This window comes from Pongo pygmaeus, chromosome 20 (assembly GCF_028885625.2).
Source record: "Pongo pygmaeus isolate AG05252 chromosome 20, NHGRI_mPonPyg2-v2.0_pri, whole genome shotgun sequence".
In the NCBI taxonomy this organism is placed as follows: domain Eukaryota; kingdom Metazoa; phylum Chordata; class Mammalia; order Primates; family Hominidae; genus Pongo; species Pongo pygmaeus.
Window position 1 is genome coordinate 18290897 of NC_072393.2, and position 58042 is coordinate 18348938.

At 51.4% G+C, this 58042-nt stretch overlaps 2 protein-coding genes and 1 non-coding gene across 3 annotated transcripts; all 3 read left to right on the forward strand.

Annotated features, from left to right (window-relative positions):
• Positions 1-5666: 5666 nt before the first annotated feature.
• Positions 5667-9115, forward strand: RPL18A (ribosomal protein L18a). The gene is made up of 5 exons (XM_054465992.2): positions 5667-5781; positions 7104-7283; positions 7906-8035; positions 8723-8832; positions 8976-9115. The coding sequence occupies exons 1-5, from the start codon at positions 5764-5766 to the stop codon at positions 9066-9068; spliced, it is 531 nt and encodes a 176-aa protein (XP_054321967.1). The 5' UTR covers positions 5667-5763; the 3' UTR covers positions 9069-9115.
• Positions 8393-8525, forward strand: LOC129021293 (small nucleolar RNA SNORA68). The gene has a single exon (XR_008496017.1). It is a non-coding gene; the product is annotated as a small nucleolar RNA SNORA68 (small nucleolar RNA).
• A 9433-nt stretch (positions 9116-18548) lies between the features above and the next one.
• Positions 18549-41755, forward strand: SLC5A5 (solute carrier family 5 member 5). The gene is made up of 15 exons (XM_054465277.2): positions 18549-18905; positions 20365-20430; positions 20709-20760; positions 20878-20945; positions 22159-22313; positions 23642-23782; positions 23883-24012; positions 26735-26823; positions 27830-27942; positions 28019-28089; positions 29549-29635; positions 29744-29940; positions 34301-34425; positions 36719-36834; positions 39559-41755. The coding sequence occupies exons 1-15, from the start codon at positions 18549-18551 to the stop codon at positions 39721-39723; spliced, it is 1932 nt and encodes a 643-aa protein (XP_054321252.1). The 3' UTR covers positions 39724-41755.
• Positions 41756-58042: the final 16287 nt, after the last annotated feature.

Here is a 58042-nt window from a genome sequence, read left to right on the forward strand (position 1 = left end):
CACAGAGTAGCCCAAGACCAGCCTGCTCAGGTCAGATTCCTGCATGGCCCAAGGTGGGGACAGAGGAATCCTGCCGGGCCAGGTGTGTCACTAGGAAGCCGGGGCCACGGCATCACTCAGGCACCGACAACATGTAAAAGAAAGAAAAATAATAAAGCTTTTTTTTTTTTTTTTTTTAAATTAAGACAGTTTCACTCTGTTGCCCAGGCTGGAGTGCAGCGGCACCATCTTGGTTCACTGCAACCTCCGCCTCCAGGATTCAAGTGATTCTCGTGCCTCAGCCTCCCGAGTAGCTGGGATTACAGGTGTGTGTCACTGCACCCAGCTAATTTTTGTATTTTTAGTAGAGACAGAGTTTCACCATGTTGGCCAGGCTGGTCTCAACTCCTGACCTCAAGTGACCTGCCCACTTCAGCCTCCCAAAGTGCTGGGGTTACGGATGTGAGCCACTGTGCCCAACCAAAATGAAAAATAATAAATCTTTGGGCCGGGCGTGGTGGCTCACGCCTGTAATCCCAGCATTTTGGGAGGCCGAGGTGGGCGGATTATCTGAGGTCAGGAGTTCAAGACCAGCCTGGCCAACATGGTGAAACCCCGTCTCTACTAAAATTACAAAAATTAGCCGGGTGTGGAGGCAGATGCCTGTAATCCCAGCTACTCAGGAGGCTGAGGCAGGAAAGAATGGCTTGAACCCGGGAGGCGGAGGCTGCAGTGAGCTGAGATTGTGCCACTGCATTCCAGCCTTGGCAATGGAGTGAGCCTCCGTCTCAAAAAAAAAAAAAAAAGAAAAAAGAAACCCTGTCTCTACAAAAATTAGCCAGGCATGATGATGGGTGCCTGTAATCCCAGCTACTCTGGAGGGTGAGGCAGGAGAATCGCTTGAACCTGGGAGGCAGAGGCTACGGTGAGCTGAGATCACGCCATTGCATTCCAGCCTGGGGAACAGAGTGAGACTCCATCTCAAAAAAAAAAAAAGAAAAGAAAAGAAAAATAACAAAGCTTTGAAACAAACAGTCAGCACATCACAACCCATGCCCTTCCCCACCCTGGCATGCCCCTGCCTCCGCTGCAACCCAGGCCTTGCAGGCAGAGGCACGAGGCCCCAAGGCCAGGGCTGGGTCTCAGGGATCTCCCTCTCCTCTTCTTCCTCCTCCCCTGTCCTCCCTAAGTTCCTTTTCCTGCCCCTCTCCTGCTGTCCCAGGATCCAATTTGTGCTCCAGGCTGCACTCTGCCCTTTCCAGGATCTCTTTCCACCTGCTTGTAGTCGCTCAGCACTTTGGGGAAACTGAGGCAAGAGCGGTGAGTTCCAGCACAGAGGGAGGGACAGGGCCTCAACCTTCCCAGTCCAAACAATCATACGCCATTTAAATCTCACAACAACCCTAAAAGCTGGCGACTATTATTGGCCTCATTTTGTGGAAGGGGAAACTGAGGCCCGCAGCAGCGACAAGGCCAGCGAACCATCGGTAAGATTTGAACCTAGTTGTATATCATTCAACGGTCTCGCGCTTGGCCTCAGCTGGGCCACCGCAGATGGGACGGGGTTCTGCTGCCACCTGGTGGACACTCGCGGCAGCGCTGTTGGGATAAAGCCACCTCTCACCTGACGTCCTGCCCAGAAAACCCCAGCCAGAGGAGGGCTAACCTGCTCCCCTGGCCTCCCTGCGCCCGATCAGACCCATCAATTTTCCGAATTTTCACAGTCTAAGTGTCCACTAGGAAGGGACTGGGTAACTAACCACCTGTGTTACAGTTGGGCTAAAGATTTTAGTGCAAAAGTTAATTTGCCTACCTCACAAGAAATACCTATATATATATATATATATATATATTTTTGAGACAGAGTCTCACTGTTGCCCAGGCTGGAGTGCAGTGGCACAATCTCGGCTCACTGCAACCTCCATCTCCCAGGCTCAAGCGATTCTCATGCCTCAGCCTCTCAAGTAGCTGGGACTACAGGCACCCGCCACCATACCCAGCTAATTTTTGTATTTTTTAGTAGAAGCGGGGTTTCACCATGTTGGCCAGGCTGGTCTCGAGCTCCTGACCTCAGGTCTCGCAAAGTGGTGGGATTACAGGCGAGAGCCACCGCACCCGCCCAAAAGAAATTCTTTAGGCTGAAAACAAGGGACCCCAGACATGTATTCCAATCCACGTGAAAATCTGAAGAACACATATAAAGGTAACGTATGTAATTTTAAAAGATTGCATAAGGCCGGGTGCTTTGGCTCACGCCTGTAATTCCAACACTTCAGGAGGCTGAGGTGGGCAGATCAATTGAGCCCAGGAGTTCAAGACCAGCCTGGGCAACATAGAGAGACCTTGTCTCTACAAAAAATATAAAACTTGGCCAGGCACGGTGGCTCACGCCTGTAATCCCAGCACTTTGGGAGGCCGAGGCGGGTGGATCACGAGGTCAGGAGTTTAAGAAAAAAAATACAAAATTTAGCTGGGTTTCATGGCACACGTCCTAACTACTCGGGAGGTCTGAGGTGGGAGAATCTCTTGAGCCTGGGAGTTTGAGGCTGCAGTGAACCGAGATCTCACCACTGCACTCCAGCCTGGGCAACAGAGTGAGGATCCTGTATCAAAAAAATAAGGCCGGGCGCAATGGCTCACACCTGTAATCCCAGCACTTTGGAAGGCCGAGGCGGGCAGATCACGAGGTCAGGAGATCAAGACCATCCTGGCTAACACGGTGAAACCCTGTCTCTACTAAAAATACAAAAAATTAGCCGGGCATGGTGGCGGGTGCCTGTAGTCCCAGCTACTCAGGGGGCTGAGGCAGGAGAATGCGTGAACCCGGGAGGCGGAGATTGCAGTGAGCCGAGATTGCGCCACTGCACTCCAGCCTGGGTGACAGAGCGAGACTCCGTCTCAAAAAAAAAAAGTAAATAAATAAATAAATAAATAAATAAAATAAAAATAAAATCTGCCAGCGACAGTGGCTCATGCCTGTAATCCCAGCATGTTGGGAGGCCATGACGGGCAGACCACTTGAGGTCAGGAGTTCAAGACCAGCCATAGCCAACATAGCAAAACTCTGTCTCTACTAAAAATTAAAAAAATAATAATAATAGCCAGGCATGGTGGCGCACACCTGTAATTTCAGCTACTTGGGAGGCTGAGGCAGGAGAATCATTTGAACCTGGGAGGCAGAGGTTGCAGTGAGCCAAGATTGCACCACTGCCCTCCAGCCTGTGTAATGGAGCTAAACCCTCTCTCCAAATAAATAAATAAAAATAAAATATAGCATAAATGCAAATTTCTTCTCTCTTTGCCTCTTAACACATTTAAAAAGCAATTGTACAAAACTATATATTGGCTGGGCCCGGTGGCTCATGCCTGCAATCCCAGCACTTTGGGAGGCCGAGGTGGGCATATCACCTGAGGTCGGGAGTTCGAGACCAGTCTGGCCAACATGGTGAAACCCCCCTCTCTACTAAAAATACAAAACATTAGCTGGGCATGGTGGTGCATGCCTGTAATCCCAGCTATTGGGGAGGCTGAAGCAGGAGAATTGCTCGAACCTGGGAGGTGGAGGTTGCAGTGAGCTGAGATCACGCCACTGCACTCTAGCCTGGGTGTCAGAGCGAGACTCCGTCTCAAAAAAAACAAAAAACAAACAAACAAAAAAACAGGCTGGGTGCGGTGGCTCATGCCTGTAATCCCAGCACTTTGGGAGGCCAAGGCGGGTAGATGACCTGAAGTCAGGAATCTGAGACCAGCCTGGCCAACATAGTAAAATCCTATCTCTACTAAAAATACAAAAAATTAGCCAGGTGTGGTGGTGCACGTCTATAGTCCCAGCTACTCGGGAGGTTGAGGCGGGAGAATCGCTTGAACCTGGGAGGCGGGGGTTGCAGTGAGCTGAGATCGCGCTACTGCACTCCAGCCTGGGCGACAGAGCTAGACTCCATCTCAAAACAACATCAACAACAAAAAACTATGTATTAATTGTATTGTTGGGTCTACAATATAGAGAAAGGTAACATATTTGACATTAACAGCACAAAGGAGGTGAAGGGAGCCAAGTTGTACTGGAATAAGAAAATCACTGGGCCAGGCACGTAGCTTACGCCTGTAATCTCAACACTCTGGGAGGTGAAGGCAGGCGGATTACCTGAGGTCAGGAGTTCGAGACCAGCCTAACCAACATGGTAAAACCCCGTCTCTACTAAAAATACAAAAATTACCTGGGCATGGTGGCGGGCGCCTGTAATCCCAGCTACTCCGGAGGCTGAGGCGGGAGAATTGCTTGAACCCAGGAGGCAGAGGCTGCAGTGAGCCAAGACAGTGCCACTGCACTCCAGCCTGGGGAACAGAGTAAGACTCCGTCTCAAAAAAAAAAAAAAAGAAAGAAAAGAAAAGAAAAGAAAACACACCCAGTAGTGACTTGAATCCACAAAACCAGATTAAGAGAACCAGAAATGCAAAATAAGAAAAGGAAAATAAAAAATTGCATACTTGCTGCCCTTTATTTTCTTTCTTTCTTTTTTTTTTTTTTCGAGTCGGAGTCTCACCCTGTCTCCCAGGCTGGAGTGCAATGGCATGGTCTCAGCTCACTGCAACCTCCGTCTCCCAGGTTCAAGCGAGTCTCCTGCCTCAGCCTCCCGAGTAGCTGGGATTACAGGCGCCCGCCACCACGCCCGGCTATTTTTTGTATTTTTAGTAGAGACGGGGTTTCGCCATGTTGGCCAGGCTGGTCTCGAACTCCTGACCTCGTGATCCACCCACCTCGGCCTCCCAAAGTGCTGGGATTACAGGCGTGAGCCACCGCTCCTGGCCTTTTTTTTTTTTTTTTTTTGAGACCGAGTCTCACTCTGTCGCCCAGGCTGCAGTGCAGTGGCGCGATCTCGGCTCACCGCAACCTCTGGCTGCTGGGTTCAAACGATTCTCATGCCTCAGCCTCCTGCCTCTTTCCTCTTAATTTTACTTCATAGCCTTGTCATCAGGGAGTTGTTTGCGGCTGTTTCTTTTTTCATATCTGGTCTCCGTCCTCATCCCCAGGAGGGCTTCTTTCTGCCCGAGCAAACTGCTAAGTCCAAGCCCCTCAAAGTGGGCGGCTGGATCTTGATCCATTCTCGGGCTCTCCGCGCGCTCTCCCCCAACCCCCGCTCCCCCAGGTTCTTATGAACTGGAGGCAGGCAGACAGAGTTTGAATCCCAGCTACTACGAAACACAAATCGGACCCCAAATAACAAAAACAGCATTCCAGTGCTTACTCAACATTCGTGCTGCAACATCGTTAGGAGAAAAATATATAATTTGTATTCCCATTTTACAGATACCCTCAGGTATCTGGTGGAGACCTCCGTAACACACCTCCCCGGAGGATGAGGCCCCGAGTGTGAAGCATCGGGATCTCATCGTAAACACCGCAGCCACCCGAAGTCCGGTTCAATGCTTAGGTATCCTGCAGGCGGCGCGCGCCGCCGCCCCCAGTCGCAGCCCGGACTGTCGGAGTGCCTACAACTCCCGACGTGCCGCGCGCGCCGACGCTCCTTTAAGGTCTTAGTGGAACAGGTGGAGCTTGCCTCGTTGCCTTCTGGGAAACGAAGTCTCGCTGAAGAGAGGCCGAGCTTTGAGTAGCCTGTGGATCGGTAGCCAATGAAGACGCGGGTCGCTTTGAGTGCGCGGCAGAGAAGCCAATGGGCGTGCGGCATTGAGAGGGCGGGTCTTCCGGTAGTGAAGTCCTGTTGAACGGCTGCGTGAAAAAGGACACTTCCTTTTGCGGGTGGCGGCGAGCGCGGAGAGGACGCCATGAAGGCCTCCGGCACAGTAAGGCGGGCGCGGCGCGGCAGGGGGCCAAGGGATGGGGCACGGGCCCCATCGGGGGCCTGCAGAGGTGGCGTGGGTCGGGTTGGTGCCGCGCGCTCCTGTCTGGGTCCTCCTTGGCCGCGCGCCGCCTTGTCTTGTTGCACCCAATATGGCGGCCATCGTGGGCGCCGCGTGGAGAGAGCGATGCGTGGTCTGGGCCAGCTCAGGGATCGCTGGGGCCCAAGGGCTCCGGGTCTTCTTCCCGGGGAAGGAATAAGTCGCGCAGCATGGAGGCCCGAGCCCCAGCACCTCGTCGAGCCGCCAAGTTTCTGTTTTCTTGTCTGCAATGTGGACGTGGTGGTGGAGCAATAGTATTTTCTTTCTCCCGGAATGGCTGTGAGAAGCAGATGGAAATTGCTAATAATGAGCCGAAACGGGGAGCGTGAGGCTTAACGCTGTGACACATACTGGATAGGATCAAACGGCATTATGGCGCAGAGATAGGAGAACCTGGACTCCCATGGAGTGGGTGTATTATGTCCAGATCTCCAGCCTCAGTTTTCTTGCTGTCAAAGGGGCGGGCCCCATCTTTCCTTTCTGAACGTGTGGTGCCGAGGCCAATGGGTCAGGTTCACAGTAAAAGTAGGAACTGCGATAATTTGTGACTATTTTTCATTGATACTAGTGAAAAGCTGGCGAGTTAGTTTCAGAGGTGGTTTCTTTGTGTCGTATCACAGAACCTGGACTTGACCAAAGATTCTCACCTCTGCATCTGTAAACCGGGAGCCTTCCCTGGGCCAAATGTTTGGATTGCAATTGGGAAAACGGAGGCAGCCGCAGCTCGCGTGGCGACAGTGCAGGGATCCCAGGGCTGGGGAGAGACCTGAGGTCTTGTCCTAGTTCTGTCTGGAATGGGCTGTGAGATCCCATGCTGGTCACTGTCTGTAGGCTTCAGGGTGAAAGAAGATGTTGGCTGCATGTTTTGAGGTTCAGAGTGGCTGTTTCACGGGGACTGCAAAGCAATTCAGGACTGCAGCATGAAGAAAGGAGGCTGTGGGTCTAAGCCTCAGCTTTCCTGGTCTGAAACCCTTAGCCCAGGCAGAGGAGAGGCAGGCAACTCAATTAATCCTCCCTGGAGACCTCCCTCTCCTCAGTTTATTTTGTGGATAAAGTTGTGGTCGGGAGCGTGACCCACAGTCACCAGGAATCCACATGGAGGCCCTGGGGTGGCCCTGTCTCCTGCTTCCCTAATCTATGGTCACTAGGTGCAAGAAAGGGAGTGAGGTGGATCTCCACAGTTGCCTCTGGGTGCTGGCCTTAACCTCACTCCTGTTTCCTTTCAGCTACGAGAGTACAAGGTAGTGGGTCGCTGCCTGCCCACCCCCAAATGCCACACACCGCCCCTCTACCGCATGCGAATCTTTGCACCTAATCATGTCGTCGCCAAGTCCCGCTTCTGGTACTTCGTATCTCAGTTAAAGAAAATGAAGAAGTCTTCAGGGGAGATTGTCTACTGTGGTCAGGTATGGAGAGGCCGGGGCTACATGGGGTCTGGAGTGGATTTGCGCCTCATGGGACATCGTGCATCTCAAGAATTAATCAGACATCGACCAGGCGCAGTAGCTTACGCCTGTAATCCCAGCACATCAGACATCAGAGCCCTGGGTTGTGTTTCTGCCTGGGTCACGGGACTGGAGCAGAGTTTATGTGCCATTTCCCTGATTAGAAAGCCAGGGACCCAGGGCGCAGGTGGGTGGCATGGTGGGACACCTTGGTTGGTGCTGTCTTCCCTGGGGCCTTGTCTGTCAAGTGAGGAGAGGTGATGGCTATCTGGTCAGTGGGTGGTAGCTGGGTTGACCCAGACAGGTTCCAGGAGACTTGAGTTCAGGAACTGCCTCTGGGGCTGGGTTGGTGTCCGTGGCAGAAGCCTGGACTTCAGGCTGTTGCCATGGGAAGTTCCATTACCTCAGGCTCCCCGAGGGTGCTTGAAGGTAGGTGGGGCTGGGAAACTGAGGTACAAGAGTCTGGCCGTAGAGTAGGCCTGGAGCCTGGGGTGTGCTTTAGAGGCTGAGGGTTCAGTGAGGACGGGGCTAGGGCAGATCCAGCTTGCTGCTCTCACATCTCCCTGTGGGCTCTCCTTGGCAGGTGTTTGAGAAGTCCCCCCTGCGGGTGAAGAATTTCGGGATCTGGCTGCGCTATGACTCCCGGAGTGGCACCCACAACATGTACCGGGAATACCGGGACCTGACCACCGCAGGCGCTGTCACCCAGTGCTGTAAGCCGCCTGTCCCGCCTCCATAGACCCTCCTTGACTCCCTCACACTGAGGCAGGGCAAATGCCAGAAGTTCCCAGCACAGGAGAGTCTCAGAGCTGGTGGCGGGGCACAGGAAGACGAGAGATGCCCCAGGCCCCAGATGGCTCTTTTCTGAGAGCCCTGTCAGGCTCGGTTGTAAATCACATCGCATCTGGAAACTCCCTTTTTGGGTCTGCACCTTGTTTAGACTGGGATCCACATCACCACTGTTTTCTGGGACCCACTTAGAACTGAATTGAACCCCTGCCCGGTGTTGGGAGCTGGCACCTTTTCCCTGGCTCATCTGCCAGGGTCTGTGAGACCCCCACACCTCCCTGATTGCACCTAAACCCAAGAATCACTGTTTCTTATAGCGGTGGTTTAAACAGAGGTGCAAACAGCAAGTGGATCTTGTCGCCTTTGAGGAGCTGTGTCTGTGCCCCTCAAAGTGAATTTGGAGGTTCCACAACTCTAGTGGCCAGTGCCTGCTGGGACCCAGGCCTTGGGCTATCTCGCTTCTCCCCCACCACCTTCCCGTGAGCCCCGAGCCCTCAGGCAGTTGCTGTGACCAACAGGATGTGTCAGGTCATTGGGCAGGCACTCAGGAAGTTTGCTGAATGCCCAGAGCCCAGGCAACACCATCACCCTGGCCCCGCTCCTTTCCACAGACCGAGACATGGGTGCCCGGCACCGTGCCCGGGCCCACTCCATTCAGATCATGAAGGTGGAGGAGATCGCGGCCAGCAAGTGCCGCCGGCCGGCTGTCAAGCAGTTCCACGTGAGTGCCCTGGGGGACTCCCTTGGAGGGAAGCGCCTGCTCTGACGCAGGAGCCCAGTGGGGGGTGGCTACACTTCGGTGGCCCCACAGGATGGGGTGTTAAGAGGCTTCCAACCCCCTCAACATGCCTCCGCTCCTCACAGGACTCCAAGATCAAGTTCCCGCTGCCCCACCGGGTCCTGCGCCGTCAGCACAAGCCACGCTTCACCACCAAGAGGCCCAACACCTTCTTCTAGGTGCAGGGCCCTCGCCCGGGTGTGCCCCAAATAAACTCAGGAACGCCCCGGTGCTTGCCGCGTGTTTTCTTTGCACACTGCAGAGCTCAAAGGGGTGCTATGAGAGGCCAGCCCAGTCACCTCCTGGGGTGCAGCTGAGCTGCCATTTCTCTGTCCTGGGAGGGGTCTTCAGAGCAAACAAACAAACCCTCACATCCTCCTGTCCTGGAGTGGGCCCTCTAGGCGCCCCCACCCCTGAGCTCCCTCTTGCTTGGTCAGTTCTCAGCCCTGCTGGCAGCCCGGGGCTATGAGCTGCAGCGGTACTGTTTGTCCTGGGCTGCTAAATCTGTCCCAACTGCCTTGTGAGATACAGGCCTCCCAGGCCCCCCTGCTGAGTCTGGACCAGGGAGAGTCTCCCTAGATAGTGGGGTTGGGGGTTCACTCCCTGGGGATTCCCCTAAGTCTCTGGTTCCCAAAGTTCTCAGAGTAGACACAAGAGGGCACCCGAGGGGCGCTCTCTGCCGCTTGGGGGCTGTTTTCCCTTTCACTGGTTGGGGGCCTCTTAGATGACGCCCTCATGTTGCCCAGGGAGGTCAAGGACTCACCACAGGTACTTGTCTCCAGGAAACTGCTTCAGGCCTGGAAAATTCCAGGTATGACACTAATCCCACCCTGGCTGAGTCCTGTCAGGTGGAGGCTAAGCTGGCATTGGAGAAGCTTGAGACACAGCCAAGAGCTCAGGCTCTGGGAGCCTCCCATCCTTTGTTGCGTGACCTTGGGCAGCCCTGTTCTGGGCCAGCGGCCCTTCTGGGGCTTGCTGTCTTGATCTCAACATCAGGTTCCACATTGATGTGGGAAGTGACGCTGTGCAGGTGCTGGGGGCAGCCTATGGGGCCCTCCTCTGTCCCAGAGAGCCCAGGATCAGGAGGAAGCCAGGACTAGGTAGTAGTTATGGCTTTTTGAAAGAGGGTCTTGCTCTGTCCCCCTGGCTGGAGTGCAGTGGAAAGATCATGGCTTACTGTAGCCTCGACCTCCTGGGCTCAAGTGGCCCTCCTGCCTCAGCCTCCCAAGTAGCTGGGACTACATGGGCACCACCACACTCAGGGCAAGGACACAGCCTTTCCTCCACCTGTGGAGGAGCTGTGTGGTTTCCAGGAAACCAGGCCTCTTCCAGCCTCACCTGTGGGGTGTTGCGACACCCAGGAACTTGGAGAGGCGCCCAGAGCCTGGGCAGGGTCAGCACACAAGCACCCATTCTGCGTAAGACCCAGGCCTGAGGACAGCCCTGTAGACCACAGAACCCCACGGGTCCCCAACAACTGGCTCCTTCCCACCCTAGGGCCTTTGCACTTACCTGGAATACCACGGATTCCCCCAGGCTGGCCTCACTCGAGTTTTACAAACTGCATGTGGGTTCCCAGGACTGGGCTGTATTTGATTTCTATCCCCCACTAATTCTGAGAGGGCAGGGGCTGTGTGTGTCACCCAATGTATCCAGGAGGGGCTCAACTTTTCCATGGTATCCTTTTTGCTTTGGGAAAGCTCTTTACATACACAGGGCAAAAGCTTGGGAAAAGTCATACATTCTTCCAGGATATCTTTATTTTTTTGAGACGGAGTCTTGTTCTGTTGCCCACGCTGGAGTGCAGTGGCACAGTCTCAGCTCACTGCAACGTCCGCCTCCCAGGTTCAAGGGATTCTCCTGCCTCAGCCACCAGAGTAGCTAGAATTACAGGTGCCTGCCACCACGCCTGGCTAATTTTTTGTATTTTTAGTACTGACGGGGTTTCACCATGTGGGCTGGGCTAGTCTCAAACTCCTGACCTCATGCCACCTGCCTTGGCCTCCCAAAGTGCTGGGATTACAGGTGTGAGCCACCCCGCCTGGCCCAGGATGCCTTTTGATGTTCCTCAGAGTATATTGGATGGCGGGTGCTAGCTGGAAATTTTAAAATTTTGTCTGAATTTCATTCATCTTGTAGTTTCTAGTACAAACTCTCCTTTTTCCATAAGGGAATCTTCATACTTAAGTGCCACCCAGAAAAGAAAATACATTTCCTAACCTCCATAGCGATGGCCAGGTGTGGCTCATGGCTGTCATCTCAGCACTTTGGGAGACTGAGGTAGGAGAATCACTTGAGGCCAGCAGTTTGAGACCAGACTGGTAGACATAGCGAGACCCTGTCTTTACCAAGTAACATGAGCTGGGTGTTGTGGTGCACACCTGTGGTCCCAGCTACACGGGGGCCTGAGATGTGAGAATCACTTGAGCCTGGAGGTTGAGGCTGCAGTGAACCATGATCGTGCCACTGTACTCCAGCCTGGAAACAGGACGAGACCAAACAGAACAAAAATACAGTAGTGATGTGCCATTTCTGAGAAAGAACGTGTCTGGCTGGTGTGTGGGCATGATGGCCAGTGCTCCAGCAGTCATTTTGGACTATGAAGAAGCAACACACAGGAGCAGTGAGGGAGGATCTCCGGTATTTGACCCTGTGCAGTGCTGCCGCCCTCCCTGAGGCTTGACCCTTCTACCCCCTTGATTAGAACACGGGGAGGAGACATGAGTCCTGCTTAGGCTGTAATGGAGCTGCTCTGTTAGATGTGACCTTACCTTACCTTGAGCTGGGCCTGAAGCAGGGCGTGGCACTGTGGACTCAGGCCATAACTGCCTGGAAGTCCCTGCCCACTCTGAGCCATTTCTTCCTGTATAAAGTGAGGGTGGTGATCCCTCCAGGCTGCAGGGCGGGCGAGGTGATATTAGGTGAGTTGGACGATGAGACATCAGGAGAGTGGAAGGCACGGAAGGCTCAGGGCCCCACCAAAGCCCACTGCATACCCTCATCTCCACCTCAGTCCCCTCCCTGCACCTTGGAGCCCCTCCAGGGCTTCAACCATGTAGCAGCAGCCTGGGAACCACTTGGGTGAGCTCTGCCCCAACCAGCTGAGACATGGAGGCCAATCCCATTATTGAGGGGCCATTGACAGAGGATGAATGTGCTCCCAGATACTAGCCTCCACCTATTCACCCACCTTGCCATCTACTCAGCGTCTCATAAATGTGCCCAGAAGCCCCTCTACCACCGAATTCCCCCACCCCTTGCCAAGCCCCATCCTTCCATTCAGTCAGATTCCTCCACCATCCAACTGGCTCCCTGTCCGTCCATTCATCCACTCAATCCACCCACCCCAACCATTCATCCATCCACTCATCCACCTACCCATCCATCCATCCACCCATCCACCCATCCATCCATCCGTCCATCCACCTACCCATCCAGCCATCCACCCACCCACCCATCAACCCACCCACCCATCCATCAACTCACCCACCCATCCATCAACTCATCCACCCATCTATCCACCCATCTATCCATCCATCCACCCACCCACCCATCCACCCATCCATCCATCCATCCACCCACCCACCCATCCACCCATCCATCCATCCATCCATCCACCCACCCACCCATCCCATCCATCCACCCACCCACCCACCCATCCACCCATCCATCCATCCATCCATCCACCCATCCACCCATCCGTCCATCCGTCCATCCACCTACCCATCCAGCCATCCAGCCATCCACCCACCCACCCATCCATCAACTCACCCATCCATCCATCAACTCACCCATCCATCCATCCACCCATCTATCCATCCATCCACCCATCCATCCATCCATCCACCCACCCACCCATCCCATTCATCCACCCACCCACCCACCCATCCACCCACCCACCCATCCACCCACCCACCCATCCATCCATCCATCCATCCATCCATCCATCCATCCATCCATTCACCCATTCAACCACCCACCGGTCGATACATACATCCATTTATCCATCTATTCATCCATCCATCCATCTATCCACCCACTCCATCCATCCATTTACCCATCCACCCATCTGTCATATCAAATCCTCTACCCAACCTCCACGCACCCACCCTCACCCCACACACACCATCCCTTTGTTGCAGCCTCAATCGTCCTTGAGCCCCTACTTTGTGCTGGGGCCTGTGTTAATTCCGGTGTGGGTGATTGAAGGAATAGACCCTGGTTCTTTCTCAGGAGGGAGAGGAACAGTCACAACCCCATGCAGAGGCTGGGCGTGGTGGTGGTGTGCCCGTAGTCACAGCTACTTGGGAGTCTGAGGCAGGAGGATCACTTGAGCCCAGAAGGTTGAAGTTGCAGTGAGCTGTAACCTCTCCACTGCACTCCAGCCTGGGCAACAGAGCGAGCCCCTGTCTCAGAAAAACAAATACAAAAAATAAGCAAACAAAAAGAACCACCCCTGGCTGTTGAGGAGAGGAGGTATAAGACCAACCAGAGCGAAAGCCCTGGGGCTCCGCAGAAATGGATCCTTTCACGTGGCTGTGAGTGGGGCCGATAAGGCAGAGGCTGGCCAGTGAGAGCCTGGATGTCCGCTGGGGTCTGGAGCGGGACAGGTCCTACCCGGGCTCACCCAGTTAACCCAAGGATAAGCAAGGACAGGAATCCAGGAACTCCTCCCACCTCCTCAGGTGCTGAGGCGCTCCTGGGTCTCGTTCCTGGGCTTGTCAAGGTGCCAGGTGTCACCTCGGTAGGGCCGTGATCCCTGGGGGAGCGACATTCAAAGCCTCCCCTCCCTGACCCGCCCTGCACTTCTGCTCCTGAGTCAGAACCAATGGGGACAAGAGCAGTGCCAAAGCAGGACAGACGAGTAGGGACCCCAAGAGACCCCAGCCCCAGTTCCTGCAACCAAGAGAGACTATATGAGAATCACAGAATCTGAGACTCACAGTTGAGTCTCAGGACTTAGAATTATGGAATCTTTTTTTTTTTTTTGAGATGGAGTTTCAATCTTGCTGCCCAGGTTGGAGTGCAATGGCATGATCTCGGCTTACTGCAACCTCTGCCTCTTGGGTACAAGCGATTCTCCTGCTTCAGCCTCCCGAGTAGCTGGGATTACACGTGCCTGCCACCATGCCTGGCTAGTTTTTTGTGTTTTTAGTAGACACAGGGTTTCTTCATGTTGGCCTGGGTGGGCTTGAACTCCTGACCTCAGATGATCCACCTGCCTGGGCCTCCAAAAGTGTTGGGATTACAAGCGTGAGCACCGTGCCCAGTCGAATTATGGAATCTTACAGACTGCAGCAGCAACAAGGAAGAATAGTTTGCATTTACTTATTTTTTTTAGAGACAGGGTCTCCTTCTGTCGCCCAGGCTAAAGTGCAGTGGCGCGATCACCGCTCACTGCAGCCTCAACCTCCCCAGCTCAACCAATCCATCTGCTTCAGCCTCCTAAGTAGCTAGGACCACAGGTGCACACCACCAAACTCCGCTAACTTTTAAAAATTTTTGGCTGGGCACGGTGGCTCACACCTGTAATCCCAGCACTTTGGGAGGCAGAGGCGGGTGGATCACGTGAGGTCAGGAGTTCGAGACCAGCCTGGCCAACATGGTGAAAACCCTTCTCTACTAAAAATACAAAAAACAAACAAAATTGTAGAGTTGGGGTCTCACTATATTGTTCAGGCTGGTCTCCAACTCCTAGCCTCCAGCCATCTTCCTGGCTTGGCCTCCCAAAGTGCTGAGATTACAGGCATGAGCCACCGAAACTGGCCTTTTTGCACTTGTTGAGTGCAGAGTTGAAGTTCAAGGACAGATTCTGGCTCCCCATGGCGTGGGTTCAAATCCCACTGTCGCTCCTAGCTCACAGAAGGAGAACTGATGTCCAGGGCCACCCAGCAGGCATGCTGCAGTCACAGAAGCTCACAACTTCTCACCCTAACCCCTGCTGCATCTCCCAGGGAACCAAGGGGCAGGGGACAGCGCCCCGACACTGCCGCCACCCTCCCATTCCTGCACATTCTGTTCACATTGTCTGCCGCGGCCTTGGGCCCTTCCTAACTCACATCCTGGGGTCCTGCTGCCCGCTCCTGTCATTGGAATCACAGTCAAGGAAGGTGTGACCTGATGCTCCCCACTCTGCTGCTTTTCCTCTCCAGGCTCACAATTCCCTCCCCTAGGGCAGGAGATGGTCCCGCCCACTCTGCAGGGGCCTTCACTCCAGGCCTCCTTAGGAATTCCAAAGTGCATTCCAAATCCACCCTCCTCTCCCCACTCGGCAGCCACCCCACTCCCGCCACTTGGATATGACCCATTTTTCAGAATCTAGAAATCTCATCAGACTCCTCACCTGCTCCGAACTCTCCTAGAGTTCCCCAGCACCCTCAGAACAAAATCCACACCCCTTCCGGAGGCCCAGAAGATACCCCGTGATTGTCTGTCTCCGCTCAACCCGTATCCAGGCTGGAATTCACTGGTGTGATCACTGCTCACTGCAGCCTTGACCTCCCGGGCTCTGGCGATCCTCCCACCTCAGCCTCCCAAAGTGCTGGGATTACAGGTGTGAGCCACAGCGCCCGGCTGAAACGAATATTTATCTGCTGGTGAGGTCAGGGCCATCACCACCCTGGGGAGGGTCCACCTGGATCATGCTGTGTCCCCAGCACCTGCCGGAGGGCCCTGCACACAGTATGCACTCAATGAACCGGCCTCAGCCCAGGCCTCTGGCCACAGCCTGGACCCCCACGGTGGGAAGAAGAGAAGCTATGCCTTCCCAGAACTTCCCTGGAGAGAAGGGGTCCATTTACATGTATTTGCACAATTTGCATATGTTTACATTGGTCGGCAGGGCTTTGCAAGTAGGGGATCCCGCTCGGATCTCCCATTGATTGATTGATTGATTGATAGAGACTGTCTCGCTCTGTCGCCAGGCTGGAGTGCAGTGGCACGATCTCGGCTCACTGCAACCTCCGCCTCCCGGGTTCAAGCGATTCTCCTGCCGCAGTCTCCCGAGTAGCTGGGACTACAGGTGCGTGCCATCACGCCCGGCTAATTTTTGTATTTTTAGTAGGGACGGGATTTCACCATGTTGGCCTGGATGGTCTCGATTTCCTGACCTCGTGATCCGCCCGCCTCGGCCCCCCAAAGTGCTAGGATTACAGGCGTGAGCCACCGCGCCCGGCCTTGATTTTTATTTATTTATTTATTTATTTGTTTGTTTATTTATTTATTTTTTGAGACAGAATCTCTGTCGCCCAGGCTGGAGTGAAGTGGCGCGATCTCGGCTCGCTGCAACCTCCGCCTCCCGGGCTCAAGCGATTCTCCCGCCTCAGCCTCCCAAGTAGCTGGGATTACAGGCACCCGCCACCACGCCCGGCTAATTTTTGTATTTTTAGTAGAGACGGGGTTTCACCATGTTGGCCAGGCTGGTCTTGAACGGATCTCAAGAGACCCATCCGCCTCGGCCCCCCAAAGTGCTGGGATTACAGGCGTGAGCCACCGCGCCCGGCCGGATCTCCCCTTTTCCAACCGGGTTTCCAGAAGGATGCCTGACCAGGGTGGAAGGGAAAAGAGCTTGGTGCCTAACCCACTCTCCTGGCGAGGGCAGGAGGTACGCGCCAGCCGGCAACAGGTGCCCGTGTAGCCGCCGCAGTGTCACAGCCCTAGGGGGAGGGACAGGCCCACCCTGCACAGCGGAGAGGGAGCAAGAGGATTGTCCGGGGGTTACGTGGGGACGCGTGGAGAAACGCTGGACCCAGCGGGAGCGGCCTGTGCAGAGGGTAGGCCAGAGGAGGCCACCAGGGGGCAGCAGAGGCTGGCGAGAAGCGCTCGAAAGCCCTTTTTTTTTTTTTTTTTTTGTTTTTTTTGGAGACGTGGTCTTGCTGTGCTGCCCAGGCTGGAGTGCCGTGCAGTTCTCGACCACAGCTCATTGCAGCCTCGACCTTCCACGCTCAAGCGATCCTCCCACTTCAGCCTCCTGAGTAGCTGGGATTACAGGCATGTGCCACCACGCCTCGCTAATTTTTGTATTTTTCATACAGACGGGGTCTCACTATGTTGCTCAGGGTAGTCTTGAATTCTGGGACTCAAATGATCCTCCCACTTCAGCCTCCCAAAGTGCTGGGATTACAGGCATAAGCCATCATGCCCGGCCTCTGACGCTGTGCCATTCAACCCCCAGGATTTCAGATTCCACCAGCTTATGGAGAAGGGAACCAAGGTGGAGATGCATGGTTGCCCAGAAAGTTGGAGGCTGAGCTGAGACTTGAACCCAGAGACCAGAACCTCCAGAGGTCAAAGTCCTCCTGGGTCCCCCAGAGAAGGGCCCTAAGATGACAGCTCCTTGGTCCTCATGGTAGCGTGACCCCCCGCAGTAGACTTTCTCCCACACCCAACCCTGGTTTCCTCATCTATATGATAGGGGCAAGCCAGACCCTACCTCCCTGGTGGTCATGGCCTCCACTTATTCGGGTTCATAACCTTAAAGGCCTCCCGCACCACCTCAGTGATCCATTTATGCCTGGCACAGGGCCAACTCTCAGTGCATATCTGCAAAGGAACCAATGAATGAATGAATGAAGTGATAAATGAATAAAGGAATAAATGAATGAGGCACTTATCATGTACCAGGCTTTTGTTACCAGTCCCATTTATTCCTCTGAGGCAGGGTCTATTTTATCCTTGTTACAGATGGGGAAACTAAGGCCCAGGGAGGAGCAAAGTCTTCCCCAAGTATGTACCCACTCAGGACTTGAGCTCTGAATGTCTCCCAGCCAGCTTAGCCCAAGAGCGGGGTTCAGTGATGCCCACCCCCTAAGGCTCTAGAGAAAGGGGGTAGGCCCACATGCCAGTCTGGGGGTGGTAAAGCCAGGTAAGTTTGCTTTATGGGTCCCCTGAAACCCTGAAAGTGAACCCCAGTCCTGCATGAAAGTGAGCTCCCCATAGCTCAAGGTATTCAAGCACAATGCGGCTTTGAGTGCTGAAGCAGGCTGTGCAGCCTTGGATAAGTGACATGCCCTCTCTGAGCCTCAATTTCCCCACCTGTCAACAGCAGACAGTGACAGCTGTGATCAGGGGATCACAGTGCATGGGGATGGGTGGATGCATGGGGATGGAGGGGCATTTGGGAGGCCTCCCCGATACCACCCCCTACAGCCACCCAGGTAGCCTGTCCTGGCCTGTCTGTCCCAGTTCAGGGCTGAAAGGGTGCGGGTCCTGCCCGCCCCTAGGTCTGGAGGCGGAGTCGTGGTGACCTGGGAGCCCAATAAATCTGCAACCCACAATCACGAGCTGCTCCCGTAAGCCCCAAGGCGACCGCCAGCTTTCAGCGCTGAGCACAGCACCCAGGGAGAGGGACAGACAGCCGGCTGCATGGGACAGCGGAACCCAGAGTGAGAGGCGAGGTGGCAGGACAGACAGACAGCAGGGGCAGACGCAGAGACAGAAAGCAGGGACAAGGAGGCCGACACGGACATCGACAGCCCATAGATTCCTAACCCAGGGAGCCCCGGGCCCTCTCGCCACTTCCCACCCCAGACGGAGCGGGGACAGGCTGCCAAGCATCCTCCCACCCGCCCGCCCCGTCCTGCCTCCTCGGCCCCTGCCAGCTTCCCCCGCTTGAGCACGCAGGGCGTCCGAGGACGCGCTGGGCCTCCGCACCCGCCCTCATGGAGGCCGTGGAGACCCGGGAACGGCCCACCTTCGGAGCCTGGGACTACGGGGTCTTTGCCCTCATGCTTCTGGTGTCCACCGGCATCGGGTTGTGGGTCGGGCTGGCTCGGGGCGGGCAGCGCAGCGCTGAGGACTTCTTCACCGGGGGCCGGCGCCTGGCGGCCCTGCCCGTGGGCCTGTCGCTGTCTGCCAGCTTCATGTCGGCCGTGCAGGTGCTGGGCGTGCCGTCGGAGGCCTATCGCTATGGCCTCAAGTTCCTCTGGATGTGCCTAGGCCAGCTTCTGAACTCGGTCCTCACCGCCCTGCTCTTCATGCCCGTCTTCTACCGCCTGGGGCTCACCAGCACCTACGAGGTACCGGACAGAGGCCCGGGGGTAGGACCCGCCCCACTGGCAGTGCTGGGACCCCGTGTGGGGGAGGCGCTGGGGCTTTGAGCCTCTGTACAGGAGGACGCGGATGGCACCTCGGTGCTTTAACGGAGGGGGCCCCTAGGCAGACACGTGGGGAGGGTTCTAGGAAGAGGCCCCAGGCGCCCAGCGAGGCGCAGGAAGGAGGAAGAGACAGCCTGGCGTCCTGCTCCTTCGGTGGAAGAGCGCGCGGGGCGGGGCCCGGTTCGAACAGGTGTGTACTCACGGGTGGACACACACCTGCCCCCCACCTGCCCGGGCGTGCAGACCCACGTGTGCGCGCTAGAGGGGACTGCTGATGGCTCCGGGGTTCGAAACCCGGCTTCACTGCTTTCTTCTATCTTGGGCAAGGGGCGTGCCTCTCTGCTTGGGTTTCCCAGCTGTCCAATGGGCGAATTACAGGACCTCCCTCCAGGGGAGAGGGTAAAGCAATTAAAATCTTGACCAGGGCCGGGCGCAGTGGCTCACGCCTGTAATCCCAGCACTTTGGGAGGCCGAGGCGGGCGGACGGTTTGAGGTCAGGAGTTAGAGACCAGCCTGGCCAACATGGTGAAATCCCTTCTCTACTAAAAATACAAAAATTAGCCGGATGCGGTGGTGGGCACCTGTAATCCCAGCTACTTGGGAGGCTGAGACAGGAGAATTGCTTGAACCCGGGAGGTTGCAGTGAGCCGATATCGCGTCACTGCACTCCAGCCTGGGAGACAGAGCGAGACTCTTGTCTCAAAGGAAAAAAAAATATTGTGGCAGGGCGCGGTGGCTCACGCCTGTAATCCCGGCACTTTGGGAGGCCGAGGTGGGTGGATCACGAGGTCAGGAGTTCAAGACCAGCCTGGCTAACATGGTGAAACCCCGTCTCTACTAAAAATACAAAAATTAGCCGGGCATGGTCGCGCGCGCCTGTAATCCCAGCTACTCAGGAGGCTGAGGCAGGAGAATTGCTTGAACCTGGGAGGAGGAGGTTGCAGTGAGCCGAGATCGTGCCACTGCACCCCAGCCTGGGCGACAGAGCGAGACTCCATCCCCCCCCCAAAAAAAAAATCGTGACAGGTATATCCTAGGCGGCCAACATCATTGGCCCGGGGCACTGTCTACACTGTGCGCTTGCGGGCCACGTCGGTGTCTGCTGAGCGGTGGCTGCTCCAGGAGCCCGCGCCCGTCAGGCGCAAGTGGGAGGGCGCGTGCACACGCATGGACCAGTCCTCCAGGTCCATGGGGTACGCACAGGCACCGGATGGCACCTGTGTACGGGTGCGTGCGTGCGGCGGGGCTCCCACGTGCAAGAATCTGGCGAGAGCGGTTGGCTTCCGGAGGGAGAGGCCAACCTAGAGAGCCGACCAGGGACCCCAGAGGCCTCGGCTCCCGGGTAAGGACTGTCCAGGTGACCTCGAGTCCCTCCTTGCAGTACCTGGAGATGCGCTTCAGCCGCGCAGTGAGGCTCTGCGGGACTTTGCAGTACATTGTAGCCACGGTGAGTGGCCTCGGCCCCGCCCTCCGCTCAGGACCCAGAGAGCGTCAGCCTTCACTAGCCCCGCCCCCCGCCATTCAAGACCCCGCCCCATCCTCCCGTTCTGACCCCGCCCCCACCAGTCCCCTCCCACACCACAGCAGGCCTGACCCCGCTTGCACTCTGCAAGACCCGGCCTATCTGCCCCGCCCATATGCTGGGACCACCCTTCTCCCTCCTCTCCCCATCCCCAACTCGCCCAGACGCCCTCCCTGCTCACCCGCCCCACACTCTGTCTACAGATGCTGTACACCGGCATCGTAATCTACGCACCGGCCCTCATCCTGAACCAAGGTGTGACTCTGGGAGATTAGGGAAGCATGTCTGGGAAGAGAAAGGGAGGGAGAGGAGAACCCAAGACTAAGTTTGCGCCCCGCCCAGGGGCCTAACGGGGGACCTCTTTTTGCATAGTGATCGGGCTGGACATCTGGGCGTCGCTCCTGTCCACCGGAATTATCTGCACCTTCTACACGGCTGTGGTGAGTGGCCCTGGGAACCCACTCCATACGGGGGATCGGGCCCACTGTGTCTCTTGTGGGGAAACTCTGGGCTTGCCCCTTTCTTCTGAGGAAGCCTCTGTCCCATCTGGGACCCAGTGTCCTCATCTTTATAGTGAAAAGTGATCTGAAAAGCTTATTGCTGAGAATCTAGAAGTATGGTAGCTTCAGGCATGGCTGGATCCAGGCTTCCACCTCTTCTGGCTTCCCGTCCAGCAGGAAGTGAGCTCCTGCTTCATCCTGGGGCTGGCTGAGGTCCCATGGAGGGCTACCTTTGGCTGGCTCAGGTCTGAACTTGATAGTGATATCATCTTCATAGTGATAATAATAGTAATGGCGGCCGGGCGCGGTGGCTCACGTCTGTAATCCCAACACTTTGGGAAGCAGAGGCAGGCGGATCACCTGAGGTCAGGAGTTCGAGACCAGCCTGGCCAACATGGTGAAACCCCGTCTCTACTAAGAATACAAAAATTACCTGGGCACAGTGGCACGCACCTGTAATCCTAGCCTCTCGGGAGGCTGAGGCAGGAGAATAGCTTGAACCCGGGAGGTGGAGGTTGCGGTGCGTGGAAATTGCGCCATTGCACTCCAGCCTGGGCGACAGAGCAAGACTCCGTCTCAAAAAATATATAATGATAATAATAGTAATGGCAGCAATCACTCACTGACACTCGTATATGTCAAGTCATGTTCCAAATCTTTTTCACTTATTAACTTGTTTAATTCTACTAGGCACAGTGGCTCATACCTGTAATCCCAGCACTTTGAGAGGCCAAGGTGGGAGGATCACTTGAGGCCAGGGGTTCGAGACCAGCCTAGGCAACATAGTGAGACCTCCTCCCTCCAGCTCTACAAAAAAAAATTTTTTTTTAATTAGTCAGGCATGGTGGCACCTGCTGTAGTTCCAGCTACTCTGGAGGCTGAGGCAGGAGGATCACTTGAGCCTAAGAGTTCCAGGCTGCAGTGAGCTGTGATCACACCACTGCACTCCAGCCTGGGCAACAGACAGAAACCTTTTCTTTAAAAATAAAATAACTAACTTAATTCTTACAACAACACAGTAAGAAGGTATTATTATTAATCCCACTTTAGAGAGGAGGAAACTGAGGCATAGAAGGGCATCAGTCCCAGGTGCCACTGAAGGCCAGGTCCCCCATCTAACCGCCCCTCTCCCTCTCTCTGTCCCATGCTGCAGGGCGGCATGAAGGCTGTGGTCTGGACTGATGTGTTCCAGGTCGTGGTGATGCTAAGTGGCTTCTGGGTTGTCCTGGCACGTGGTGTCATGCTTGTAGGCGGGCCCCGCCAGGTGCTCACGCTGGCCCAGAACCACTCCCGGATCAACCTGATGGAGTGAGTGAAAAATGCAGAGGATACTCCAGTAGGATGGGGCTGGGACCGGTGCGGTGGCTCACGCCTGTAATCCCAGCACTTCGGGAGGCCAAGGCGGGGTGATCACCTGAGTTTGGGAGTTTGAGACCAGCATGACCGACATCGAGAAACCCCGTCTCTACTAAAAAATACAAAATTAGGCCGGGCGCGGTGGCTCACGCCTGTAATCCCAGCACTTTGGGAGGCCAAGGCGGGCGGATGACGAGGTCAAGAGATCGAGATCATCCTGGCCAACTTGGTGAAAGTCCATCTTTACTAAAAATACAAAAATTAGCCGGGCGTGCTGCTGGGCGCCTGTAATCCCAGCTACTCGGAGGCTGAGGCAGGAGAATTGCTGGAACCCGGGAGGCAGAAGTTGCAGTGAGCCGAGATGGCGCCATTGCACTCCAGCCTGGTGACAGAGAGAGACTCTGTCTCAAAAAAAAAAAAAAAAAATAGCAGGGCGTGGTGGCGCTTGCCTGTAATTCCAGCTACTTGGGAGGCTGAGGCAGGAGAATCGCTTGAACCCGGAAGGCAGAAGTTGCGGTAAGCTGAGATCACGCCATTGCACTCCAGCCTGGGCAACAAGAGCGAAACTCCATCTTTAAAAAAAAAAAGAGGATGGGGCTGGGCTCCCTTTGTGCCCTGGGATGGTAGAAATCAGCCAATGCTTCCTGCTCCAGGAGGCCCTCGCTGCTCTCTGCTCCTCCCCTCAGACCAGACTAGGGGCTAAAGCAGCTCTGAACTCTCAGCTAGGCAAAGAATGAATGGTTTTTGAGCGCGTAGATAGATGACTCAGTAAACAAATACGTGAATTTTCAATCTGGCAAATGCCTATGCACACGTCAAACCCACTCCATTTATTTTTAATTTAATTAATTAATTTATTTTTATTTTCATTATTTTTTTTTTTTTTGAGATGGAGTCTCGCTCTGTCACCCAGACTGGAGTGCAATGGCACGATCTCAGCTCACTGCAACCTCCACCTCCTGGGTTGAAGTGATTCTCCTGCCTCAGCCTCCCAAGTAGCTGGGATTACAGGCACCCGCCATTATTCCCAGCTAATTTTTGTATTTTTGTAGAGACGGGGTTTCACCGTGTTGGCCAGGCTGACCTTGAACTGTGACCTCAGGTGATCCATCCGCCTTGGCCTCCCAAAGTGCTGGGATTACAGGCATGAGCCACCACGCCCGGCCAACAAAACCCACTCCAAATGTCCCCTATAAGGTCCAGAAGTGCTGTCTGGGGCCCTTGGGAGGGTGAAGTCAGCGTGACATCTCCACTGGTTAACTTGCCTTGTCCCCACCCAGCTTTAACCCTGACCCAAGGAGCCGCTATACATTCTGGACTTTTGTGGTGGGTGGCACGTTGGTGTGGCTCTCCATGTATGGCGTGAACCAGGCGCAGGTGCAGCGCTACGTGGCTTGCCGCACAGAGAAGCAGGCCAAGCTGTGAGTGTTTGGGGGAGCAAAGTGGGGGTTTCTGGGACATGCTGCCCCCCTTCACCAGCCTGAGGCTGTCCCCTAAGCCTGAGGCCGCCTCTTCCCCCAGGGCCCTGCTCATCAACCAGGTGGGCCTGTTCCTGATCGTGTCCAGCGCTGCCTGCTGTGGCATCGTCATGTTTGTGTTCTACACTGACTGCGACCCTCTCCTCCTGGGGCGCATCTCTGCCCCAGACCAGGTGAGTCTTACCCAGGCTCCTGGTTGGCTCTACACTCCCTCACTACCTTGGTGGGATTGAGGTCGAAGAGCATTCCTAGCAGAGGGAATGGCCTGTGCAAAGGCCGAGAAGTAGGAAAGAGCTGAGAGGAGGCCAGGTGCGGTGGCTCACGCCTGTAATCCCAGCATTTTGGGAGGCTGAGGCGGGTGGATCATCTGAGGTCAGGAGTTTGAGACCATCCTGGCTAACATGGTGAAACCCCGTCTCTACTAAATATATAAAAATTAGCCAGGCATGGTGGCACGCACCTGTAGTCTCGGCTACTCGGGAGGCTGAGGCAGGAGAATCACTTGAACCCGGGAGGCGGAGGTTGCGATGAAGGGAGATCACACCACTACACTCCAGCTTGGGTGACAGAGTGAGACTCTGTCTCAAAAAAAAATAAATAAATAAAAATAAAGAGCTCAGAGGAGGATCTGCAAGGAATGGGAAAGGTGAGTCTGGGAGGCAATGGACCGCCCTCAGTAGGTGTGAGCAGACAAGGGCCACTTTCAGATCTAGAATTCCAGAGAGTTCCAAAGATCCCCCGGGAGATGCTCAGGAGGAGATGAAACCATGACCCAGGCCGGGCATGCTGGCTCACGCCTGTAATCCCAGCACTTTTGGAGGGCGAGACGGGCAGATCACTTGACGTTAGAAGTTCAAAACCAACCTGGCCAACATGGTGAAACTACCTTTCCACTGAAAAATACAAAAATTAGCCAGGCCTGGTGGTGCATGCCTGTAATCCCAGCTACTCGGGAGGCTGAGGCAGGAGAATAGCTTGAACCTGGGAGGTGGAGGTTGCAGTGAGCAGAGATCGCGCCATTGCACTCCAGCCTGGGTGACAGAGACAGACTCCATCTCAAAAAAAAAAAAAAAACAAGGCCGGGCACAATGGCTCACATCTGTAATCTCAGCACTTTGGGAAGCTCAGGGGGGATCACCTGAGGTCAGGAGTTGGAGACCATCCTGACCAACATGGAAAAACCCCATCCCTACTGAAAAATACAAAATTAGCCACGTGTGGTGGCGCATGCCTGTAATCCCAGCTACTCGGGAGGCTGAGGCAGGAGAATCGCTTGAACCTGGGAGGCGGAGTTTGCAGTGAGCCGAGATGGTGCCATTGCACTTCAGCCTGGGTGACAAGAGAGAAACTCCGTCTCAAACAAAAATAAAAACAAAACAAAACAAACCCACAAAAACAAAAACTGTAATCCAGCAGGAACTAATCATGCTGGTGATAATAATAATGACCAGCTCTGGTCTCCCATGTCCCAAGTGTCTACTCTGTGCCTCATGCTGTTCCCTTCACCAGCAGTTGGTTCTCCATCTAATCTTTCTTCTGAGAAAGGCAGGGCGATCACAGCTTCCACTTTATAGATGAGGAAACTGAGGCTCGGGGGGGAAGTAACTGCCCGAGGTCAATGGGCAAGTGGGGGGGGTGTGCGGTGCCAGGACTCATGCCTAGGTCACACTCCAAGTAGAGTTCTGACCATGGGGTTCAGAGTTAGCGGAGGGTACGCGGGACCACCCCATCTGCAGTCCTCCCTGGAGGTCAGATCTAGGACTGCTGGACTGTGTGACTTCAGGGAGGGACTGTACCTCTGCCTCACAGTCTTCATCAGTAAAATGGGGATGACACGGGTCCCTGCTTCACAGGGATCCCAGGGCTCAGCACACAGTGGGGCTCAGTGACAATTCTCAGGTTCGTGCAGTTGATCAACAAATGCACATTACAGCCTGAGGAACATAGGGAGACCCCATCTACACATTTTTTTTTTTTTTTTGAGACAGAGTCTCACTCTTTTGCCCAGGCTGGAGTGCAGTGCGCAACCTCGGCTCACTGCAACCTCTCCCTCCCGGGATCAAGCCATTATCTTGCCTCAGCCCCCAAGTAGCTGGGATTACAGGCATGCGCCACCATGCCCAGCTAATTTTTTTGTATTTTTTGTAGAGGTGGGGTTTTGCCATATTGGTCAGGCTGGTCTCAAACTCCTGACCTCAGGTGATCCACCTGCCTCAGCCTCCGAAAGTGCTGGGATTACAGGCGTGAGCCACTATGCCCGGCCTTTCTTTCTTTTCTTTTCTTTTTTTTTTTTTGAGACAGAGTTTGGTTCTATTGTGCAGGCTGGAGTGCAGTGGCGTGATCTCCGCTCACTGCAACCTCTGCCTCAGCCTCCCAAGTAGCCGGGACTACAGGTGCCAACCACCACACCCAGCTAATTTCTGTATTTTGGGTAGAGATGAGGTTTCACCATGTTGGCCAGGCTGGTCTTGAACTCCTGAGCTCAAGTGATCCACCCGCCTCAGCCTCCCAAAGTGTTGGGATTACAGGCGTGAGTCACTGTGCCCAGCCAGACCCCTATCTTTACTAAAAATTAAAAAAAATTAGCCAGGCATGGTGGCGCACACCTGCGGTCTCAGCTACTGGGGGACTGAGGCAGGAGGATCACTTGAACCCAGGAGTTCTAGGCTGCAGTGAGCCACAATCGTGGCACTGCACTCCAGCCTGGGCAACAGAGCAAGATCTTGTGTCAAAACAAAACAAAACAAAAACCACAAACAAAAACTAAATGCATATTAAATGCCGACTCTGAGCGCTGTCCATCCTGGGTGCTGGGGATGTGCAGCATCAGGACAGATAGATGCCCCGGCCCTCAGGGTGCTGCTGTCTGGGAGGCTGACCCCCAGTTCTCCCCAGTACATGCCTCTGCTGGTGCTGGACATCTTCGAAGATCTGCCTGGAGTCCCCGGGCTTTTCCTGGCCTGTGCTTACAGTGGCACCCTCAGGTGAGCACTCCCCCTTGTTCATGGAGCATTATTTCAGCCCCTGGGAGCCTCCTTATCCCAGCCTGCCATCCCCCTGGGGCATGGAATGTTCTGGACCTGTCCATCAGTCCCAGTTCCTGCTTGATCCCTAGAAGACAGCTCAGGTAGGTGCTGGCAGAGAGCATGCCCTGGGCACAGGGACCCCAACTGCAAGGGTTTACCTTCTTATCACCTGTCAGGGCCACGCCTGGCCCTCCTCTCTTCTTCTTCCTTCTTTCCTTCCTTCCTCCCCAGACAAATATTTATTGAACATCTACCATGTGGCAGGTACTGTTTTTTGTTTTTTTTTTTCCAGATGGAGTCTTGCTCTGTCACCCAGGCTGGAGTGCAGTGGTGCCATCTCGGCTCACTGCAACCTCCACCTCCTGGGTTCAAGCGATTCTCCTGCCTCAGCCTCCCAAGTAGCTGGGATTACAGGTCCACGCCACCACAGCCTGCTAATTTTTGTATTTTTAGTAGAGATGGGGTTTCACCATGTTGGCCAGGCTAGTCTTGAACTCCTGACCTCAGGTGATTTGCATGCTTTGGCCTCGCAAAGTGCTGACACTGCAGGCGTGAGCCAGCATGCCCAGCCCAGATACTGTTGTTCTAAACCCTGGGGCACAGCCATGACCAAGCAGTCCCCTGCTTCTGCCTTCCAAGGCCACACACTCAGGTGGTTTCCACTCTTCCGGGACTTCTGGTCACATGCCCTCACTGTCCCTTTTGCAAATCTCCCACATGTGACTGCAGTCCCTCTGGAACCAGAACCTGCCTGTCTGTCCTGCCTGCCCTTGGTCACAGATGTCCTTGCTCCTGTGGGGATGTCTCAGGTCTTTGGGGAGGGGAGGGGTGGATATCTCCTTCACCTTTGCAGGACTGGGTTACCCCCACTTCTGCCCTCAGGCTGGGTGAGATCTGGCAGGCCAGATGGTGTGGACGGTCTCTCCATATGGCCTGAGGACACCCCGCCGCCTTCCTCACACAGCACAGCGTCCACCAGCATCAATGCCATGGCTGCAGTCACTGTAGAAGACCTCATCAAACCTCGGCTGCGGAGCCTGGCACCCAGGAAACTCGTGATTATCTCCAAGGGGCTCTGTGAGTTTCAGGGAGACCCGGGTGGGAGGCCAGGGCAGTCCCTCCCCATTGACCGTGCCAACCCCGTCCACTACAGCACTCATCTACGGATCGGCCTGTCTCACCGTGGCAGCTCTGTCCTCACTACTCGGAGGAGGTGTCCTCCAGGTGAGACCCCACCTGCCCCCTGCCCTGGTCTCACTGAGAGGTGGGGGCATCTTTGCCATTAAATTGAGGCTCAGAGAGGTCACATGTGTCAGTGGCAGAACTCACTTCTTTTTTTTTTTTTTTTTTTTGAGATAGGGTCTCACTGTGTTGTCCCAGGTTGGAGTGCAGAGGCCCAATCATAGTTCACTGCAACCTCCAACTCCTTGGTTCAAGCCATCCTTCCACCTCAACCTCCCAAGTAGCTGGAGTTACAGGTGTGTGCCACCATGCCTGGCTAATTTTTTTTCTTTCTTATTTTTTTTTTTTGAGATGGAGTGTCGCTCTGTTGCCCAGGCTGGAGTGTAGTGGCATGATCTCAGCTCACTGCAGCCTCCACCCGCTGAGTTCAAGCAATTCTGCCTCAGCCTCCGGAGTAGCTGGGATTACAGGTGCACACCACCACGCCCGTCTAATATTTTTGTTTTTTTTTTTTTCTTGAGATGGAGTCTCGCTCTGTTGCCCAGGCTGGAGTACAGTGGCGCAATCTCAGCTCACTGCAAACTCCGCCTCCTGGGTTCACGCCATTCTCCTGCCTCAGCCTCCCGAGTAGCTGGGACTACAGGTGCCCGCCACCACGCCTGACTAATTTTTTGTATTTTTAGTAGAGACGGGGTTTCGCCGTGTTAGCCAGGATGGCCTCGATCCCCTGACCTCGTGATCCGCCCACCTCGGCCTCCCAAAGTGCTGGGATTACAGGCATGAGCTACCGCGCCCAGCTTATATTTTTGTATTTTTATTAGAGATGGGATTTCACCATGTTGGCCAGTCTGGTCTCAAACTCCTGACCTCAAGTGATCCACCCGCCTCTGCCTCCCAAAGTGTTGGGATTACAGGTGTGAGCCACCACGCCTGGCCTGGCTAATTTTAAAACATTTTTTTAGAGACAGGGTCTCGCTTCGTGCCTAGGCTTGTCTTGAACTCCTGGCCTCAAGCAACCACCCACCTCAGCCTTCCAAGTCGCTGAGATTAAGAACTAGGTTCTATTTGATGCCAGAGGCCATCAGGGGACTTTTATGCAGCTGGCTGGCTTGGGGCAGGGGAATTGGGAAGTGAGGGGTAGCGACAGAAAGGGCCTCCCTACGGAGGTTGCAGTGACCCGAGATCGCGCCACTGCACTCCAACTAACCTGGACAGCAAAGTGAGACTCTGTCTAAAAAAAAAAAAAAGAAGAAGAAAGGGCCTCCCTGGCTTGAGGGTGGGACTGCCACCCCCAAGAGAGAATCAGTATCTTTGCCTCCAACCCAAGGGAGATAGGCAGGAACGAGAGGGGGGTCCTCTCCCCTTTAGGGAAACTGAGACACAGAGGAGTCCTTGAGACCCACAGTGGAGTTCCTGAGGTGTCGCTTTCCCAGCGGGTAAACTGAGGCCCAGAGGGGTGGGAGGGCTCCGCCCTCAGCCCCGCTTCCACCTACTCTCCCAGGGCTCCTTCACCGTCATGGGAGTCATCAGCGGCCCCCTCCTGGGAGCCTTCATCTTAGGAATGTTCCTGCCGGCCTGCAACACCCCGGTGAGTCGGGGCGGGGGCGGGCGCGGGGGCGGGGGTGAGGGCTGGGGCGGGGTGGGGGCGGGAGCCAGACAGGCCCCTCCCCTTCCCTGTCGCCGGCTCTGCCACCAGGGCGTCCTCTCGGGACTGGGCGCGGGCTTGGCGCTGTCGCTGTGGGTGGCCTTGGGCGCCACGCTGTACCCACCCAGCGAGCAGACCATGAGGGTCCTGCCGTCGTCGGCTGCCCGCTGCGTGGCTCTCTCAGTCAACGCCTCTGGCCTCCTGGACCCGGCTCTCCTCCCTGCTAACGACTCTAGCAGGGCCCCCAGGTGAGCAGACTTGAGGGTGGGGGTGTACCGGAGCCCAGGATGGTGTGATCTTGAAGGGAAACTTACTTGCCCTGAACTCTGTATAAGAAGCCTGATTAGTAAAATGCATTCCTGGTGGAGGGAACGGTAGGTGCAAAGGCCCTGAGGCCACAATCAGGTTAGTCCCAGTCCAACTGCACTGAGGTTAGGGTGCATTTAATGGGAGGAGAGATGGGTGGGAGATATGGTGCAGCCAGAGTAAGCTAGTACTTTTTTGGTTTTGTTTTTCTGAGACAGAGCCTCGCTCTGTTGTCCAGGCTGGAGTGCAGTGGTACAGTCTCAGCTTACTGCAGCTTCAACCTCTCAGGCTCAAGAGATCCTCTCAGCTTGAGGGAGGCCCAGAATTTGGTCTGGTTCTATTTTTTATTGAGATAAATTAGCCATTTAAAAGTGGCATTTAGGCCAGGCGGGCACAGTGGCTCACACCTGTAATCCCAGCACTTTGGGAGGCTGAGGTGGGTGGATCACCTGAGGTCAGGAGTTCAAGGCCAGCTTAATCAACATGGGGAAACCCCTGTCTCTACTAAAAATACAAAACTTAGCCAAGCGTGGTGGCAGGCGCCTGTATTCCCAGCTACTCGGGAGGTTGAGGCAGGAGAATCGCTTGAACCCAGGAAGTGGAGGTTGCAGTGAGCTGAGATCACACCACTGTATTCCAGCCTGGGCAACAAAAATGAAACTCCATCTCAAATAAATAAATAAATAAAAGTGGCATTTAGTATATTTGTGCAACCATCACCACTATCTAACTCAAGAATGTTTCCTTTTTTTTTCTAATTTTGTATTTTTAGTAGAGACGGGGTTTCACCATGTTGGCCAGGCTGGTTTTGAACTCCTGACCTCAGGTGATCTGCCCACGTCAGCCTCCCAAAATGCTGGGATTACAGGTGTGAGCCACCGTGCCTGGCCCCAAAAACATTTTCTTTTCTTTTCTTTTCTTTTTTTTTTTTGAGACAGGGTCTTGCTCTGTTGCCCAGGCCAGAGTCCAGTGGCGCGATCATAGCTCACTGCTGCCTCAACCTCCTGGGCTCAAGGAATCTTCCTACCTCAGCCCCCCTAGTTGCTGGGACCACAGGCGCACACTGTCATGTCCTGCTAGTTTTTATTTTTATGTTTTGTAGAGACAGGGTCTGGCTATGTTGCCCAGGCTGGTCTGGAATTCCTGGGCTCAAGCAATCTGCCCACCTCAGCCTTGCAAAGTGCTGGGATTACAGGTGTGAACACCCAGCCAACCAAGAACATTTTCTGTTTTGTTTATTTATTTATTTATTTATTTTTTGGTTTTTGGGTGGGTTTTTTTGCTTTTTGTTTTTTTGGTTTTTTGGAGACCGGGTCTCACTCTAACACCCAGGCTGGAGTGCAATGGCACAATCACAGCTCACTGCACCTTGACCTCCAGACTCCGATGATCCTCCTGCCTCAGCCTCCCAAGTAGCTGGGACTATAGGCGTGCACCACCATGCTGGGCTAAATTTTTTGCATTTTTAATAGAGACGAGTTTTTGCCATGTTGCCCAGGCTGGTCTCCAAGTACTGGGCTCAAGTGATCTGCCTGCCTCTGCCTCCCAAAGTGCTGGGATTACAGGTGTGAGGCACTGTTCCTGGCCGTAAGAACATTTTTATCACCCCAGAAAGAAGCCCTGTCCCCATCATCACTTCCCACTTCCCCCTTCTCCCCAGCTCCTGGCAAGCACGAATCCACTTTCTGTTTCTATGAATTTGCCTGTTCTGGGCATTTCATGTAAATGGAATCATAAAATATGTGATCTTTTGTGTCTTAGCATAATACATATATATTTTTTGAGATGGGGTTTCGCTTTGTCGCCCAGGCTGGAGTGCAGTGGCGTGATCTCAGCTCACTGCAACCTCTGCCTCCCAGGTTCAAGCAATTCTCCTGTCTCAGCCTCCTGAGTAGCTGGGTCACGGGCATGTGCCATCACACTTGGGTAATTTTTGTATTTTTAGTAGAGATGAGGTTTCACCGTATTGATCAGGCTGGTCTTGAACTCCTGACCTCAGGAGATCCACACACCTTGGCCTTTCAAAGTACTGGGATTACAGCAGAGTACAGTGGAGCCACTGCACTCCAGTCTGGGTGACAGAGTGAAACTCCACCAAAAACAAACAAACAAACAAAAAACCCAAAAACATTCGTGAACAAGTTTTGGTATGGACATATGTTTTAATTTCTCTCGGTATATACCTATGAGTGGAATTGCTGGATCATATGGTAATTCTTTAACTTTTTTTTTTTTTTTTTTTTTTTTTTTTTTTTTTTTAAGATGGAGTCTTGCTCTGTCACCCAGGCTGGAGTGCAGTGGTATGTTCTCTGCTCACTGCAACCTCCGCCTCCTGGGTTCAAGCGATTCTCCTGCTTCAGCCTCCCTAGTAGCTGGGACTACAGGCATATGCCACCACATCTGGCTAATTTTTATATTTTTAGTAGAGAAGGAGTTTCACCATGTTGGTCAGGGTGGTCTCAAACCCCTGACCTCAGATGATCCGCCTGCCTTGGCCTCCCAGGGTGTTAGGATTACAGGCCTGAGCCACCACGCCTGGCCTATGTTTAACTTTTTGAGGAACTACCAGACTGTTTTCCACAGCGGCCACATCATTTTACATTCCCACCAGCAACATATGAGGATTCTAACTTCTCCACGTCCTCGCCAATACTCATTATTCTCCATCCTAGTGGGTGTGAAGTGATACCTCACTGTGGTTTTGATTTGCATTTCCCTGATGAATAATGATGTTGAGCATCTTTTCATGTGTTGAGCATCTTTTCATTGGCCATTTGTGCATCTTCTTTGGAGAAATGTCTATTCAAACCCTTTGCCCATCCAGCCTGGGTAACATAGAAAGACCCCATCTCTATAAAAATAAAAATGAAAAAATTAGCTGGGCATGGTGGTGTACACTTGTAGTCCCAGATCCTTGGGAGGCTGAGGCAAAGAGGATTGCTTGAGCCCAGGGGGCCGAGGCTGCAGTGAGGCATGATCCCACCACTGCACTCCATCCTGGGCAACAGAGCAAGACCCTGCCTCAAATTAAAAAACAAACAAAAAAAACAAACAAAAAAAAAACCACCCTTTGCCCATTTTTAAATTGGGTGATTTGTCTTTTTATTGTTGAGAGTTATAATTTACATATTTTTATATCTTTATGTATTCTGGGTACAAGCCCCTGATCAGATGTATAATTTGCATGTGATATTTTCTCCCATTCTGTAGGTTGTCTTCATTCTCTCGATAGAATCCTTTGATGCACAGAAGTTTTTAATTCTTTTTTTGGGGGGCGGGGGGATGGAGTCTCACTCTGTCACCCAAGCTGGAGTGCAGTGGTACGATTTCAGCTCACTGCAACCTCCACCTCCCAGGTTCAAGGGATTCTCCCACCTCAGCCTCGTGAGTAGCTGTGACTACAGGTGCACACCACCATGCCAGGCTAATTTTTATATTTTTAGTAGAGATGGGGTTTCACCATGTTAGCCAGCCTGGTTTCAACTCCTGACCTCAGCCTGCCTCAGCCTCCCAAAGTGCTAGGATTACAGGCATGAGCCACCATACCTGGCCAGAAGTTTTTAATTTTTGTTTGTTTGTTTGTTTTTGAGACGGAGTCTCGCTCTGTTGCCCAGGCTGGAGTGCAACGGTGTGATCTCGGCTCACTGCAAGCTCCGCCTCCCGGGTTCATGCCATTCTCCTGCCTCAGCCTCCCGAGTAGCTGGGACTACAGGCACCCGCCATCAGGCCCGGCTAATTTTTATTTATTTTTTTATTTTTAGTAAAGACAGGGTTTCACCATGTTAGCCAGGATGGTCTTGATCTCCTGACCTCGTGATCCACCTGCCTCGGCCTCCCAAAGTGCTGGGATTACAGGTGTGAGCCACCATGCCCAGCCAGTTTTTAATTTTTGATGAAGTCCAATTGATTTATTTTTTTCTTTGGTGGCTTTTGCTTTTGGCGTCATATCTAAGAAATAATTGCAGTCACGAAGATTCCGACTTATGTTTTCTTCTGAGAGTTTAATTTGGTTGGATTTTGAGGGTGACAGGGAGCCACAGAGGGTGACGGGCAGCAGCAGGTGATCTGAGTTACATTTTAGTAATGTGCCCTCTGGCTGTGTGTGGAGGACGTTTGGGGTGGGGATGGGATACCTGGAGGGAAGGAGAATTGGCTACTGCACAGATCTGGACAGACAGTAATGGAGGTCTGTGCTAGGCCATGGCAGTTGGGGGAAGGAAGCAGGGAGTGAGGTGGGAACAGCTTTTGAGTGCGGGCAGGGGATAAAAGAGGAGGTTCAAGTCTGTCTCTTCCAACCTGCAGCTCAGGAATGGACGCCAGCCGACCCGCCTTAGCTGACAGTTTCTACGCCATCTCCTATCTCTATTACGGTGCCCTGGGCACGCTGACCACTGTGCTGTGCGGAGCCCTCATCAGCTGCCTGACAGGTAGACAAAAAGAGCATGTGGCCTCAGAGGTCATCCATTCATCTCTCTGCCTCAAGGCTCCACCCAGCAGGGAGGGGAGAAAGGACGCTCTCATTGGCCGAACGGCCACTGAGTGCTGTACACATTTGCACCTTATTATTATTATTATTACTATCATCATCATTTTTGAGATAGAGTCTCACTCTGTCACCCAGGCTGGAGTGCAGTGGTGTGATCTCAGTTCATTGCAACCTCCACCTTCCAGATTCAAGCGATTCTCATGTCGCAGCCTCCTGAGTAGCTGGGATTACAAGTGTGTGCCACCATGCCTGGCTAATTTTGCATTTTTAGTAGAGACGGAGTTTTGCCATGTGTCTCGAACTCCTGGGCTCAAGTAATCCGCCCACCTCAGCCTCCCAAAGTTCTGGGATTATAGGTGTGAGCCACTGCACCTGGGGTGTACCTATAATTTTAAAAGAAAAAAAAAAGTTTGTGAGGAAAAAAGAAGTGTGTGTGTATATATATATATACATACATACACACTTTTATGTATATATATATATATACATACATACACACTTTTATGTATATATATATATACATACATACACACTTTTATGTATATATATATACATACATACACACTTTTATGTATATATATATACATACATACACACTTTTATGTATATATATATACATACATACACACTTTTATGTATATATATACACATACATACACACTTTTATGTATATATACATAAAAGAAATTATGAATATATAAAAATTATGAATATATATACATAAAAGAAAGTATATATATACATATGTGTGTGTGTATATATATATAGATATATAGATAGATAGATAGATAGTTTATTTTAAAGGGACGGGGTCGACTGGGCGTGGTGGCTCATGCCTGTTATCCCAGCACTTTGGGAGGCTGAGGCGGGTGGATCACCTGAGGTCAGGAGTTCAAGACCAGCCCGGCCAACATGGTGAAACCCCGTCTCTACTAAAAATACAAAAAAATTAGCTGGGCATGGTGGCAGGTGCCTGTAATCCCAGCTACTTGGGAGGCTGAGGTAAGGGAATCGCTTGATCCTGGGAGGTGGAGGTTGCAGTGAGCCAAGATTGCGTCACTGCACTCCAGCCTGGGCGAGAGAGTGAGACTCCATCTAAAAGAAAGAAGGAAGGAAGGAAGGAGAAAGAGAGAAAGAGAAGAAGAGAAAGAGAGAAAGAAAGAAAAGAGACAGGTCTCACTGTTACCCAGACTGGAGTGCAGTGGCACGATCATGGCTCACTGCAACCTTGAACTCCTGAGCTGAAAGCAATCTTCCCACCTCATCCTCCCGAGTAGCTGAGACTACAGGCGCGCGCCAACGTGCCCGGCTCACATTTACACCCTTTAAAGCTATGTTGCTTTCTTGACAACCCTGCACCTCTCAGAGCTTGCCCTATTTTGCAGAGGCAGAAACGGAGGCATCGCCTGCAACTCCTCTCCCCCACAAGATTAAGTCCTCAGTAGAGGATATGGGATGGGGCGGGTGGCGCTATCCCTGGTGCTGAAATATCTTCTAAAGCTGCCGGTGACTCCGCACTTGTTAGGGAATTCTAAATTCCACGGAAAAGTAGAAGGAGACGAAGAGGGGAAAATCAGTAGTGATAACAGTACCTGCTCACACTTCTTGAGTCTCAGACTTCACATTCATCAGGCCTTTATCAAGTCCTCCTCTGTGCTGGGCGCTATTTTAGGCACTGGGGATGCAGCAGTGAATGGAACTGTGTGCTGGACCCTCCCAGCCATCCGTTAATGTCTTTGTTTTGTTTTGTTTTGTTTTAGAAACAGGGTCTCACTCTGTCACCAAGCTGGAGTGCGGTGGCACAATGACGGCTTACTGCAGCCTCAACCTCTTGGGCTCAAGCAATCCTCCTGCCTCAGCCTCCCAAGTAGCTGAGACTAGAGGCACGCACCACCATGCCTGGCTAATTTTTTAATATTTTGTAGAGATGGGGTCTCGCTATGTTGCCTAGGCTGGTCTCCAACTACTGGGCAACTCTAAGCAATCCTATTGCCTTAGACTCCCAAAGTGCAATTATGAGCCACCATGCCTGGCCTCACTGATGTTTTATTACAACTTCACTGTGTAGATGAGGAAACTGAGGCTCAGAGGCTTGCCAGGGTCCCTCAGTGGGACTGGAGCCTGTTAGACTTCATAGACCAGGGATCTCCTTTCTCCTTCCCAGGGCCTGGTCTCCAACCCCCATGACTCCTTCACTAAATGCCTGGATTTCTCCGTTTCTCCCCGCCTCTCAGGCCCCACTAAGCGCAGCACCCTGGCCCCGGGATTGTTGTGGTGGGACCTCGCACGGCAGACAGCATCAGTGGCCCCCAAGGAAGAAGTGGCCATCCTGGATGACAACTTGGTCAAGGTCAGTCTTAGGCTGGGTTCCCAGAGCTGGAGACAGCCAAGTGGCTTTGGGGCATGACCATAGCTCAGGGGAGGGACATGGTATATCAGCACCTTTCTCCATCACTCATTATCTCCAGTCAAAAGACTCTATTGGGAGCTGATTCATCCTCAACAGTTTTTATCTCCCTTCACAAGGACTGAACAGAGTTTAATCTATTCCTTTTTGTTTGTTTGTTTTTTGAGACAGAGTCTCGCTCTGTTGCCCAGGCTGGAGTGCAGTGGTGCAACCTCAGCTCACTGCAACCGCCACATCCCGAGTTCAAGCGATTCTCCTGCCTCAGCCTCCTGAGTAGTTGCTACTACAGGTGCATGCCACTGCACCCAGCTAATTTTTATGTTTTTAGTAGAGATGGGGTTTCACCATGTTGCCCAGGCTGGTCTCGAACTCCTGACCTCAAATGATCCACCCACCTCAGACCCCCAAAGTGCTGGGATGACAGGCATGAGCCACCGAGCCCGGCCTCATCTTCAAGTTTTTATTATCTCCCTTCATAAGGACTGAACAAAGTTGAATACTATTCCTTTTTGTCGTTATCTGTTTTTACAGTGACTTCCAATCTTTGGCAGGTGAAACTGGTGTGCCGTTAGGGTATTGATGTAAAGTCTCTTCTTAAAATAAAATTACTTAATTCAAAAGTGAGTCAACTTGGGGAAAAAACTTACATAAGAAACACAACAGATGGTAAACCGATTTTGGCTAAAACCGCGTGGTTGCTTTGTGAATTCCCAGAGTTTGGAAAATGCTGTCCCTGGGGGACCTGATCCTATGCCTACCCCTGTTTTGGAATCCCTGTTCCATTCTCTCATTTATTGAGCATCTGCTGTGTACCCAGTCCTGCTCTGGGCTATGGTCTGAGACCCCCCACCCCACCCTCATCTAGCAGCAGCAGGTGAAAACTAAAAAGAGAAACGTGTAGGGTCTATCTTAGTATGTGATAAGCATTCAAAATATAATACAACCAGATGCTTCAGGCCGGGCATGGTAGCTCACGCCTGTAATCCCAGCACTTTGGGAGGTTGAGGCAGATCGCTTGAGGCCAGGAGTTCAAGACCAGCCTGTTGAACATGGCGAAACCCCATCTCTACTAAAAATACAAAAATTAGCCGGGCATGGTGGCGTGTGCCTGTAATCCCAGCTACTCGGGGTAATGAGGCAGGAGAATTGAACACTTGAACCCGGGAGGTAGAGGTTGTAGTGAGCTGAGATCGCACCACTGCATTCCAGCCTGGGTGACAGAGCAAGACTTCGTCAAAAAGGAAGGAAAGCAGGAAGGGAGGGAGGGAGGGAAAAGAAGTAAGGAAAGGAAGGAAAGAGGCGGGCATTGTAGCTCACCCCTGTAATCCCAGCACTTTGGGAGACCTAGGCAGGTGGATCACCTGAGGTCAGGAGTTCGAGACCACCCTGGCCAACATGGTGAAACCCCATCTCTACTAAAAATACAAAAAATTAGCTGGGTGTGGTGGTGCGTGCCTATAATTCCAGCTATTCGGAAGGCTGAGGCCGGAGAATCGATTGAACCCAGGAGGCGGAGGTTGCAGTGAGCAGAGATTGTGCCATTGTACTCCAGCACGGGCAACAAGAGCGAGACACTGTCAGAAAGAAAGAAAAGACAGAGAGAGAGAGAGAGAGAGAGAGAGGGAGCGAGAGAGCAAGCAAGCAAGCTAAAAAGAAAAACATGTAGGGTCTCAGCATGATAAACATTCAAAGGATAATAAAACCGGATGCTGTGATGGGGAGCAACTTTAGCCAGGGAAGTCAGGGGTGGCCTCTTGGGAGAGGTGACGTTGATTGACCCTGAGTTAGGAGAAGAGGAACCAGCCACAGACAGCAACAGCTTTGACTGAGAAGGGGATTGGGAGGGGAGGGGTTTGCCTGAAGGTGTTTAAAGCTCCCTCCAGCTGCCCTAGAGAAGTATTTATCTTTTCTTTCTTTCCTCTTTTCTTTTCCTTTCTCTTCTTTTCTTTTTTTCTTTCTCTCTCTTTTTCTTTTTTTTTTTTGTTCTTTATTATTTTATTTTCTTTTTTTGTTGTCTTTGTTTTATTTGTGTTTTTTTTTCTTTTTGTCTTTTTTTTTTCTTTTTCTTTTTTTGAGATAGGGTCTCACTCTATTGCCCAGGCTGGAGTGTAGTGGCATGACCATGGCTCACTGCAGCCCCAACCTCCATGGCCCGAGAAATTCTCCCATCTTTCAACCTCCTGAGTAGCTGGGATTATAGGCATTCACCACCAAGTCTGGTTAATTTTTTAATTTTTGTTAGAGATGGGGTTTTGCCATGTTGGCCAGGCCGGTCTTAAACTCCTGGGCTCAAGTGATCTGCCCACCTCGGCCTTCCAAAGTGCTAGGATTATAGGGGCAAGCCACCGTGCCCAGCCAGAAATATTTATTTTCTTGAAGGTGAACGGGCAGAGAAGCAGAGAGAAGAGGGAGGAACTATAGCAGGCATCTGAGAAAGTGTTGATGGCCTGGGCTGTAGGTGACATGTGAGTGAGGAAGAGAAGCGCATGGAAATTTTGGAGGCAGAAGGGGCAGGACCGGCCCGTGCACTGAGCAAGGGGATAGTGTGCAATTCTGTGCACGCCCCGTCCCGCCAGGTCATCGGTGGCCCATCTGGGAGATGAGCTGACACGGGACAGGGTGGGGACAGGGTCTCTGATGGGGTCTCTTTTTCTCACTTTTCCCCAGGGTCCTGAAGAACTCCCCGCTGGAAGCAAGAAGCCCCCTGGCTTCCTGCCCACCAGTGAGGACCGTCTGTTTTTCTTGGGGCAGAAGGAGCTGGAGGGGGCTGGCTCCTGGACCCCCTGTGGTGGACATGATGGTGGTCGAGACCAGCGGGAGACAAACCTCTGAGGACAGGGCCAGCCGTGGGACTGACACCCTGGGATGGAACCTCAGGATGGGCCAAACCCAGACCATGGGCCCATGGCCTTAGGCTCCGATTGGCTGGATTGCCTTGTATGCAAATGAGTTCAGGACTACAATACCCTACCCTATGGGGAGGCCCTGCCTCCGGGAGGTCATTTTTTAAATCCAGCCCCTTGCTTCAACCGTCCCTGGTATTAGATGCTGCAGCCCCGACGGCTCCCCCAAAATAAGGCTGGGTTTTTCTCTCTCTAATTTTTTTTTTTTTTTTTTTTTGAGACAGAGTCGTGCTCTGTCACCCAGGCTGGAGTGCAGTGGTGTGATCTTGGCTCACTGCAACCTCTACCTCCCAGGCTCAAGCGATTCTCCTGCCTCAGCCTCTGGAGTAGCTGGGATTATAGGTGCCCATCACCATGCCCAGCTAACTTTTTGTATTTTTAATAGAGATGGGGTTTCCACCATGTTGGTCAGGCTGGTCTCGAACTCCTGACCTCAAGTGATCCACCCGCCTCGGCCTCCCAAAGTGCTGGGATTACAGGCATGAGCCACCATGCCTGGCCTACTGTTTTTCTCAATCTATAATAGAAACATGTTGGAATCCCCTCTGGACAACATAGGAAACTCCCAGATCTAACATCAGGATCTGAGAAAGACCCCAGCTCTTACCTGAAACGTGTTTAACCTTATTATCATTTTTGAGACAGAGTTTAGCTCTTGTCGCCCAGGCTGGAGTACAATGGTGTGATCTTGACTCACTGCAACCTCTGCCTCCCGGGTTTAAGCAATTCTCCTGCCTCAGCCTCCCAAGTAGCTGGGATTATAGGCGCCCGCCCCCACACCCACCTAATTTTTGTATTTTTAGTAGAGACGGGGTTTCATCATATTAGTCAGGCTGGTCTCGAACTCCTGACCTCAGGTGATCCACCCGCTTTGGCCTCCCAAAGTGCTAGGATTACAGGTGTGAGCCACCACGCCCAGCCAGAGCCACTGTGCCTGGCCTGTGTTTAAACCTTAGCAAGCATTTTGGAGGTCTTCAGGCCCAACTTCCTGTGCCTCATTTCACAGGCAGAGAAACTGAGGCCGGGAGAGGAGGGCAATGGCTTGGCCAAGGACACAATAGCAATCCAGGCATTTACCAAGAGTTGAACACCAACTCTTTCTCCTTTCTTTGTTCTTTCTTTTATTTTCTGTTTTTGAGACAGAGTCTCTCTCTGTCACCCAGCCTGGGTGCAGTGGCACAATCTCCGCTCATTGCAACCTCTGCCTCGTGGGTTCAAGTGATTCTCCTGCCTCAGCAACCTGAGTACCTGGGATTACAGTGAGCGCCACCACGCCTGGGTAGTTTTTGTAATTTTGTATTTTTGTAGAGATGGGGTTTTGCCATGTTGGCCAGGCTGGTCTCGAACTCCTGATCTCAGGTGATCCTCCTGCCTTGGCCTCCCAAAGGGCTGGGATTACAGGGGTGAGCCACCGTGCCCCACCTCTTTCTTCTTTATTTTCTTCCTGGGTTTGGGGAGGGGATGATTCAGACCCCACATGGCCTCCAACCTTGGCCCACACACCTGCCATGGCTCCCATCACCCTGAGCCTGCTAGCGTCCCCTCCTCACCTGACAATAGAGGCTCTGAAATTGGGTTGTGTCCCCCCAAAACTTATGTCCACCCAGAACCTCAGAACATGAGCTTACTTGGAAATAGGGTCTTTGCAGGTGTAACTGGTTAAATTAAAAGAGTTATTACTGGAGGAGGATGGATGAATCCAGTGACTGGTTCCTCATATGAAGTAGAGAAGAGATGCAGAGAAACACATGGGGAAGATGCCACGTGGAGACAGAGGCAGAGGTTAGATCAATGCGTCTACGAGTCAGAGGACCCAAGGATTGCCAGCAACAACCAGAAATCAGGAGGGGGGCATGAGATGTGTTATTTCTTAGAGCCTTTAGAGGGAACATGGCCCTGCTGACACATTGATGTCAGACTTCTGGCTGCTAGAACTGTCAGAGAATAAATTTCTGTTGTTTGATGCCACCAGGCCTATAGTGGTTTGTGACAGCAGCCACAGGAACTCATACACACTTTTTTTTTTTTTTTTTTTTTTTTTTTTAAGACAGAGTCTCACTCTGTCGCCCCGACTGGAGTGCAGTGGCGCAATCTCGGCTCACTGAAACCTCTGCCTCCCGGGTTCTCCCTCAGCCTCCTGAGGAGCTGGGATTACAGGCATGCGCCACCATTCCCGGCTGACTTTTGTATTTTTAGTAGAGACGGGGTTTCACCATGATGGTCAGGCTGATCTCGAACTCCTGACCTCAAGTGATCTGTCTGCCTTAGCCTCCCAAAGTGCTGGGATTACAGGCGTTTGAGCCACTGCGCCCGGCCGCATACACACCTTCTGATCCCGCTTCTCTCCACCCCTTGGAGACCTGGTCCTCTGTGCCCGCTGTTGGGATTAGACACCTTTAGATTTGGGCTTAAAACTGGCCATTACAACTTTAAAACTGATGACTGGACTGGTGTGGTGTCTCATGCCTGTAATCCCAGCACTTCAGGAGGCTGAGGCGGGCAGATCACTCGAGGTCAAGAGCTCAAGACCAGACTGGCCAACATGGTGAAACCCCATCTCTACTAAATATACAAAAATTAGCCAGGTGTGGTGGCGGGTGCCTGTTGTCTCAGGTACTCGGGAGGCTGAGGCAGGAGAATCACTTGAACCTGGGAGGCAGAGGCTGCAGTGAGATCAGGCTGCATTCCAGCCTGAGCAACAGAGCAAGACTGTTTCTATATATATATATATAAAATCAAATCAATGACTGAGCAACGTAGTAAGCAGATTTTCCACCTCTGGGTAGTCCTCACTCAAAACAGAGCCCATATCTGAGATGGGAGGAGGCATCCGGGGTAGGGATGGGCTAACGTTCCCCCGAGTAAGCAGAAGAAGCTGATCTGGCTGCAGTGTAGAGATCCATCCACGGCGTTATTCATTCCGTTTACTGTGGAGTAGTATTCCATCGTGCAAAAGGACCATAGTTTGTTATCTATACACCAGTTGATATAGGGGTTGTTTGCAGCTTTTGGCTATGAGAAATAAAGTTGCTATGAACATTCATGTACGAGTCTTTGTATGGAGGCCGGGCACAGTGTCTCACGCCTGTAATCCCAACACTTTGGGAGACCAAGGCAGGAGGATTGCTCAAGACCAGGAGTTTGAGAACAGCCTGGGCAATATAGAGAGACCCCATCTCTATAGAAAAATTTCTTTTTTTTTTTTTTTGAGACGGAGTCTCACTCTGTCCCCCAGGCTGGAGTGCAGCGGTGTGATCTCGGCTCACTGCAAGCTCCGCCTCCCAGGTTCACGCCATTCTCCTGCCTCAGCCTCCCGAGTAGCTGGGACTACAGGCACCTGCCACCACGCCCGGCTAATTTTTCATATTTTTAATAGAGACGGGGTTTCACCATGTTAGCCAGGATGGTCTCGATCTCCTGACCTCGTGATCCGCCCACCACGGCCTCCCAAAGTGCTGGGATTACAGGCATGAGCCACCGTGCCCGGCCAGCCTAACCTATCTTAAACATGCCAGGAACACTTACGTTTGGCCCAGCGCAGTGGCTCACACCTGTATCCCAGCACTTTGGGAGGCTGAGGCTCGCAGATTGCTTGAGCCCAGGAGTTTGACATCAGCCTTGGCAACATGGTGAGACACTGGCTCTACAAAAAATACAAAAATACAAAGAAAAATATATAGCCAGGCGTGGAGGTATGCGTTGGTGGTCCCAGCTACTTGGGAGGCTGAGGTGGGAGGATTGCTTGGGCCTAAGAGGGCAGAGGTTGCAGTGAGCTGAGACCTCGTCACTGCACTCCAGCCTAGGTGACAGAGCGAGACCCCATCTCAAAACAACAACAACAAAAAGAACACACTTGCCTTAGCCTACAGTTGGGCAATATCATCTCACACAAATCCTATTTTGTAATAAACTGCTGCATACCTCATGTAATTTATTGAATACTATACTGAAGTAAGGTTTCTACTGAATGCAGATCACTTTTGCAGCATCATAAAGCCGAAAAATTGTAAGTCAAACCATCAAAAGTCAGTGGTCATCTCTACTTTTTTTTTTTTTTTTTTGAGACGGAGTCTTGCTCTGTCGCCCAGGCTGGAGTGCAGTGGCGCGATCTCGGCTCACTGCAAGCTCCACCTCTGGGGTTCATGCCATTCTCCTGCCTCAGCCTCCCGAGTAGCTGGGACTACAGGTGCCGGCTGCCACCACGCCTGGCTAATTTTTTTTTTTGCATTTTTAGTAGAGACGGGGTTTCATCGTGTTAGCCAGGATAGTCTCGATCTCCCGACCTCGTGATCCGCCCACCTTGGCCTCCCAAAATGCTGGGATTACAGGCTTGAGCCACCATACCCAGCCAGTCATCTCTACTTTTGTAAGCAGACAGGGAGGACCTCCAGGTCTACAGGAATTTTGTTTTTTTTTCGAGATGGAGTCTTGCTCTGTTGCCCAGGCTGGAGTGCAATGGCGTGATCTCGGCTCACTGCAACCTCTGCCTCCTGGGTTCAAGTGATTCTCCTGCCTCAGCCTCCCGAGTAGCTGGGACTACAGGCATATGCCACCATGCCCAGCTAATTTTGTATTTTTAGTAGAGACAGGGTTTCACCATGTTGGCCAGGCTGGTTTCAAACTCCTGACCTCTAGTCATCTGCCCACCTTGGCCTCCCAAAGTGCTAGGATTACAGTGAGCCACTGCGTCTGGCCAGGGATTCAGGAATTCTTTTTTTAATGGTTCTTTCTTTTCTTTCTTTCCTTCTTTCTTTCTTTCTTTCTTTCCTTCCTTCCTTCCTTCCTTCCTTCCTTCTTTCCTTCTTTCTTTCTTTCTTTCTTTCCTTTTCTTTTCTTTTCTTTCTTTTTTTGAGGTGGAGTCTTGCTCTGTCACCCAGGATGGAGTGCAGTGGCATGATCTCAGCTCACTGCAGCCTCTGCCTCCCAGACTCAAGTGATTTTCCTGCCTCAGCCTCCCTAGTAGCTGGGATTACAGGCATGCACCACCACACCCAGCTAGTTTTTGTATTTTTAGTAGAGGCAGGGTTTTGCCATGTTGGCTAGGCTGGTCTCGAACTGCTGACCTCAAGTTATCCACCAGCCTCGGCCTCCCAAAGTGCTGGGATTACAAGCGTGAGCCACCACACTCAGGCTGGACTACAGAAATTTAACCAGCTTGAGCATATGAGCCTGTTTTACAGCCCCCTGCCCCATGTAGAATGCGGTCACCTGGTTGGCTGGAACCAGTTTATGACAGACCTCAGCAACTTATAGATGAACCGGTGAATTCTAATTTTTACCGTGCTAAAGTTTCCACCCCAGGCCAAGAGCAGTGGCTCACACCTGAAATCCCAGCGCTTTGGGAGGCAGAGGAGGGAGGATCACCTGAGGTCAGAAGTTCAAGACCAACGTGGCCAATATGGGGAAACCCCATCTGTACTAAAGATACAAAAATTAGCTGGGTGTGGTGATGCATGTCTATAATTCCAGCTACTCGGGAGGCTGAGAGAGGAGAATCACTTGAACCTGGGAGGCAGAGGTTGCAATGAGCCAAGATCGTGCCACTGCACTCCAGCCTGGGCAATAGAGTGAGACTCTGTCTCAGTAAATAAATAAATAAATAAATAAATAAAATAAAGTTTCCACACTGGGAGGAACTACAGCTCAATGCCTTCACAATGCGACCTACGTGCTGGCGTGACAGCTCATTGCATCTGCGCCACTGCAACACTTTCTATGCATGCAATGATGTACCCTCTCCCCTCTCCATTGCCCCAGAAAACCCTCCTGTCACTTTCCCTCTTGGGGACACTGCTTTGGAAAAAAAGCAAAGCCCACTCCTGATTCTTTGCTTACTTGGGACAAGTAATAAAACCCCTATTGATCAAAACCTGCATTCTTTTGGAGAGTTGTTTGTTACTAGGCAAATGAACCCCCTTTTTCTTGGGTAACATTTTCATTTTTCTTGGGGTAAGTATCTAGAAGTAAAATGGCTGGATCTGACAGTAGATATATGTTTGATTTTTTAAGAAACTGCAAGCCGGGCACAGTGACTCATGCTTATAATCCCAGCACTTAGGGAGGCCGAGGTGGGAGGATCGCTTGAGCCCAGGAGTTCGAGGCCAGCCTGGGCAACATGGAGAAACCCTATCTCTAGAAAAAAAAAATAGCTGGGCATGGTGGCATGCACCTGTAGTCCCAGCTACTCAGGAGGTTGAGGTGGGGGGATCCCTTGAGCCTCAGAGATCAAGGCTGCAGTGAGCCATGATTGTACCCCTGCACTCCAACCTGGGCAACAGAGCAAGACCCTGTCTCAAAAAAAAAAAAAAAAAAAAAGTCTGGAGTGCAGTGGTGCAATCACAGCTCACTGCAGCCTCCACCTCCTGGGTTCAAGCGATTCTCATACCTCAGCCTCCCGAGTAGCTGGGATTACAGGCACTCACTACCATGCCTGGCTAATTTTTGTATTTTTACTAGAGATAGGGTTTCGCCATGTTGATCAGGCTGGTCTGGAACTCCTGACCTCAAGTGATCTACCTGTCTTAGCCTCCCAAACTGCTGGGATTACAGTCATGAGCCACTGCACCTGGCCACAAAAAAAGGGGGAAATTTACAGTTTCATTTTTGGTTAATTTTTGTATATGAGGTAAGGGTCTGATATGGTTTAACTCTGTGTTCCCACCCAAATCTCATCTTGAATTGTACTCCCATAATTCCCACGTGTTGTGGGAGGGACCTGGTGTGAGATAACTGAATCACGGGAGCGGTTCCCCCCATACTGTTCTTGTGGTAGTTGTGGTAGTGGATAAGTTTCACGAGATCTGATGTTTTTTGTTTGTTTGTTTGTTTGTTTTGTTTTGTTTTGAGACAGAGTCTCGCTCTTTTGCCCAGGCTGGAGTGCAGTGACATGATCTCAGCTCACTGCAACTTCCACCTCTTGGGTTCAAGCGATTCTCCTGCCTCAGCCTCCCGAGTAGCTGGGACTACAGGGGCCTGCCGCCAAGCCCGTCTAATTTTTTGTATTTTAGTAGAGAGTAGAGGGTTTCACTGTGTTGCCCAGGCTGGTCTCGAACTCCTGAGCTCAGGCAAACCGCCTGCCTCGGCCTCCCAAAGTGCTAGGATTACAGGCATGAGCCACCGTGCCCGGCCGAGATCTGACGGCTTTATCAGGGATTTCCACTTTTGCATCTTCCTCATTTTCTCTTGCCACTGCCATGTAAGAAGTGCTTTTCACCTCCTGCCATGATTCTGAGGCCTCCCCAGCCATGTAGAACTGCAAGTCCAGTTAAACCTCTTTTTCTCTCCATCTCGAGTATGTCTTTATTAGCAGTGTGAAAACAGACTAATACAGTAAATTGGTACTGGGAGTGGGGCATTGCTGAAAAGATACCTGAAAATGTGGAAGTGACTTTGGAACTGGTAACAGGCAGAGGATGGAACAGTTTGGAAGGCTCAGAAAAAGACAGGAAAATGTGAGAAAGTTTGGAACTTCCTAGAGACTCTTTGAATAGCTTTGCCCAAAATGCTGATAGTGATATGGACAATAAGGTCCAGGCTGAGGTGGTCTCAGATGGAGATGAGGAACATGTTGGGAACTGGAGCAAAGGTGACTGTTGTTATGTTTTAACATAGAGACTGGCAGCATTTTGCCCCTGACCTAGAGATATGTGGAACGTTGAACTTTGAGAGAGATGATTTAGGGTATCTGGTGGAAGAAGTTTCTAAGCAGCAAAGCATTCAAGAGGTGACAGGTGCTGTTAAAAGCATTCCGTTTTAAAAGGGAAACAGAGCATAACAGTTTGAAAAATTTGCAGCCTGACAATGTGATAGAAAAGAAAATTCCATTTTCTAAGGAGAAATTCAAGCCAGCTGCATAAATTTGCATAAGTAATGAGGAATCGAATGTTAATCCCCAAGGCAATCGGGAAAATGTCTCCAGGGCATGTCGGGGGTCCTCACAGCAACCCCTCCCATCACAGGGCTGGAGGCCTAGGAGGAAAAAGTGGTTTTGTGGGCTGGGCCCAGGGTCCCCAAGCTATGTGCAGTCTAGGGACTTGGTGTCCTGTGTCCCAGCCACTCCAGCCATGACTGAAAAAGGCGAATGCAGAGCTGAGGCCATGGCTTCAGATGGTGCAAGCCCCAAGCCTTGGCAGCTTCCATATGGCATTGAGCCTGTGGGTACATAGAAGTCAAGAATCAAGGTTTGGGAACCTCCACCTAGATTTCAGAAGATGTATGGAGATGCCTGGATGCCCAGGCAGAAGTTTGCTGTAAGGGTGGAGCTCTCATGGAGAACCTCTGCTAGGGCAGTGCAGAAGGGAAATGTGGGGTCAGAGCCCCTACATAGAGTCTCTACTGGGGTACTGCCTAGTGGAGCTGTGAGAAGAGGGCCACCATCCTCCAGACACCAGAATGGTAGATCCACTGACAGCTTGCACAATATGCCTGGAAAAGCTACAGACACTCAACACCAGCCCATGAAAGCAGCTGGGAGGGAGGCTGTACCCTGCAAAGTCACAGGGACGGAGCTGCCCAAGACCATGGGAACCCACCTCTTGCATCAGCATGACCTGGATGTGAGACATGAAGTCAAAGGAGATCATTTTGGAGCTTTAGGATTTGACTGCCCCGCCGGATTTCAGACTTGCATGGGTCCTGTAGCCCTTTGTTTTGGCTAATTTCTCCCATTTTGAATGGCTGTATTTACCCAATGTCTGTACTCCCATTTCCATCTAGGAAATAACTAACTTGCTTTTGATTTTACAGGCTCATAGGCAGAAGGATCTTGCTTGTCTCAGATGAGACTTTGGACTGTGGACTTTTGAGTTAATGCTGAAATGAGTTAAGACATTGGGAGACCATTGGGAAGACATGATTGGTTTTGAAATGTGAGGATATGAGATTTGGCAGGGGCCAGGTGCAGAACGATATGGTTTGGCTCTGTGTCCCCATCCAAATCTCAACTTGAATTGTACTCCCATAATTCCCATGTGTTGTGGGAGGGAGCTGGTGGGAGATAATCGAATCGTGGGGGTGGTTTCCCGCATACTGTTCTTGTGGTAGTAAGTCTCATGAGATCTGATAGTTTTATCAAGAGTTTCTGCTTTTGTGTTTCCCTCATTTTCTCTTGCCACTGCTATGTAAGAAGTGCCTTTTGCCTCCTGCCATGATTCTGAGTCCTCCCCAGCCATGTGGAACTGCAAATCCAATTAAACCTCTTTTTCTTCCCAGTCTCAGGTATGTCTTTATTAGTAGCGTGAAAATGGACTAATACAGGGTCCAACGTCATCATTTTGCTGTGGATATCCAGTTTTCAGCACAATTTGTTGAAAAACACTTGTCCTTTCCCATTTAATGGTCTTGGCATCCTTGTCAAAAATCATCTCACCGTATATTAAGGGTTTATTTCTGGGCTCTCCATGTCTTTTATTGATCTATATGTCTGTCTATATAATTTTGACCTCATGGTTCCTTGAGATGAATTTAAGAATGGATTTTTCTTTTTCTGAAAAAAAAATGAGATTTTGATAGGATTGCTTTGAATCAACGGATCACTTTGGGTACTATAGCCATCTTAACAATATTAAGTCTTCTAGTTCATGAACATGGGATGTCTTTCTAGTATTTTTTCTTTAATTTATTTCAGCAATGGTTTGCAGTTTTCAGTGTACAAGTCTTTCGGCTCCTTGGCTAAGTTTTTCTTACTTTTTTTATTCTTTTGGACGCTACCGTAAGTGGAATTTTTTTTTTACAGTGAGCTGTGATCTTGTGGTGAGCCTCAGTTGTGCCACTTCGGTTTTTTTTTCTTTTCTAAAGCAAATAACAAGAAACAGTTTACCATCTTTACTTTTTAAAACCTAACCTTAGCCGGTGCAGTGGCTCATGCCTGTAATTCTAGCACTCTGGGAGGCTGAGGTAGGTGGATCACTTGAGGCCAAGAATTCAAGACCAGCCTGGCCAACATGGTGAAGCTCCATCTCTACTAAACATATAAAAATTAGCTGGGCACCCATAATCTCAGCTACTTGGGAGGCTGAGGTGGGAGGATCACTTGAACTCAGGAAGTGGAGACTACAGTGAGCTGAGATCGTACCACTGCACTCCAGCCTGGATGATAGAGTGAGACTCCATCTCAAAAAAACAAAAAACATACAAAAAAAAAAACAAACCCACCTAACCTTAACACTACATATTTTTATTTTTACTTTTTTAAGACAAATTCTCACTCTGTCTCTCAGGCTAGAGTGCAGTGGCCTGAACTCACTGCAGCCATGAACCCCTGGGTTTAAGTGATCCTCCCACTTCAGCCTTCCAAGTAACTGGGACTACAAGCATGCACCATCACACCTGGTTAATTTTAAAATTTTTTTGTAGAGATGGGGCCCCACTATGTTGCCCAGGCTGGTCTCGAACTCTTGGGCTCCAGTGATCTTCCTGTGTCATCCTCCCGAAGTGCTGGGATTATAGGCGAGAGCCACCACACCCGACCTCATATGACTTTTTCACATCTGGGGGGTGAGGCATGTCTCTGCACGCCTACAACTTAGTGCTAATCCTCCATGTTGTAACATATGGTGGGACCAGGTCCAAGAATGCAGGCAGCCAGTGGTGGGAAGCAGGGGAGGCTGAAGGCGACCCAGGTATCCTCTGGGCTTCTGCAGGGTTGTGCTGGTGGTGATAGTGGTGGAAGTTCTTTGTGCTTTCGTTTTTCTCCTTTCTCCAACAACAAACTGGAATTGGTTTCTTTTTTCATCATTGTTGTTGTTGTAGAGACAGGGTCTCTGTCACAGAGGCTGGGATGCAGTGGTATGATCATAGCTCACTGCAGCCTCAACCTCCAGGGCTCAAGTAATCCTCCAACCTCAGCATCCTGAGTAGCTGTGACTACAGAAAGCACCAGCATGCCTGGCTAATCTTAAAATTTTTTGTAGAGATGGGGTCTTGCTATGTTGCCCATGCTGGTCTTGAACTCCTGGGCTCAAGTGATCCTCCCATCTTGGCCTCCCAAAGTGTTGGGACCACAGATGTGAGCCACTGTGCCTGGCCTGTTTGCCTAATTTCCTTTTCAGATTGTTCATTGTTAGTGGTATAGAAATACAATTGATTTTTTTTTTTTTTTTTTTTTTGAGATGGAGTCTCACTCTGTGGCCCAGGCTGGAGTGCAGTGGTGTGATCTCGGCTCACTGCAACCTCTGCCTCCTGGTTTCAAGCGATTCTCCTGCCTCAGCCTCCTGAGTAGCTGGGACTACAGGCGCACACCACCATGCCCAGCTAATTTTTGTATTTTTAGTAGAGACGGGGTTTCACCGTGTTGGCCAGGATGGTCTTGAACTCTTGACCTCGTGATCCACCTGCCTCAGCCTTCCAAAGTGCTGGGATTACAGGCGTGAGCCACCATGCCCAGCCAATAAAATTGATTTTTTTTTTGGGTTGATTTAGTATTCTGCAAATTTGCTCAATTTGCTTATTTTAACAGGTTTCTGTGGACATGTGTGTAACTTCTGGGATACTCTATATATAAGATCATGTCATCTGCAAACAGAGATCATTTTATTTCTTCTTTTCCAGTTTGGATGCAGAAATTTTCAATTTCTGTTTCATGCCTAGTCACATTGGCTAAAACTTCATAGAGAGAGAGAGAGATGGAGTCTTGGTCTGTCACCCAGGTTGGAGTGCCGTGGTGTGATCTTGGCTCACTACAACCTCCACCTCCCACATTCAAGCAATCCTCCTGCCTCAGCCTCCCCAGTAGCTGGGATTACAGGCATGTGCCACCACGCCTGGCTAATTTTTGTATTTTCAGTAGAGATGGGGTTTCACCATGTTGGCCAGGCTGGTCTCGAATTCCTGACCTCAAGTGACTCGCTCATCTTGGCCTCCCAAAGTACCGGGATTACAGGCATGAGCCACCACACCCGGCCTGTAGGATGTTTAGCAACATCTCTGGCCTCATCCCACTAGGTGCCAGTAGCACCACCATCCACTCCAGTTGTGACAATCAAAATTGTTTCCAGACATGGCGATTGTTCCCTAGGGCCTGGGGCACAGTAGGAGAGCAGAATCATCCTTGCTTGAGGATCACTATTCTGTGCTAAAAAAGAATCAAAAAGGTTATGTAGGGTTCTCTTTTCCATAATATGTATTTATTATTTTTTTATTTTTTTGAGATGGAGTCTTGCTCTGTTGCCCAGGCTGGAGTGCAGTGGCACAATCTTGGCTCACTGCAACCTCCACCTCCTGGGTTCAAGCAATTCTCCTGCCTTACCATCCCAAATAGCTGGGATTACAGGCACATGCCATGTGCCTAATTTTTGTAGTAAAGATGGGTTTTGTGGTAAAGATGGGTTTTCGATATGTTGGCCAGGCTGGTCTCGAACTCCTGACCTCGTGATCCGCCGCCTCGGCCTCCTGAAGTGCTGGGATTACAGGCGTGAGCGACCATGCTCAGCCTATATTTAAATTTTTTTTTTCCCTGAGATGGAGTTTCACTCTTACTGGCCCGGCTGAAGTGCAATGATGCAATCTCGGCTCACTGCAACCTCTGCCTCCTGGGTTCAAAGTGATTCTTCTGCCTCAGCCTCCCGAGTAGCTGAGATTACAGGTGCCCACCACCATACCTGGCTAATTTTTTGTATTTTTAGTAGAGATGGGGTTTTATCATGTTGCCCAGGCTGGTCTCAAACTACTGACCTCAGGTGATCCACCCTCCTTGGCCTCCCAAAGTGCTGGGATTGTAGGCATGAGCCATCGTGCCTGGCCTATTTTTAATATTTAAAGTGATTCATTTTTATAGCCAGAAAAGAACATTTTGAAATTATTGGCCTGGTACACTGGCTCATGCTTGTAATACAAAAATACAAAAATTAGCCAGCTGTGGTGGCTTGTGCCCATAGTCCCAGCTACTTGGGAGGACCACTTGAGCCCAGGAGGTGGAGGTTGTAGTGAGCCAAGATCATGCTACTACACTCCAGCCTGGGCAGCAGAGCGAGAACTTTTCTCAAAAAGAAAGAAAAAAGAAATTATTTACATTTATTGAGCACACAATATGTGCCAAGCAGTTTACCCATATTAAAAGTATTGATATTTGCCGGGCTCAGTGGCTCACACCTGTAATCCCAGCACATTGGGAGGCCAAGGCAGGTGGATCACCTGAGGTCAGGAGTTCGAGACCAGCCTGACCAACATGGAGAAACCCCGTCTCTACTAAAAAAAAAAAAAATACAAAATTAGCCGGGCGTGGTGACGCATGCCTGTAGTCCCAGCTACTCGGGAGGCTAAGGCAGGACAATCACTTGAACCTGGGAGGTGGAGGTTGCGGTGGGCCAAGATCGTGCCATTGCACTCCAGCCTGGGCAACAAGAGTGAAACTCCGTCAAAGTCTGTTTTGTTTTGTTTTGTTTGAGATGGAGTCTCTCTCTGTCACCCAGGCTGGAGTGCAGTGGCGCAATCTCGGTTCACTGCAAGCTCCACCTCCCAGGTTCACGCCATTCTCCTGCCTCAGCCTCCCGAGTAGCTGGGACTACAGGCGCCCACCACTATGCCCGACTAATTTTTTGTATTTTTAGTAGAGATGGAATTTTGCCATGTTAGCCAGGATGGTCTCGATCTCCTGACCTTGTGATTCACCCCCCTTGGCCTCCCAAAGTGCTGGGATTGCAGGCATGAGCGACCACGTCCGGCAAAATAAATAAATAAATAAATAAAGTATTGATGTTTATTGCTGGATTTGGTGGCTCATGCCTATAATCCCAGGGCTTTCCAAGGCTGAGGCAAGAGGATCGCTTGAGGCCAGGAATTTGAAACCAGCTTGAAAAATATAGTGAGACTTCCATCTCTAAAAATAAAAAAATTAATCAGGCAGGGTGGTGTGTACCTATAGTTCTAGCTACTCAGGAGGCAGAGGCAGAAGGACTGCTTGAGCCCAGGAGTTCTAGGCTGCCAGGAGCTATGACCATGCCACTGCACTCTAGCCTGGGTAACAGAGTGAAACCTGTCTCTTAAAAAAAAATGTGTTGGCCGGGTGTGGTGGCTCACACCTGTAATCCCAGCACTTTGGGATGCCAAGGCAGGCGGGTCACCTGAGGTCAGGAGTTCCAGACCAGCCTGGCCAACATGGCGAAACCCTGTCTCTACTAAAAAAGTACAAAAATTAGCCGGGCATGGTGGCGAGCACCTATAATCCCAGCTACTCAGGAGGCAGAGGCAGGAGAAGCTTGAACCCAGGAGGTGGAGATTGCAGTGAGCCAAGATGGTACCATTGCACTCCAACATGGGTGACAAGAGTGAGACTCTGTCTCAAAAAAAAAAAAAAAGTGTTGATGTTTATTGAGCAGAGACTCAGCAGGATACACATTTTCTTTTCTATTTTTTTTTTCTTTTTGAGACAGAGTCTCACCCTGTTGCCTAGGCTGGAGTGCAATGGCGCAATCTCGGCTCACTGCAACCTCGGCCTCCCAGGTTCAAGCGATTCTCCTGCCTCATCCTCCTGAGTAGCTGGGATTACAGGTGTACACCACCATGCCCAGCTAATTTTTTTTTTTTTTTTTTTTTTGAGATGGAGTTTCATTCTTGTTGTCCAGGCTGGAGTGCAATGGCATGATCTCAGCTCACTGCAACCTCCACTTCCCTGGTTCAAGTGATTCTCCTGCCTCAGCCTCCCGAGTAGCTAGGATTACAGGTGCACGCCACCACGCCTGGCTAATTTTGTATGTTTTTTTTAGTAGAGACGGGGTTTCTCCATGTTGGTCAGGCTGGTCTCGAACTCCCGACCTCAGGTGATCTGCCCACCCCGGCCTCCCAAAGTGCTGGGATTACAGGCATGAGCCACCACACCCTGCACTATTTTTTTTTTTTAATCTTTAGTAGAGACAGGGTTTCACCATGTTGGCCAGGCTGGTCTCGAACTCCTGACCTTGTGATCCTCCTGCCTCGGGCTCCCAAAGTGCTGGGATTATAGACATGAGCCACCGCACCCAGCCAAGACTCAGTAGGATACACTTTTTTCGAAGTAATTATTTTATTGATGTTTAAAAAATTAATAGGCTTTATTTTTTAGAGCAGTTTTAGGTTTATAGTAAAATTAAGCAGAAATTTCAGAGAGCTCTCATATACATCTTCTATTCTCCCTCACCCCCACAATTTCCCCTATTATTAACATCTTTCATTAGAGTGGTATATTTGTTACAATAGATGAACAAATATGAATACACTATTATTATTATTATTATTTTTTGAGACAGAGTTTTGCTCTGTCTCCCAGCCTGGAGTGCAGTGGCATGATCTCAGCTCACTGCAACCTCTGCCTCCTGAGTTCAGGCAATTCTCCTGCCTTAGCCTCCCAAGTAGCTAGGATTACAGGTGTGTGCCACCACACCCTGCTAATTTTTTGTGTGTTTAGTAGAGATGGGGTTTCACCATGTTGGTCAGTCTGGTCTCAAACTCCTGACCTCAGGTGATCCACCTGCCTCAGCCTCCCAAAGTGCTGGGATTACAGGTGTAGCCACCACACCCAGCCTAATACATTATTATTACTGAAGTCTACATTTTACATTAGGGTTCACTCTTGGGTTGTGTATTCTATTGGTTTTGACAAATGCACAATGATGTGTATCCAACATCACAACCTATCATACCGAATAGTTTCACTGCCCTAAAAATCCCTGTATTTGCCTGGGTGCAGTGGCTCATGCCTGAATTCCCAGCACTTTGGGAGGCTGAGGCGGGTGAATCAAGAGGTCAGGAGTTCAAGACCAGCCTGACCAATAAGGTGAAGTCCTGTCTCTACTGAAAATACAAAAGTTAGCCAGGCATGGCGGCACTCGTCTGTAGCCCCAGCTACTTGGGAGGCTGAGGCAGAAGGATCGCTGGAACCCAGGAGGCGGAAGTTGCAGTGAGCTGAGATCATGCTATTGCACTCCAGCCTGGGTGACAGAGTGAGACTCTGTCTCAATAAATAAATAAATAGTCCCCCATGGTTAATCTATATTGGTCTTGCTTTTAGCGTCTTCCTCAGTTCTATTCATTTTGTTTATTTATTCTTTTTTATTTTCTGTAGATGGTCATATCATCTGGTCTCAATTCTTTTTCTTATCTTACTGCATTGGCCAGCACCGCCACATAAGCACTAAATATTAGCCATGATTTGAGGCATTCCTGCCTCATCCTAAAATATGTTGTGCATCCTGTTTTACCATCTTTTTTGTTTTATGTGTGTGTGTGTTGGCGGGGGACAGAGTCTTGCTATGTCACCCAGGCTGGAGTGCAATGGCACGATCTCAGCTCACTGAAACCTCTGCCTCCTGGGTTCAAGTGATTCTCCTGCCTCAGCCTCCTGAGTAGCTGGGATTACAGGCACATGCCACCACACCTGACTAATTTTTGTGTTTTTAGTAGAGGCAGGGTTTCACCATGTTGTCCAGGCTGGTCTTGAACTCCTGACCTCAGGTGATCTGCCTGCCTTTGCCTCCCAAAGGGCTGGGATTACATGTATGAGCCACTGCACCCAGCTCTGTTTTACCATCTAACAGGATGCAGGTGATTCCTTTCTAATCACCATTTATGGTGATTAGAACTTTTAAGAAAAATTCTAAGAACTTAAAAAAAAAAAAAAAAAGGAAAGTGGTTTCTGAATGTTATCTTAAAGTTTTTCCATGGTGAAATAATCACGTGGAATTTTTCTCCTTTTATCTTTTCATTGAATAAATGAAGCTTTCTAAAGCTGAACTTTCCTTGTCTCTTTGGAATAAGACCCTGCATACTCCTAGTATAGCATCTTTTAAAGCACAGCTGAACTCAGTTTGCTAATGTTTTATTTAGCATATTTGCATGCACCAAGAGCCCTGACCTCTTCCTGGCAGCTCAGTACTCTGCAGCTGAGCTGATTCCCACAGGAATCCTGGAACTTCTGCATAAGGTCAACTGGGTGACTTCAACCAAGCAGCTCCAGAGGCCTCCTTCCAGAATCTCCTCTTCCTCTGGGCAACCCTGCTGCCTACCCCAGCACCCCCGGGCAGTGCCCTTGCCTCCTGTTCCTCCTCACCCTCTGGGCCCTGTCCTGCAGCCCTGTTGAATGTTCTCCTAAATGGCTGGGAGGTAGGGCCCCTCCCCTTCACGTCCACAGGCTTGTCTCTGTCTCCCCTGCTGATCTTGGTATCTGTAGCTTAAGCCAATACTGAGGCCCCGAATTCCTGTTCTTTCTGGTACAGCGGGAGAGTTGTCAAGAAGCCAGGTGGAGCAGAAGACAAGACCAGGCAGGAAGCAGGTAAGTTTCCACTGGAACGACTCCACTTGCCTCCTACCGAGGCCCAGGGCTGTGTCAGCTTCAGGTGTGGCTGGCTCCAGGCCCACCTGGGGCACAGCACGGCAAGGATGGAAGGTCTCCCCTACATCCTATTCTCCCCAGAGCCAGGTCTGAGACGGGGGCTGGGATTGAGGATCATCCCAAAACTGGTGGCACTCAGGAGGTAGCTCACCTCATGCCACCTACCCCACCAGGATGGAATCTTTTTTTTTTTTTTGAGACAGACTCTTGCTCTGTCACCCAGGCTGGAGTGCAGTAGCGTAATCTTGGCTCACTGCAACCTCTGTTTCCCGGGTTCAAGCGATTCTCCTGCCTCAGTCTCCCAAGTAGCTGGTATTACAGGTGCCCGCCACCACGCCCAGCTAATTTTCATATTTTTAGTAGAGATGGGGTTTCGCCATGTTGGCCAGTCTGGTCTTGAACTCCTGACCTCAAGTGATGTGCCCACCTAGGCCTTCCAAAGTGCTGGGATTATAGGCGTCAGCCACTGCTCCTGGCCTAAGGATGGAATCTTGATGAAATTGCTGTGTGGCCTGCAGCCAGTCGCTGCCCCTCTCTGGGTCATCCGTGTTGCTTTCTCCAAGTCCTGACCTGGCAACGGATTGTTCAAGGAGCTGGTCAAATCCACAGTTGCCCCAGCAATGCAGAGCCCTCAAACATGAAAAACAAAAGATCTAGAGAGAAAGATTTTTTTTTTCCTTAGAAAAATGAGCCAGGTGCAGTGCCTCACGCCTGTAATCCCACCACTTTGGGAGGCACGACGATCATCTGAGCCCAGGAGTTTGAGACCAGCCTGGGCAACACGGTGAAACTGCATCTCTACAAAAAATACAAGTATTAGCCTGGTATGGTGATGCATGCCTGTGGTCCCAGCTACACAGGAGGCTGAGGTGGGAGGATCACCTGAGCCTGGGAAGTTGAGGCTGCAGTGAGTTGTGATCATGCTACTGCATTTCAGCCTGGGTGATGG

What these genes read in the sequence shown, in the direction of transcription:
- SLC5A5 (XM_054465277.2), top strand. Translation starts at nt 18,549, where the DNA reads ATGGAGGCCGTGGAGACCCGGGAACGGCCCACCTTCGGAGCCTGGGAC. An exon ending in CCTCATCAGCTGCCTGACAG is followed by an intron (nt 34,426 to 36,718) that starts GTAGACAAAAAG and finishes CCCGCCTCTCAG; the next exon opens with GCCCCACTAAGCGCAGCACC. An exon ending in TGGATGACAACTTGGTCAAG is followed by an intron (nt 36,835 to 39,558) that starts GTCAGTCTTAGG and finishes ACTTTTCCCCAG; the next exon opens with GGTCCTGAAGAACTCCCCGC.
- RPL18A (XM_054465992.2), top strand. An exon ending in AGGCGCTGTCACCCAGTGCT is followed by an intron (nt 8,036 to 8,722) that starts GTAAGCCGCCTG and finishes TCCTTTCCACAG; the next exon opens with ACCGAGACATGGGTGCCCGG. An exon ending in CGGCTGTCAAGCAGTTCCAC is followed by an intron (nt 8,833 to 8,975) that starts GTGAGTGCCCTG and finishes CGCTCCTCACAG; the next exon opens with GACTCCAAGATCAAGTTCCC.